Genomic DNA, 72,089 nt, shown 5'->3' with positions numbered 1-72,089 from the left:
TGTGTCACACGTTTTAATATTGGGCCAAGTTTAGAGCTTCAAAGTCAAGGGCGTGCGTGCCATTCATGCTTTGCATTTGTGACATGTTTCACACTTCACAATTGATGAGAATTGGAGCTCCAGGAAGTGGCCAAGGTCACAGGCGTGTGTGCCATACATGCTTCATAATGTTGGCGTGTTACACGCTTCTCATTTAGTGAATTTGGTATGTCCATGGTCAAAGGCGTGTGTGTAATACATGCTTCACAATCCTAGCATGCTATACACTTCAATATTGGTGAATTTGGGAGCTCCCAATGATTGAAGGCGTGTTTGGGGAGCACGCTTCCTTTTACTGGCGTGTCACATGCTTGTTCGTCCCTCGGTTCATTGGTTTTTGGCATGTATGAGAGACACGCTTCACATTTGTGGCATGTTACACACCACTCTTGGTGACTTGGGGGCTTCGAAGGCGTGTTTGTGATGCACGCCCATTCATTCTGGCGTGTAGCATGCTTTAAACTGCCTTATCTTGGCTTGTTCAATGCACAATATTCCCAACCTTAGTATGCTTAAGGCACACTTTTTCCAACCTTGGTGTGTCACATGCTTCATTTAGCCCTTGGAGTCTTTCTTCCTAGCATTTCTTACAGGCACACTTCTCTCTCTTGGCGTGAAACACGCTTTGTTGGCTTCATTTCTTGAATGTTAAAGGCGTTCCTTGGAGGGACACTTCCTTTCTTTGGCATGCAACACGCCTCTTTGGCTTTATATTGGAGCTTGGGTGGCTTGTGCTGCTTGTGTTATTTTGCTTTTCTTTCTTTCTTGACACTTTCCTACAATAATAATTGCACCAAAGTACTCAAAGCAATATTTAAATAATGATAAAACACTTCATTATCAACCAAGATTCATTGATTCTCTTCATGCAATAACAAAGGAAAATTAACCATACAACACTTCATTATTAAGCAAGATTAATGGTTATTCTATATGAAATATTACTAAAAAATAACTATGATGCACATGCAATAGGCGGTAATTACATTTTTTTCTAAGTTTCAAACCTTTTTAGCTACCTTATATCTTCTATATTTCTTAAGTAATTTCAAACTTTCTTTGTTGTAGTTGTACATTATATGAGCCCTTGAGCACGATCTTGCCATCAGGAAAATATTCGATTATAGAATGGGTTAGCGGCTCTAGCAGATGCTGGATGATGTTCGTCAGGGGTGGGACCAATGGACGTAGTGGCTTCGACTGGACATAAAGAAGGCTCTATTTGTTTATTACGTGATCGATGAGAGGTTTCGACATTGGTGTCTCACCAACAGAGCTAACAGGGCCTCGGCCAGGTTGTCCAAGTATACTGGCGGCTTAGCGACCTTCATGAAGACGAAGCCCAGGCTGGTATCTAAAGTGACTTTAATTTTGTTAACAACTTAGTTATATTCTTCTATATATCATTACTAGACATCCTAATCTATTGTTTCAATGTAACGTGCATAGTCGAAGTCATTGGATCATGAGGCGACATTGGCGGAAACATTCAAGTACACCCACAGGCTGCAGGAGAACAAAGAGACATTTGCTGATCAGGGGTCTCAAGACCATTATGTGAAACACAAATCTGATTATCTTTTGCTATAAAATTATTAGAGACTAACTGTATATCTGTCGGCGTACTAATCATAATAAGTTGTGTTAATTACACAGGAGTCCTGCATACAGAGACTAGAGGCCACGAGTCAGCAGTCTCAGCAAGGTAGGGAGGATGCCGCCGATGGATCTGCGACTACAGTCGTCGATCCTGATGCGGTTTGGTGCGAGACCGCCTCAGTGCTGTACAAGAACCACGTATACGGGATCAGGTCGTTCTTCACCAGCAGCCTACGCACATCCACGTGGAGGTTGTCGTCAGGCTCTGCCACCAGTTGAGCCCGAGGAAGGCGTGGATTTGAGGCTGCAGGTGCAGGAGCTCTAACACAGCCTTCAACAGTAGGCTTAAGAGCTTAACCATTATCGGCAGAGGTATCAAGAGATCCTCATCTGTGTGATATCTACTGATGAGCTCAAGATGGAGTTCTGGGAGTCGGTGGAGCGGATACAGCGTATGGAGGCTCAAATGGAAGTGTATCAGGCCCAGATGTGCATCACTAGCATCGACCTTGCTGGTAGTAGCATCGTTGGTGGCAGCAGTCTTACTGATGGCATACAGATATTAATTCCTTCTGTGCCACTGACTCGGGACCGACGACGATGACGACTACCTAGATCTGTAGTTATTTGTTTTCCTTTTCATTGTTTCATTGTACATATTTGATGTATTTAACTTTTAATATATTTGATTAGTGTATTATTTATTTTAATTAAATAACAATTTTTCATCATTTATGAATGGACCACTAATTGTGTGAAAAAATTAAAATTTAAAATTAAAATTGACCAATTATTTCAAATTAAAAAAAATAAAAAATTGAGATTGCCGTCGGAATTACCGTAGGAATAATTTCTTGTGGTTCCAAAAATACCGTCAGAAGAATCTGCCAGTAACCAATTAGTTTTTCGAGCCGATAATCCATCGCAACTTCCGACGGTAACTACCGTTGGACGAAAAAAATCCGACAATAAACATTTATCGGTGAGGTTTATACCGTCTAATTTTTTCCGACGGTATTTAAATTACCGTAGAATTTTATTCATTTTTTCGACAATAAATTCGACGGTACTCAAGCATTTTTCTTGTAGTGTTGGAAAGTATGTTAAAAGTTACTTCTCCTCTGATAGTTTATTCATATTTTTCTTATTCATTTTTTTGACTTCAATGTAACTAATTGGTAGTCTTATTCTTTTTTCTAGGATTACAAAGTTGAGTTTACTTAGTAGGTATTTTGGACCTTGGAAAGCTAGGCTGCTATGAACTGGAAAAGCAAAATCAGTATATCCTACCATTACATATACAAAATATAACTAGGCATTCTTACCTGCATCCTAAATAATCCACACCAAATTTTGTAGTTGTCGGCTCCATCATTGGGGTCTTTATAACCTTGGCTACACTCCATTTTCTCTCGGTTCATACAAGTTGTGTAGGATATTTTAATGAATATAAATTTTGTGTTTATTAAGGGGACCGAGAATTCGTTTATTTGCGAGTGTAGGTCTCTGTGTGACTCTCTCTTTATTAAAGGGACAAAGGGTTCATTTATTTGCGAGTGTAAGTCTTTGTGTGACTCTCTTTCTCCTTATTGTCCTTTTCTACCATACTACATACCCTTTTTTTGTATTTTTACTAAGCCCAGTATGAGGGGTTGATGCAGGTTTGAGTTCTTAAATAAGCTGATTTAATCTCATTTCCAGTAACTACTAATTTGTGATTACTAGCACTAATTAGTATACTTTTTTTTTTGAACAAAGTAGCTCAACACAGTAAAGTGGAGCAGAGGAACAAGGACAACCAAAATAAACACAGACATAACTGAAAAGCTTGTATCCGTTGTCATCTCCGGCATTGCCATCAACAACCAAACGGATCGACTCCACATCAATCCTTGTAACTCAAGAAGGACATGATCTTAACTCCTTCAACACTTGTCTCTACCTGCTAGAAAACTCTGCTATTCCGCTCCAACCAAATGTTCTAAATAACCGCACAGAATCCTATCAGCCATTTTCTTTGCTCAGACTTCTGATGAGTTATTTTGATGAGAAACGAATTTCTACCAAAACACCCAAAACTAACCGGCAAGTGTACCGGGTCGTATCAAGTAATAAAAACTCACGGGAGTGAGGTCGATCCCACAGGGATTGAAGGATTGAGCAATTTTAGTTTAGTGGTTGATTTAGTCAAGCGAATCAAGTGTTGGTTGGGTGATTTGTGATTTGCAGAATGTAAATTGCATGAAATTAAAGAGAGCGGGAAAGTAAATTGCTGAAACTTAAAGGACAAGAAATTAAATGACAGAAACTTAAAGTGCAAGAAATGTAAATTGCAGAATCTTAAAGTGCAAGAAATGTAAATTGCTTGAAAAGTAAAGGGGATTGGGATGAGGATTTGCAGAATTTAAACAAGGGAAAACTAAATTGCATCAAACAGAAGAAGGAAAAGGGAATTGGGATTGAACCGGATCTTATAATAGCAAAGTGAATAAACAATGAAAGCATTAAACAGAGAATTGAAATGAGAATTCAGATCTCAGGACCCAGAGACTAGAAAACCAAGTCTAGATCTCAATGCCTTCCTAGATCCAACAAGAACGATAGCAAGGAAATTGTAAATTGCAAAGAGAAGAGATGAAGAACAATGAACCGGAAATGAAATTCAGTAAATAAAGCAAAGAGATCCAAGATTGAGATTGAAACAAAATTTCTTCAATTCTCCAATCTAAGATCTAAGACACATGTCAAATGAAATTGAAAGCAATGAAAGCCAGAAATTAAAGTTCACTCAAGTTCAAAAGCTCTCTGAAAACTATTATGAAAATTCTAAAAGGAAAACTCCCCAGGAAAACTCTCTAGAAAAGCTCTCCCGAAAAGCTCCCTTAATAACTTGAATTCTATTCTATTTATACACTTTCCAAAAATGATCTTCAAGCCTTGAGTTGGGCCTTTGTTCTTGGTGGAATTGGGTTGAAAGAGGCCTTGGTTGATTGCTCTTGAAGATTGAAGAAGAACCGAAGTGAACCAATTGAACCGGAAGTGAAGTTAGCCAACGTTGGTCTTCAACGTTAGGGCCAAAGTTAGGGGTCTAACTTTGACCCCAACTTTTCATAGCAGCAAACCACATCCTTCTGGTATGGACGTTGGCGCCAACGTTAGGGGTCTAACTTTGACCCTAACGTTGGCCTTGCTTGGTGTGATTGGCGCCAACGTTAGCCTCCACGTTAGGGGGCTAACGTTGGCGCAAACGTTGGCCTACTCCCCCATTGTGATTTAAGTGCCAACGTTAGCCTCCAAGTTAGGGGGCTAACGTTGGCGCAAACGTTGGTGGCCCAGGGATGAAGTTTCTCTTGCCAACGTTAGCCTCCAAGTTAGGGGGCTAACGTTGGCTCAAACGTGGGAGCCCAGGGAGTACTTCATGCCCAACGTTAGCCTCCAAGTTAGGGGGCTAACGTTGGGGCTAACTTCAAGCCTCCAAGTTCAATTTCAACTTCCATTCTTCACTTCTAGCCATTCCTCTTTGCTTCAACCTTTCTTCAAGCTTTCCTCACCTATCATGAATCAACCAAACTCATCAAAGCTATGCTCAAAATCATGAGATATTCAATCTTTCATAATATGCAACAAATATAGCACAAAACCTCATGAAATGGCATGAATTCATATATGGTTGGTACAATCAAGGGAAACATGAAAATCTACTCAATTAGCTTGCTTGTAGCTCAAGAAAGTGCATAATTCTAATGAAAACTAAAGAAAAAGACTAGCTAAAATGGGCTAGGATGACTTGTCATCACAACACCAAACTTAAAGCTTGCTTGTCCCCAAGCAAGAAATAGATTTATGCTCCAAGGTTCTTTCAATTAAGATGGATTGAGGAACACTTGTAAAGTGCAGTGAGTGAAGTGATCAAGTATCAGTGGGGTGAACTCTAAATCATATGCTCATGCAAGGGCTTCAGTGCTCACTAGTCCTTACATATTGGGAGTCGTAGGTCTTAGGATTTTCATTCAAATGGTACCATGGAGGTCTCTTTATGTGTAATCACCTTGAAGCAGCTTATAGTTTCTGTGCCTTGGTCTCGACTCTAAGTATCATGTCTCAAAGCGGCTCTTTAGATAAGCTTTCAATCAATACTCCTAAACCAGTTGGTTTTAAGGTATTAGGTGTTAAAGCACCCCTAAGGATTTACTTGCTCAAGCCTCTTTCCTTGACACACTTCAACCACAAGCATTTTACTAGGCTAACAACTCTTTGAGTCATTGTTTCTTCTTTCTTTTCTGCCTAGTAATTGATGCTCAGAGCCTTGGACCATGTTCTTTTTGTTTTTGTATTTTCTTTTCTTTCTTTTGTTTTGTTTGCTGCTTCTTGGATCAATAGATTTTTGAGAATCTCCACAATACTTCTTTGAACTTCCTGTCCCGCCTATGAGCTCCCATGCAAGTTTTCACAAGCATGCAACCTCAGTACAAAATCATATAACCAGAACCACCACTTCTCCTAATCTTTTGCTTGCCTCAAAATTGTTTAATTCCTTAATCCTTCTTTCCAAAGAACTTTCATGTGATGCATTTCTTGGAAATTGAGTGCAAACAAGTTTTGAAGATAAGAATGTTGTGAATGATCAAACATCTTGCTTATTGAATTATAAAGAAAGAAATTATACTATGTATGCAGGCAGGGGTAAATAGGAAAGAAACTATACTATGCAGACAGGCAGGGTAGATCAGGATACAATCCAACTTTCAATCACAGCAATATTTGATGTAAAACAATGACTTAACAATACAACCTGTTGAAGTTTGCTTGATTTCCTTCTTCTCATCATCATCATTGCTGGCCTTTAAGTTCATCTTTTGTCTCTTTGGTTGATGATGCTTAATCCTTCTAACAGCTTGTATGGGCCTCTGCAATGATATTGAAAGTTGCTTGTTCCCCAAGCACTTGGAAACAATGGTTAATTTTCATGATTTATTTGCGGGCTTTTTGAACTTACTTTGGTGTGGGAACACCAAACTTAGTACCTTGCCCATGGTTAACCATGTGTGATAATTTCTTTTTCTCTTTCACAAGTGATGGAACTGGAAACTAAGAAATGCAGTAAAATGGCTAACTATTTCATCCAGTATGCTTGAAGCCTATATTATGCAGAAAGTGAGAATGTGCTTTTAAGTAAGACTTTGGTGGAACACCAAACTTAGAATCCTTCATTCTCCCTTAGATTGTATTGGTGTGCAACACCAAACTTAGCTTCTTGCATTATAGATGAAGTTAATTAACCTTTTTATTAAAATAACTATGGAAAGAAAACTACCTCAGGTTGGGTTGCCTCCCAACAAGCGCTCTTTTATTGTCACTAGCTTGACATTCTTCATCCTCTGATCATGGAAGTTGAAGTCTCAGTTGCCTTTGGTTTCCTCCTCTTACCGTAGGCTTCTCCTTGTTTTCCATAACTGTCTTCCCTTTCAACTCAGCAGCTTTTTCATTGTTCTTCGAGTCATCTTCAGTGGCTCTTAGGGATATATTTCCTTCTCTCTCACCCAATTTAGCAGGGTTTTGAACCATTTGTTCCATGTACCTTTCAATTCTCTTGAGATATGCCTCTTGGTTTTTCCTTATGTCCTCCTGCTCTATTAATGTCATTTCTTGGATTTTCATAAACCTTTCCATCATCATTTCTAGAACATAGAGTTTTTGAAGGTTTAGGATTGGTTGTGACTGTGTAAATTGTGGTGATTGATGGAAGTCATTTTGGGCAGGTGGTGGGGTAGGATAAGGTTGGAGGTGTGTATATTGGGGTGGTGTGTAGTGATTTTTGTTGGTATGGTGATGTTTTTGCAGGTTTGGGAAGTTGGGGTTATTATAGTTGAAGTCCCTTTGTTCCTGATACTGAGATTCCCTCATTCTTAAATAAGAATGTGGTTTCCATGGTGGAAATTGTGTATTCACTGTGGCTGAATGTAGAGAATCAATTTGTCTGGCTATTGATTCCAATTGCTGCTGTGTTTGCTGGTGTAGCTGCTTGTTTTGATCCATGATTGCTCTCACTCCTTCAAGATTCATTACTCCCTTTTCTGAAATTGCATTCCGTGGCATCTCAAATGAGTGTTGGTTATTGGCTCTTTTGTCACTGAACTCTGCAGTTCCTTGGATGGTTGCTGTTGCCTTGAGTAGGCCATCTGAGAAGTAATCTACTGCTTTTCTTGTTTCGGAGGTTAATCCTTCATAGAATGCTCGAAAATCTACCTTGTCATTTGATTTCTTGTATCTCTCCCATGCTTTGAACAGTGGTTCTTCCTCTCTTTGTATGAATGGATGTACTCCTTCTTTCATCTTGATGTTTTGTTGGGGTGAGGAAAATTTGGCTAGAAACTTGGCAACCAATTCATCCCAACTAGTTATACTTCCTTGAGGAAAGGTTTCAAGCCATTGTGCCGCTTCATCCTTCAGTGAGAAGGGAAATAACATGAGCTTAATGGTATCATGGTCTACACCATTGAGATTGACAGCCCCACATGTTTTCAGAAAAATGGATAGGTGCTGTTTAGAGTCCTCCAAGGGATTTCCACCATAGGAACAATTGTTCTCTATTAGTGTAATGAGTTGTGGCTTCATGTTGTGATGTTCTTCTTTCTCAGAAACTTCTTCTTCCCTGTGACATATAAATCAATCAATAGAAAACACAGTGATTCTCTTGAAAATTGGATGTAGCCGGTTGAGACAAAACTTCAAACAGTTAGTAGGTTAGTCAAAAGTTAATGAAAAATAAAGAAAAAGTGCTTGATCTAGATCACCACCTCACTTAATCATTGTCAATCTAATCAATCCCCGGCAACGGCGCCAAAAACTTGATGAGTTATTTTGATGAGAAACGAATTTCTACCAAAACACCCAAAACTAACCGGCAAGTGTACCGGGTCGTATCAAGTAATAAAAACTCACGGGAGTGAGGTCGATCCCACAGGGATTGAAGGATTGAGCAATTTTAGTTTAGTGGTTGATTTAGTCAAGCGAATCAAGTGTTGGTTGGGTGATTTGTGATTTGCAGAATGTAAATTGCATGAAATTAAAGAGAGCGGGAAAGTAAATTGCTGAAACTTAAAGGACAAGAAATTAAATGACAGAAACTTAAAGTGCAAGAAATGTAAATTGCAGAATCTTAAAGTGCAAGAAATGTAAATTGCTTGAAAAGTAAAGGGGATTGGGATGAGGATTTGCAGAATTTAAACAAGGGAAAACTAAATTGCATCAAACAGAAGAAGGAAAAGGGAATTGGGATTGAACCGGATCTTATAATAGCAAAGTGAATAAACAATGAAAGCATTAAACAGAGAATTGAAATGAGAATTCAGATCTCAGGACCCAGAGACTAGAAAACCAAGTCTAGATCTCAATGCCTTCCTAGATCCAACAAGAACGATAGCAAGGAAATTGTAAATTGCAAAGAGAAGAGATGAAGAACAATGAACCGGAAATGAAATTCAGTAAATAAAGCAAAGAGATCCAAGATTGAGATTGAAACAGAATTTCTTCAATTCTCCAATCTAAGATCTAAGACACATGTCAAATGAAATTGAAAGCAATGAAAGCCAGAAATTAAAGTTCACTCAAGTTCAAAAGCTCTCCGAAAACTATTATGAAAATTCTAAAAGGAAAACTCCCCAGGAAAACTCTCCAGAAAAGCTCTCCCGAAAAGCTCCCTTAATAACTTGAATTCTATTCTATTTATACACTTTCCAAAAATGATCTTCAAGCCTTGAGTTGGGCCTTTGTTCTTGGTGGAATTGGGTTGAAAGAGGCCTTGGTTGATTGCTCTTGAAGATTGAAGAAGAACCGAAGTGAACCAATTGAACCGGAAGTGAAGTTAGCCAACGTTGGTCTTCAACGTTAGGGCCAAAGTTAGGGGTCTAACTTTGACCCCAACTTTTCATAGCAGCAAACCACATCCTTCTGGTATGGACGTTGGCGCCAACGTTAGGGGTCTAACTTTGACCCTAACGTTGGCCTTGCTTGGTGTGATTGGCGCCAACGTTAGCCTCCACGTTAGGGGGCTAACGTTGGCGCAAACGTTGGCCTACTCCCCCATTGTGATTTAAGTGCCAACGTTAGCCTCCAAGTTAGGGGGCTAACGTTGGCGCAAACGTTGGTGGCCCAGGGATGAAGTTTCTCTTGCCAACGTTAGCCTCCAAGTTAGGGGGCTAACGTTGGCTCAAACGTGGGAGCCCAGGGAGTACTTCATGCCCAACGTTAGCCTCTAAGTTAGGGGGCTAACGTTGGGGCTAACTTCAAGCCTCCAAGTTCAATTTCAACTTCCATTCTTCACTTCTAGCCATTCCTCTTTGCTTCAACCTTTCTTCAAGCTTTCCTCACCTATCATGAATCAACCAAACTCATCAAAGCTATGCTCAAAATCATGAGATATTCAATCTTTCATAATATGCAACAAATATAGCACAAAACCTCATGAAATGGCATGAATTCATATATGGTTGGTACAATCAAGGGAAACATGAAAATCTACTCAATTAGCTTGCTTGTAGCTCAAGAAAGTGCATAATTCTAATGAAAACTAAAGAAAAAGACTAGCTAAAATGGGCTAGGATGACTTGTCATCAACTTCCCACCTGTTGCTTCGATCCAGCTCTCATAGAACTCCTTAGTGGTTCCCGAGATGGCGCAAGCTCTATCAGAAAACGTCAGCCATGCACACCACACCTGCCACGTGAACTCACAGGCAAAAAATAAATGATGTACAAATTCTATGTTCTTTATACACAAAACACAAATTTTGTCATGATGATTAATAATGCCAAGTCTACTCAGCCTCTCCTTCGTATTTACCCTACCTACTAGCACAAACCAAGCAAAGAGTTCAACTTTTGGTGGAACCAAGCCTCTCCAAATGGAGCTTGTGAAGTTGTAACTTGTGATGACGGCTGGGAGCGTCTCATTATGTAGCACCTGCACAAAAGAATTAGTAGAAAATACTCCATTTTTATCAAATTTCTATACCACTGAATCCTCTCTATCAACCGATAACCTCACAACCCTCAACCGGTCGTGTAATTGATTTAGCAACTCTAACTCCCATTGGAAGAGTTCCCTCCTCCATTAGAAGTCCCATGCCCACTCTAGCCCATCCCAAAACCCACAGTCCCCTATTACGGAACCTTGTTGATTTGAAACAGAGAAGAGTCTTGGAAAACATTCTTTCAAAGAGCCATCTTGTAACCACGCATCCTCCCAAAAACGAATGTTCCTGCCATTTCCCACCTCCATCGACAGACCCCTGATCATCATATCTCTTGTCTATTGCTCCTTAATATTAAGCTGGCAAATATCTTTCCACGGCTCCCCTCTTGATGGCACAGATTGGTTTGATAACATTACAATTGGGTCCAACTGATTACAAGAGCAAACAATCTTCTTCCAAAGCGGGCAGTCCTCCTTTGAAAAATGCCACCACCACTTGAACAGTAGCACCGCATTCCTAATTAAAGCATCCTCCACCCCAAACCTCCTAGCTTTTTCAGGGCCTAAACTACCTCCCATTTCACCAGTGGTATCCCATTATTCTCATCTTCTTTACTCCATAGGAACCTTCTTTGAAGCCCAATAATCCTTTCTACAACCCCCTTTGGCATCTTATACAAGCTTAAGTAGTAAACTGGCAGGCTATTGAGAACAGATTTTATAAGGACCAACTTACCCACTTTGTTGAGAGACCTAGCTTTCCATAAACTCAGCTTGTCTTCAACCTTGTCAATGATTGGTTTCCAGGTCTTCACCAATCGAGGATTAGCACCAAGAGGAATCCCTAAGTACCTAATAGGTAATATCACTTTGCCACAACCCAACAGACCACACATATTCGTCACCCATTCCTTCTCACAGTTGACTGAAATTAGGCTCGATTTTTCAAAGTTGATACTCAGGCCAGACATTAACTCAAAACAACGCAAGAGCCTCTTGTAATTCACTAGCGTCTTCGTTTCCTGAGGACAAAATAATATAGTGTCGTCTGCAAATTGGAGATGCGACAATTCTATATTGTCCCTTCCCACCAGCAGTGGAGATATTCTGCTATTTCTAACCGCCTCTCCCACCATCCTGTGCAGAACATCAACAACGAGAACAAACAGGAAGGGAGAGAGAGGATCGCCTTGTCTGAGGCCCCTCTCCATCTTGAACGGCTTAGTTGGTGACCCATTGATCAATATTGACATAGATGCTGTAGTCACACATTCTTTCACCCAGGTCCTCCATTTAATACCAAAACCCATCTTCTGTAGCACTATATCCACAAAGCTCCATCTCACTCTGTCATAGGCTTTCTGGAAGTCCAATTTAACAATTGTCACTTGCTTCTTCTGCAGCTTAAGCCAGTGAACTGTCTCACAAGCAATGAGGGCACCATCATGTATTTTGTGACCCTTTACAAATGCAAACTGGGTCTCTCCCACTAAATGTGGCATCACTGATCGCATTCTTCTTACCAGCACTTTTGATATCACCTTATAGACACAGCCAACCATACTAATCGGTCTTAAGTTTTTGATTTCCTTGGCTCCCACAAATTTTGATGCTAACGCCACCCAAGTAACATTAGCATCTGCTGGTAACTTTGCATTCTGAAAAAAGTTCAACACAGCTGCAGTAAACTCCTGACCAAGCTCATCCCAGCATTTCTTAATGAAGTTCATATTGTAGCCATCACTACCTGGAGCTTTATTGGACTCACAATCCCAAACTGCCTCTCGTACTTCCTCCATCGATGGCATCTCTTCTAACATTGCTGCCTCTTTGTCAGTAATCTGCTCAACCAGCCCATCACGGATCCCAATCAAAGGGGCATGCTCCTGCCTATACAGTTCTTTATAAAAACCCACAATCTCAATCTTTATTCTGGCCTGATTCCGTACCAGCCTTCCATTAATCAGTAAAGAATCGATTCTGTTGTTCCTCCTTCTTGCCGATGCTAAGTTATGGATATATCTAGTGTTTCTGTCCATATCTCTAGCATGCTTGGATCTGGACATCTGGGTTCCAATGCACCTCTTTTCTGATATACCACTTCGCACAACAAGTCACCAGAGCCTTACGTCTAGCCTCCATTGTTCCATCATAACTACCAGCACTGACCTTGTCATCAATCTTCTTGATCTCCTCCTCAAACTTCTTTATCCTGTTATCCATATCCCCAAAATTATCCGTATGCCATCTCCTGAGCAGTACTGTCAACGCCTTCATCTTGTTTGTAAACATGCTGTCTCCCAGTTTCCTCCACTCATCCTTTACCAACTTCAGAAACCCTTCATGTGTAAACCAGGAATTCAAACTGTGAAAAGGTCTTGGGCCCGCACAAATTCTAAAGTCTTCTAGAATCAATGGACAATGATCTGATAGGCCTCGTGGTCCTCCTTTCAAACGAGTGTCTGGGAACTCCTCAAGCCCCTCCAAACTGACCAGGATCCTATCAATGCGGCTACAAGATTGACCTCGAAACCATGTGAACTTCCGGTCAGTTAATGGTAAATCAACTAACTGCAAATCTTGTACCCAATCCTTAAAATCCTCCACAGATGCCGATAGACTAGTAGCACCTTTCCTTTCTTCCAAATGTAGTATCTCATTGAAGTCTCCCATGAAGAAAAACGGAACCTGACATAGACCCACCATGTAGCTTAACTCCTCCCACATTACCAGTTTTTCACTCCTAACATGTGCACCATATACCAAGCAAAAAACACATTTGAAATTATTTTTTGTCAGAATACCCTCCACGCACAGCCAGCCATCCCCTTTATAGCAATTTAGTCTTGTAAATAGAGAATTATCCCACATTAACAACAAACCACCCGACGCACCAACAGACTCCACACACTCCCAATCCACCGTATCATAACCCTACAGATGTGCTACATCAAACCTAGACACAGCCTCCTTCTTTGTTTCAATCAAGCCTAGCATATTCAATCTATATTTTTTCTTCAACTCTTTCACCATGCACCACTTTCCATACCCTCCTAGTCCTCTAACATTTCAGCAACTATAAATCATTTAAAATAGTTTCTACACACCTTATTATGTTGTTTGGGTCTGCTTCTCATAGCTTTCTCCTTCTGTTTTGCCATTTTTCTTTTTGCTGCAATTGCTTCATTCTGACTTTGTAAAATTGCCATAAGATTTTCTTCATCGTCATAGAAAACCGCACCTGACTCCACTGCTAGCTTCAACGATTCCTTATTCTCTACTAACTGTCCTGCCTGCGTACCCCTCTGCTCAGAATCTGGTGGTGCGTGTTCAAGTTCTGTCTCGGAACCCACATCCTCATTATTCCAGTCCTTCACATTCCCTTGATCCACACCTTCATATTCCACTTCTTCCAATTCGCACACCTTTCCCTGACATAGTATATGTTGGTATCCTTGTTTAGACCGGCCGGTTTCTTCATTAATAAGACTCTCCACTTCCGGTTCGGCATCAACGGCAACCGGCCTTTTTCGGACCACCCTTCCCTCGGTCCCTTCATCTGTGCACTGAACCTCCGCACGGCTTCGTTCCTCTGCTCTCTCGCCAGTCCAGCCATCAGCGGTGCCTGACCGTTCAGACGCTCCCCTCCTCGATGCACAGGAAGGCAAGACACCCCGGTTATCCACCTCATCCCCCAGGGGAGGCGTCGCACAGCCAGACTTGTGGAAAGCGTCCCTGGCAGAGATAGCTTCCACATTTCTCAACCCGGCAGCGTAGGGAAGCGACTGACCTGGACCAGCTCCGCGTTGAGGTTGTTGGTCTGCCCTACCCGGCTTCTTCGACCCAGATCTGCGAGGAAGCGCCTGGCCCAGCCTGTCTTCATTTCCACCTTCTGATTCCTTTCTTGCCCCATTATGCTTTCCAGGCCCAATTCCGCAAGGAGGCTCGGTACCCAGTCTATCCTTACGTCCGTCTCCTTTTTGGAGAGTTACCCCACTCAGCTTTCCCTGGAGTCCGCCTAGTTGAAGCTGTTGGATTCCACTCAGCAGCCCTTTACTCCAATAATCTTCTTAAGGCCCTGTTGTTGATTGGCCCAATAGCTGCCCAGCATTTTGACTAGCCTTGTGGGCCTCTCTCCTTTGTAAGCATCCATTTATCTCAACCTCACCGTGAAATATTTTCTCAACCTGTTTTGTCCCACTTCTTTTTTCATCCCCAAGATTAGCATTGTCATTAACCCCCTTTAATTCGTGCTGATTCGACATCCATTGCCTCTTCAAAGCAATTAAATTGTCTTTATTGTAATCATTCAAAAAAATGTCTGCTGTGACCAAACTACCCTTATTTAAATCCATGTAGCTACATTCAGCGTGAATTAGGAAGAAAGGTTTAATATGGAGAAATTTCTCTTATGTGTATCAAAATACCCCTCATTCATTTTTGGCTAAATAAACATACATATTATATAATATGTTGCTTACAAAAATTACTTATTCAGAGTGACTTCTCTGAAAGCTCCATGTTTTTTACTTATTCATTTTTGAGAATTATGTATCAAATCAAAGTTAGAATTTATTTATTGAAATTTTTTTTATCAAATCAGATGTACAAATTATTTATAACAAAACTGTAAGGATATTTTTGTTTTAGCCTTATTTTATGTTGAATTAGAAGAATTAAAGTTGTGCATACATTTCTGACTTTCTTTTGATCTTTCAAAAGGAGAAAGTATTTCATGTTTAATGATCTGTATTGTGCATATATTGGTTTTATTTATCTCAATCATATTTAATGATCTGTGTTGTGCATATATTGGTTTTATAAAATTACTAGGCTTTTTTATTTCTCATTTTTTATAAGTTAATTTCTTTCTCTCTCTTTTGTTGTTGATTGTTAGAAGACTAATTTGTGTGCTCGTTCAAAGATTTTTGGTCCAATCCCTTTAACTTTTTGTTTGGAATTTTGGTTAGTGAAATTCTTATGTTGTAAATTTTATTGACTTCTAAGGTGTTGTATGATAAATGAAATATTACTTATGTTGTTGCTTGTATAATAAACGAAACATTGATATGGTTAAACATTGATAGGGTGTTGTATGATAGATGAAAAATTGCTTGTGTTGGATGATTTATAGGTACTAAAACATCAAATTCGTAAGAAATATCTTGCCACCATTAAAGGTATCTTGGATGATAGGCTACTTCTTGAATGTATCTGCATGACCCATAATTGCTAAATTCAATTCTTGTTGCTTTAATGGTCATTTATAGTTGCAAGTTTGTATCTTTTGTTGTCTTTGTTCTTAAATTTCTGTTAGATTATGTAATGGCATTACAATAAGCATCGGAATTAAGTTTGCATTTGCAATTTCTTGTATATTGTAAAGTTTTAAATTCAAGATGAGTATTGTATGAAGCTTTATATGTGTTGAAGGGAACCTAAAATTACCATATCTAACACACTTTATCTCAATTCTTTGTTTAAATAGTATATTATATTGTTTAAAAATTGGTTTATAAAATTAATATGATTATTGTGCAATAGAAGAAGTTTATAAAAAAATTGGCAGAAGTTCAGGCCCAACATGCCGAGACTCAAGCACAGGGAATGAAGCTATCACCAATTGATGAGTACTTGATTTAGGAGGAAGTGTGTGGTGGCATAAAGAAAAATTGAGTTTACAAAAAGATGGCATTCTTCTCCAGCTCTAACAAGTCTAGAACCACTTCTGCTAACTCTGTATCTAGAAGAGAATCTAGAAATCAAAGTTTCATTCCTAATTTGTGAGAACAGATTCATAATCTCAGTAAAGAGCTTTTTCAACGTGTTACTCAACAGATAGATGAGCGTATTAGTAAGTTGTTAGATACACGCTTGGCTCCTTTGGAAAAGACTCAAAAGAAGTTAGAGAAGTTAGAACAGGAAATTGGAAAGGCCAAGAAGGAAAAGCTGAAAGATAAGAGCTTAGTAATCCAAGCAGATCCTTGGTACAGGAACACCACAGACACATCCCTCAAGACTCAAACCCTTGGTGCCTAGCCTCTTTTCTTGCTATTTTTCTTTTATTCTTCAACTTTGATTGTTCTTTCCCTTTTTCTTATTAGGATCTTGGTATTTAGCTAGTCTCATGGGGTGTGTTCAAGCATATGATTCATGACAGATAGTTGTCTTCCCACCTTGTGGTTGGTTGAACCAACTTAGCTAATTTATGACCACACCACAAACTCAGGAACTTACTCCATAGTATGAACTCCACTCTGGTCTTTTATAAAACACTCATTCTCTTTTCATTTGATTTAAAAGGACAAGCATACAATTAAGTAAGGAAATGATGCAGTAATGACATTCAGACTAGCAATCCTAGACCTAAGCAATGAAAAACTTAAAAGACAGAATTTAAAAAGGTTCCAACTAACGAGTAACTATTAATCAAAAGTGCATTCGGACTTTCAACTTTCATCATTCTAAGTACATGGAATTAAGTACATTACAACCTTTGGGTGATGGTTTCTAGTTGCCCTCTTTTTGTCATCATCCTAGTCTTTGCTACCTCACTTCCTTGGGTGGAGGTGCACCATTTCCTTATAAGATTCCTGCAAAGTTATTGGAAGTTGCTTGTTCCCAAAGCACTTGAGAAATAGTTAGCTTGCATGAATGCTTGTGACTTCCGAACTTAATTTGGTGTGTGAACACCAAACTTAGTTCCTTGCCCAGTACAAAACCCTGCATATATGCAGAGAACCTCGTATCTTGTTATTAACAAAACAATTATTAACTAAAGTCTAACTACATCTAAGTGGTTTCCCTTGATTGGTTGGAGCTAGCAATGTGCTTTGGAGTGTAGTGTGATTATAACTCATATCTTTGGTGGAACACCAAACTTAAAGCTACACTTTCACTCTTGGATTTGTTTTGGTGTGGGACACCAAACTTAGATCCTAGCAATACAGGGGAAACAACTTGTGATTTTTATTGAAATGACGATGAAAAAGAAACTACCTCAGGTTGGGTTGCCTCCCAACAAAGCGCTCTTTTAGCGTTGCTAGCTCGACGATTCCTCCATTACTTGAGATGATACTTCACTTTGGGGTTTTCCCCCATGTTGCCCAGGTAGTGTTTGAGCCTTTGTCCGTTCACAGTGAAAGTCCTCTCCGAACTTTTATCCATGATTTCTATGTGCCCATATGGCGAGACCTTTGTGACAAGGAAGGGTCCTGACCACCTTGACTTGAGTTTGCCAGGGAACAGTCTCAATTTGGAGTTGTAAAGGAGTACTTGCTGCCCCTTTTCGAAACTCCTTGGTGCCAGATGCAGGTCATGTCTTCTCTTCGCCTTTTCTTTATAAATCTTGGCATTTTCATAGGCTTGAGATCTAAATTCCTCCATCTCTTGCAGCTGCAGGATCTTCTTTGCACCAGCAGCAATGCTGTCAAAATGTAGTATCTTGAGAGCCCAGAGAGCTTTGTGTTCCAGCTCCAGTGGTAAATGACAAGCTTTCCCATACACCAGTTGATATGGGGACATTCCAAGTGGAGTTTTGAATGCTGTTCTGTATGCCCAAAGAGCATCATCCAGCTTCTTCGACCAATCCTTTCTTGATGCACCCACAGTCTTTTCCAGAATCTTTTTTAGCTCTCTGTTGGATATCTCAGTTTGCCCGCTTGTTTGGGGATGGTAAGGAGTGGCCACCTTGTGTTTTAACCCGTATCGTAGGAGAAGAGCTTCTAGTGGTCTGTTACAAAAATGGCTCCCTCCATCACTAATGAGTGCTCGTGGAACTCCAAATCGGCTAAAGATATTCTTCCTAAGGAAGTTCATGACCACCTTGTTATCATTCGTTGGAGTTGCAATAGCCTCCACCCACTTGGAAACGTAATCCACTGCCACCAAGATGTACTTGTTTGAATATGAAGTTGGGAATGGTCCCATGAAATCGATTTTCCACATATCAAATAGTTCTAGTTCTAAGATAAAATTTTGTGGCATCTCATTTCTCTTGGGCAAGTTTCCAGCTCTTTGACACTCATTGCAGTTTTTTGCTAGTTCTTTGGCATCTTTGAAAAGGGTGGGCCAAAAAAATCCGCTTTGTAACACTTTGGCTGCAATTCTGTCCCCTCTAAAATGTCCTCCATAACATGAGCCGTGGCAGTTCCACAAGACCTCTCGTCCCTCTTCTTCTGAAACACATCTTCTAAGGATTCCATCTGAACACTTCTTGAAGAGATATGGCTCTTCCCAGACAAAGTACTTTGCATCATTTATGAGCTTCCTTTTTTGATGTTTATTGATCTCTGGAGGTAGAGCCCCAGTTGCCTTGAAATTGGCAATGTCTGCAAACCATGGTGCTTTGTGAACTGTCATCAACTGCTCATCAGGGAAAAGCTCGTTCACACTTGTATCATGTGTTCCACCTTCCTCATGAGGGATTCTAGATAGGTGATCCGATACCTTGTTCTCCACTCTTTTTTTGTCTCTGATTTCAATATTGAATTCCTGCAACAATAAGATCCATCTTATTAATCTTGGTTTTGATTCTTGTTTGGCAAACAAATATTTAAGTGCTGTGTGATCTGTGAAAACAATCACTTTAGCACCAATGAGGTATGACCTGAACTTGTCAAATGCAAAAACTATGGCTAGCAACTCCTTTTCAGTAGTGGTATAATTTCTTTGAGCATCATTGAGGACTTTGCTAGCATAGTATATCACATGGACTAAGTTATCTTTCCTCTGCCCTAACACTGCCCCAACTGCAAAATCAGATGCATCACACATCAATTCAAACGGTAAGTTCCAATAAGGTGGGGAAATGATAGGGGCAGATGACAATCTTTCTTTCAAATGCTTGAATGCTAACATACATGTTTCATCGAAGATAAATGGTGTATCTGATATAAGGAGATTGCTCAAGGGCTTAGCTATTTTTGAAAAATCTTTAATAAACCTTCTGTAAAAGCCAGCATGCCCTAAAAAACTTCTAATTGCCTTGACATCACTGAGTGGAGGAAGTTTTTCAATTAGTTCCACTTTAGCCCTGTCCACTTCAATGCCTTGGTTAGAAACCTTATGGCCAAGGACTATTCCTCCTGTCACCATAAAGTGACATTTCTCCCAGTTCAAGACCAGATTGGTCTCTTGGCACCTTTTCAATACTAAGGCAAGGTGACTCAGGCAGCTAGTAAAGGAATCTCCGAATACCGAGAAATCATCCATAAAAACTTCAATGAATTTCTCTATCATATCTGAGAAGATAGAAAGCATGCAGCGTTGGAAAGTCGCAGGTGCATTACATAGCCCAAATGGCATGCGCCTGTAGGCAAACACTCCATATGGACAAGTAAATGAAGTTTTCTCTTGGTCTCTGGGATCAACCACTATTTGGTTATATCCTGAATAACCATCAAGAAAACAGTAATATGCGTGTCCTGCGAGTCTTTCCAACATCTGATCCATAAATGGGAGGGGGAAATAGTCCTTTCGTGTAGCCTCATTGAGTTTCTGATAGTCTATGCACATCCGCCATCCTGTGACGGTCCTTGTAGGAATTAGTTCGTTCTTCTCATTGGGAACTACAGTGATTCCTCCCTTTTTGGGCACGACATGCACGGGGATGACCCAGGGGCTATCTGAGATCGGGTAGATTACTCCTTCCTGCCATAGCTTCATAACCTCTTTCTGTACCACTTCCTTCATGATTGGGTTCAGCCTTCTTTGAGATTAAATGGATGGTTTGGCATCATCTTCCAACAGTATCTTATGCATGCATATGGCTGAACTGATTCTCTTCAAGTCAGCAAGGGTCCATCCAATGGCATCCTTATGCTTCCGCAATACTTGCAGTAATTCATCCTCTTAATCTTTACTGATGGATGAGTTTATGATGACCGGGTAGCTTTCATTCTTTCCTAGGTATGCATATTTGAGAGTGGGTGGCAGTGCTTTGAGCTCAAGTTTGGGTGCCTCTATCTTTTCATTCTCTTCCTCTAGTGCACCTTGTATGCGAATCTCTATTGTTGCAACCTCTTCACTCGATGTAGACTCCTCCTCTATTAACCTTTCAGGCCCTTCTTCTTTAAAACTCTCCTGCACTTCCTCTTCAAGTGAGTCCAACCTCATACATTCCCCTAGTTGTTCTGGTGGGTAACTCATGGCCTTGAACACATTAAATGTCATCTTTTCATTGTGCACTCTTAGGGTGAGATCACCTTTTTGGACATCAATGACAGCTCCAGTAGTGGCCAAGAACGGCCTTCCCAGGATGATGGAGGTCTTGACTTCCTCCTGCATGTCCAGCACTACAAAATCTACCGGGAATATGAAGTCTCCCACTTTCACCAGCAAATCCTCTACTACGCCATGAGGAAATTTGAACGATCGGTCTGCCAGTTGTAGGGCCATTTTTGTTGGCTTAGCCTCCTCGATCTTCATTTTTCTCATCATAGCTACTGACATCAGATTTATGCTGGCTCCTAAGTCACATAGAGCTTTCTCCACTGTGATCTCCCCTATAATACAAGGGATTTGGAAGCTCCCAGGATCCTTCAGTTTATGGGGTAGTTTATGCTGAATGATAGCACTACATTCTTCGGTTAGTATCACAGTCTTGTTGCTCTTCCAACTTCTCTTCTTAGTCATCAATTCCTTCAAGAACTTGGCATAGAGCGGCATTTGCTCTATTGCTTCAGCAAAGGGTATGTTAATCTGTAATTTCTTGAAGATTTCTAAAAATCTGGAGAACTGGCTGTCATCCCCCTTCTTCTTCAGTTGTTGAGGATATGGTACTTTCGGAACATATGGCTTCAGCTCTCCTTCCTTTTGACGTGAGTTGGAGGTGGGGATTTGAGCTTCATCTTGTTCCTCCTTCTTTCCAACTGAATCTTTCTCTTGGGGTTGCTTGGGAGTCTCCTTCAATTCTTTTCCACTTCTGAGGGTTATAGCCTGACACTCCTCCCTTTGGTTTGAGTCTGCATCGCTGCGAGGGTTGTGGCTGGAAATTCTCTTGAATAGGTAGCCAATTTGTGTCTCAAGTTTCTTGATTGCAGCATCTTGATTCTGCATATTGGACTGCACTTCTTCTCGGAATGCCATACTGTCTTGAATATCTTTGCATATGCCCTCAAGCATAGTCTCAATCTTGGAGAATCTATCTTCAGATGAGGGTGAGTTGAGAGTGAAGGGGTAAGTTTGGTTATTCTGGTTTTGGTATGGAGGTGGAGAGGTGTTGTTAGGGTGGTGTTGATATGATCTTTGTGTGGAATGTTGGTGAGCTGCATGGTTGTTGGGGTTGTGACATCTCTGATCTTGGCTTTGATCTTGTTGATTCCCCCACCCAAAGTTTGGGTGATTCCTCCAACCAGGGTTGTAGGTCTTGGAGTATGGGTCATGATTTTGTCTAGGTGAATTCCCAATGTAGTTGGCTTGCTCCTGCTCACTCTCTGCCTCTACATTCACTCCCTCTTGGGTTGTTGATGAGGTGGTGATTGCTGCTACTTGGTTCCTCTCCATCTTCTTAGTGAGGTCAGCTAATTGCTTGGTAATGAGCTTGTTTTGGGCCAGCAGAGCATCTACATTATTTAGCTCCATCACTCCTCTAGTGTTCCCTCTTTCCGAGGCATAGAAGTAGTCATTCTCTGCTACAGTTTCAATGAAATCTATGGCCTCCTCAATGGTCTTCTTCTTGTTCAGAGATCCCCCGGATGAGTGGTCTACTGCTTTCTTTGATTCATAAGAAAGGCCTTCATAGAAAATGTGTAGCTGCACCCATTCATTGAACATATCTGGTGGACACCTCCTTGTTAGGTCCTTAAACCTCTCACATGCTTCATATAGAGTCTCACCATCCTACTGCCTGAATGTTTGCACCTCAGCTCTCAGCCTGTTAATCTGTTGAGGAGGATAGAATTTGGCTAAAAATTTGTTCACCACATCTTCCCAGGTTGTCAAACTCTCTTTAGGGAAGGATTCCAGCCATTTAGATGCCTTATCCTTGAGTGAGAAAGGGAACAAAAGTAGTCTATAGGTGTCAGGATGAACACTATTAGACTTTACAGTATCGCATATCCTCAGAAAGGTGGTTAGATGTTGATTGGGGTCTTTTTGGATGCCTCCTCCAAATGAACAGTTGTTCTAAACTAGGGTGATAAGCTGTGATTTTAGTTCAAAGTTGTTGGCATGTATGGTTGGCCTTTGAATGCTACTCCCATAGTTTCCTGGGTTTGGGTGGATGTAGGAGCCTAGAACTCTTCTCTCTTGCCCAGCATGATTTTCTAGACCTTCTCTGCCATGGTTGTGAGCCTCTTCTTCATGATGGTTCTCCATATTCTCCTCCATGTTTGGTTCAAAGTATTCTTCCTCTTCCTCAGCACCAACTACTCTCTTTCCTCTTGCTTCCCTCCTTAATCTAAGGAAGGTCCTCTCTGGTTCAGAATCAAATGAAGTTGAAGCCCCGCTTCTCCTCCCTGTCATACAACCAACAAGGTACAAGCAAGGAAAATAGATGCAAAAAGTATTCTATTAGAATTACTGTTAGTGTGAGTGATGCAATATATCAAACAGTTAGTGGGTTAGTGAACTGAATTGTAAATAACTAAAAAAATAAACGAAAAAGTAGGGGGAAGGGAAGAAATTACCTAAAACTGAAAGCGAATTAACTCAACAGAAATTTAAATCAAACAAAAGAAAAATGCTCAATCTAGTTATCCTCAAATTTAATCATTGTTGATTCAAAATCAATCCCCGACAATGGCGCCATAAACTTGATACGCACAAAACTTGTCTCTCAACAAATTTTCTTCGGCAAGTGTACTGAATTTGTCGTCAAGTAAAAACTCACAATAGAGTGAGGTCGAATCCCACAGAGATTGATTGTTCAAGAAACTTTAATTAGAGAAATGTTCTAGTTGAGCGAACCAGAATTTGATTTGAGATTTGCAAAAAATTAAATGGCGGGAAAGTAAATAACAAAAACAGTAAATGCTAGAAATAAAGAGCTGAATGTAAATAGCAGAAAGTAAATTACAGAATCTTAAACGGGAATGGGGTAATTGCTCATAAAAGTAAATGGCAGAAATTAAAGAGAATGGGTAAGATCAGAAATGGGGAGTTCATTGGGCTCAGAAGATGTTGCATTCTCCGGATCAAGTTCATTTTCATCTCTTCCTCAATCAATGCATCCATTGATCTCCTTGGCAATCTTAAGTGATCGAATTCCAATTTCTTGGTAATTCAATCTCTCAAATCTTGATCAATAGCCAATTCCTTGGTCAATTGCTCATGAGAAGAGATGAAGTATGGTCACTGATTATACCACATGCATTTCCCAAATCAAGTGTTGGTAGAAATAATAGTCACATATCCATCCAAACCCAATTTGGTCCAGCATGAGAAAGCATTTCTAGCATGATCTCTTCATTCCTCTTTCAAGGTTCAGAAGAGATCCAAGTATGAATAGCTTCTTTTCCAAGATAACTACCCAATTGGATGAAGATCGAAAGCTTTCTAGTAAAATCAAGAGAAAAGATAGAAGAAGGAGAATGAAAACTAATATTGATCCATCAAATTACAACAGAGCTCCCTAACCCAATGAAAGGGGTTTAGTTGTTCATAGCTCTGAAAGATGAAAACAAAGATGGAGAATACATCATGAAAGTAAAACTAAAAGTGCAGAGAAAGTAAAATACAGAGAGTAGTTCTATGCCAAAGGCTCCCTAAAGTTTCCAACTCCTCTAACTAATTCAAAGCTACTCTTATATATACTACTCTTATCATCTTCTAGTTGGCTCTTCAAGTCTTGGGTATGGGCGTCTGAATCTTGAGTTTGAAGCAGTTATCCTTTTCATTGGGCTTAGCTTTGCTTGCAGAGAGAAAAGGTGAAGTAGGCAGGGACTTTGACTCAGGACGTTAGTGGTGTCAACGTTAAGTGAAAGTGTGGGTTCGAGAACGTTAGTGACAATCACCTTTTTCACTAATGTTCCTAACCCAAATATGATCACGTTGACTTCAACGTTAGTGGCACTAACGTGACCACTAACTTTGCCTCTTGGTCCTTCGCACACGTTATTGGGACTTACCTTTCCCAATAACGTAGAGAGTCCTCCCTTGTCCCTACGTTAGCGTCCACGTTAACTAGGTTAACGTGGCTTCTAACGTAGTAATGCCAATCCTTCGAGAACGTTAGTGACACTTACCTTTGTCACTAACGTTCCAATGTGCCCCTATTTCCCACGTTAGAGTCCACGTTAACTAAGTTAACGTGGCTTCTAACGTAGTCATGCTAGCCATCTCCAACGTTAGTGACAAAGGTGAGTGTCACTAACGTTGGCTCATCATCTCTTTATCCATGTTAGCTTCCACGTTAACTAAGTTAACGTGGGAGTTAACGTTGCTCATGGTGGCTCTTGGTGGTTCACCCCAACATTAGTGACAAAGGTAAGTGTCACTAACGTTGGCTATCAATTGCTCTCTCCACGTTAGCTTCCACGTTAACTAAGTTAACGTGGGAGTTAACATGGCTTATGGAGGCTTGGCCAACGTTAGTGACAAAGGTGAATGTCACTAACGTTGGCTTCTCTTTTGCTTCTTAACGTTAGAGTCCACGTTAACTAAGTTAACGTGGATCTTAACGTGGCCACTTATGAGCTTGGTCCAACGTTAGTGACAAAGGTAAGTGTCACTAAAGTTGGCTCCATTTTCTTTCTTCCACGTTAGAGTTCACGTTAACTTAGTTAACGTGACTCTTAACGTGGGTTATGATGGCTTCGAGGGCGTTATTGGCGATTACTTTTCTCATTAACTGTGCATGTTAGCACCCATTCCACGTTAGAGGTCACGTTAGTGGGACTAACGTGACTGCTAACGTGGTTCTTCTTTGCTTCCTTTGTCCTGAAATCAAGCAACAAAGTGCATCAAAGTTCTAGTCCAAGTCATGAGTCATGCATCATCTAATTTATCATATAATTCATGCAAAATTCTCATGAAATTATGTAAAGTGCACATTGTATGCTTGAATTAAGATGTAAGTGAATATCTACCCAAAACTAGCTTATTTTCTAAGAAAATGCATGAAACTACCTTAAAAACAGTAAAAAAAAGGTCAGTGAAACTGGCCAAAATGCCCTGGCATCAATCGACCAAGGTATGGTTTTGGTTTCTCGTAGGTAATATAGAATGTAACATGAAAACATAGGCTAGATGACCATAGGATAAGCTTGAATTGAATTTGTTTGTTGATTTGATTGGTGAATAAATGTGTATTAGTGTGTAATTGATGTGTGATATGATGAATATATGTGTTGGCATGTTGTGGCATGAGATTAACGTATATGAATGTAATTGTTGTTGGTTTGGTTAAGGAGTTATTGTGTGTGTGTGTATATATATATATATATATATATATATATATATATATATATATATATATATATATATATATATTGTTGAATGAAACTGATGGATTTGAGAATTGGAATGTTGTGGAAAGAATGGAATGGAATGGATGTATAACTGTTTTAAGTACTTTTGATATTATTCTGCAAAGTGAAATGTAGGTTTTGAATTGAGAAATCGGAAAGAATAGAGGTGTTGGTATTTTGGTAAAAAGTCAATTTTTGACCAACTTCAGTGAGGCATAACTCGGCTTACGGACCCTTAAACTTTTTCAAACCTGTTTTAAATGAAAATTGGGTCCGTGACGTTTATGTCATTCAAAGAACGGATAAAAAATCACTTAAAACGAAAAAAGTTATGCGCGTTCAAAGTTTGGTGCGAAAATCTGGTTTTAGTAGCTTTTGAAGGAAACGGGGTTCGCGTACGCGGAAGCATGGTCGCGACGCAAGCATTCTCTTCAGCCTCGGACACCTGCGTACGCAGGACATGGCTGAGTATGCGAGTCTAATAGTTCACGTACGCAAAGGGGTATCTCATGTATGCAAAACCCTTGTTTGGCAGAAATGTGATTTTTACAAAGTTTATCCAAATCTCTAGCTTTCCAAACCTCTGTAGCTACCCTCTATGGTCCAATACCTAGCCTTTAAGCTTAGGAAATAGAGTGAACCCAGAGAGGAGGGTTGTGAAGTAGAGGAATTGAATTGAGAAGGGTGAATAAGGTGATATATGATATGAATGATGAAATGATTTGATGTGAAATATTTGAGGAAGTGCGGAAATGTATGAATGTATGAGTAATGAATGAGACATAATTAATGAAAATGATGATATTGATGAGTTGGATGTGGAGAAGGCAGTAGGGTGCTAATCCCTCGATCTTTTTCCCCTGCATTCTCTATGATTGTGATATGTTGGATGTGGAAAAAGCGGTAGGGCATTAATCCCTCGATTCATTCTCCCGCATTCCTTGTAATTGTGTTATATGGGATGTGGGGAAGGTGGTAGGGCACTAATCCTCTGACAGTTTTTCTCACATTCTCTCTCTTTGTCTGTCTGCAAGGTGGTAGGGCGCTAATCCCTCGATCAGTATGACACGACCTCACTAGGAGAAGGTGGTAGGGCACCAATCTCCTGATTTATTTTCTCCCTGGTATATGCCTCCAGGAGAAGGTGGTAGGGCACTAATCCATCGATGTTATGCCTCCTGGAGATGCACAGACAAGAGACAGCATACGAGTTAGCTACTGGAATGTGTCAGCTTCTGGTAGTATAACCGACACGTGAGCTCACAGCCAGTAGGACAGGCATGCATCATGTGCATTTGTATGATTTGTTTGAGTATGCATTTGTATTGGTTTGCCTAAGTGCTTCACTATAATTAACTGCTATATTTGTATTTGTTTAATCCTTTTAGAGGCTTTTGGAGAACTAGGTACTTTCTTTATAAATGTTGGGGTTTTATAGGATATACGTATATACATGTGTGTATGTAATCATTCTCCGTCTGGCCTTGGCTTCGCAGGTTGAGCCTGAAGCTTGATATTTTGTATGTAATCATCCTTACTTTTCTTGTACTCAAGTTTCCATTTACGTGAGCGTTGCGCTTTTCATTTTGCGACTTTTGTTTAAGCTTTCTTTCAAGACTCCTTATTATAAATTCCTTTCAACTATTACTATGTATATATTTTATTGACTAATTACCCAAATCAGTCTCCAAGAATTTTAAAAGTGGACATTTTAGTCCCCAAGAAAAATTAATACACAGATCAATCTCCAAGGTTTTACTCCGATAGACAAATCAGTCTCCAGTTCATTTTTCGGCAGAATAATTACCCAAATCAGTCCCCAATCACTACTAGAAAATGAGTTATTACAGACGGATATTTCTAACAGATTTTATCCCATGGAAATACAAACAGAATTTGCGAGGGATTTTTTGTCCGAAACAAAAAAATGAATTGGCATAAATTACAGACGAAAAAGAGAATCTGTTGATAATTCTGTCGGAAAAATTAATTTTTTTGTGGGAAATGGTTACCGACGAAAAATCCGTTTATAATTAAATGAAAAAAACGTTGCATTTTATTAAATTATTACCGACAGAAAATCTGTCTGTAATTTAAATATTCCGTCAGAAATATTGAATTAACCCTAACTCGGACCCTACCCTCTCGATCTCCATTCACACTCCATACAAGTGAAGAGCTTCTTCCTCTCTCCGTCCATTCTCTTTCCATCGCACGAGCTTCTTTCACTGCTGCCGTCGCCGCTCGCGTCGCACGATCTCATCGCTGACCTTAGCAACGACCATTCACTGGTTATCCTCATCCACCAGTTCAGGAATCACTGCACTCATCCTTCAGGGAGGATCTCTGCCTCTGGTGGTCGTGGAGGTAGTTGCGTCGTCATCGTTCACACTGCTCTGGGCCCAGCCACCTCCTTCATGCACGGTGTCATCTCCCTCCAACTTTGCGACGGTGCCGCTGGCTGTCGCCTGGCCAACCACAGCCTTTGTAAAAGAGTAAGGTGTCTTTGGCGGTGGGCGATTCAACCCCACCACTGCTACTCCGCCGCCCTGGATGGCAACTTCCTCCTCGGCCTGAGCCGTTTCCTCCAAATGTGCCAAATGTAGATCCATGTGTTCTTGAACTGAAATTGCCCTTGATTCTACTGGTTGAAATTCAAAATTGAAAGCTAATTCTTCTTCTTCAGCCAAATATGTTGCTTCTTCTTCATTTTCTGCATAAATAGACAGAGATAAATGCTGAATTATTGCTCGATCTGTCAGCTCTGTTGATTTTGTTTGTTGTTAAGGTTAAAATGTAAAATTAAAATCTGATGAGTCTCCTTCTTCTCCTTTGATGTGAACTTCTTCTGTAAGTTTTTTATTCCTTGCTGATTCTGAAGCTTTTGCTGTTGTAGACTCAAATTCTGCAATTTTATATTCTGAATCTGAATTCCAAAATTGGAGATATGTGATTATTGAATTTTTTGCTGGTAGCTTTGCTGAATTGTTGTGAGTAGTGAAAATTCTGTGTTTGATTTGGCCTGAATCTGGAAAATTGGAGGCTCCTGGAGTCGTTGATGATTGTTGATTTGGCTATGGTTACTGTTCCAAGGTCGTAATAATGAGACTGCATTTTTGGTTAGTCAAAATTATCCTGTCACCATCTTCAATTAATTAACTAATAATACTAATTTATATACATGCCACTCTCTTGGGAAGTATCTTTAATGATTGTTGAATGACTTCTAAATCAAGTTACTATTTTAATTAGAGATGTAGGGGAGATCTTTGTTCTTATTTAGTATATACCCTACTTATGGATGTGACTGAATAGTATATATCTTACTGGTTGGACTAGTTACAGGTGAATTTCTTCTTGGCTTTGGTCTAAGTGAAATTCCCAAAAGTGTTTGGAGACATACTGACTGGACAATCCGCCAGAAAGTTCTCTCCTACAAGATTGCCAAAATGGCTGTCGAACTTGATAATGCTCACCAAGAACTTTCAAATGCTATTGTTGTAAGTAGATTGTATGTATTGTAAGCAAAGTTTCTCTTGCTATTTCTAAATTTTTTCTGCTTTCTGGTCTACAAATTCAAGTTTGAAAATGTTGTTAATCTCTTACTTGTAAATGAAATAGTAACCTCTCTGTACTGATTAGTTGAACCTATAGGTCCATAACCTATATTTAAAACTTGATATGTTATTTTTGTAGGTTGCTCAAGCAACGTCCAACCAGATATCGAAGCGTGATTTTATGTTTTGCATTTTATAATTTACATGTTCCTAATTAAGAGCTGAGATTTTATGTTTTGCATTTTATAATTTACATGTTCCTAGTTATATTTCTACCCATATGAAATATTTTGTTGCCTCATTGGTCTTAATTAGTTCTCTACTAAATTGGAAGCAGAGATAGACTGCCTGTCTAAACCAACTGACTTTATTATCTTTCATGCTATAGGGCAAACAAATCCTTATGAAATTGCATTTGTCATATAATTGTCTATTTCTTGTGTGCTTGTCAGTGTTTCTCTCATTACACTTGTTGATTGTTTATTCTCTGCAACAGACTTCAGGTGCTATTGGCTATTCCAAGTTTGTAAGCCGTGAGATGAGCAAAGCTGAGGCACTTTTGAAGGTTGGTTATTATGGTGAAAAAAATACTATTATAATTGAAGTTTATTTAGTTCTTTCTAACATGGGTTTGTGTGAATAGAATGTGTAGGTTATACTATCTCCAGTTGATTCTGTGGTAGATAGATACCAAGCATTACTACCTGAGGGTACACCAATGGACTTTCAGAGAATACTGGACCTTAAGGATTTGCTAATTCCTATCAGTTCTTTGTTCAATTCCTCTAGTTCTGATTACTACCTCAAAAACTGGAGATTGGCTGTCTCATCATATAAATGCATAAAATGAACTTGTATAATTCTAAGTTCATGACTAATTTCACCTAACTTATTCTAGCTGAACAATCATAAGTGAATGAGATGCCCTCTTAAGTAAGTGGGTAATTGTCCCAAGCTTCAGGAGAATAACAAGGAAGCATAGTCTTAATCTACATGTAGACTAAAAACAAAAAACTGGTTCAAGATTCACTATTTGTAAAGAACATTACATTTTTAGTAAAATAAGACCTAAAAGGAAGTAATCTTTTGTTGATGACACAAAACTTGCCTGTCGTGCTCAAGTCAAGTGTTGGATCTTATCAAGATATGGACTAGTTTCCAAAGTTGAAAATTCTTATGGAATATGTATGAAACATTAAATTTGAATAATTACCATAATCGTTCAACTTTGTTATTTTCTAGGAATGGTTTATGGACTTTCTGTGATTCTTGATTTATGTTTCTTTACATTCCTAAGAGAAGAATAAATTCCAAAATCTGGTAGAGGCTATCAACCTTGGTGCTATTTTAGAATGATTAAAAATGTTGACTTTTTGTTTCCCCAAATGTTGGTGTAATGAGTGGAGCAGTCATATTCATCAAAGAGGATCTGAAGATATTTGAGCTGAAGGAAGAGTTTATGGTTGGCATTCTGAGCGTGGTTTCTCTATTGGAAAGTTTAGGAGGTGGAAGAGCATCAGATATGATTGGTAGAAAATGGACTATGGCTGTAGCAGCAGTGGTGTTCCAATCTGGTACACTCACAATGACTCTTGCTCATTCATTTTCAGTTCTAATGATTGGAATACTCTTAGCATGTGTTGGAATAGGATTTGGAGTTGTCATAGCTCCTATTTACATTGCAGAGATTTCACCAAACATCTCTAGAGGAACCTTCACTTCCTTCCTTGAGATTTTCATAAACATTGGAATCTTACTTGGCTATGTATCAAACTATGCCTTCTCAGGCTTCTCAGGACACATTAATTGGAGGATAATGCTTGTTGTGGGAATTCTTCCTTCTATGTTCATTGGTTTCGCCCTTTTCGTTATCCCTGAGTCGCCGAGGTGGTTAGTAATACAAAACAGAATTGAAGAAGCCAGACAAGTTCTCTTGAAAACAATTGAGAATAAGAAAGAAGTAGATGAGAGACTGGCAGAAATTCAGCAGGCTGCTGGAGTTCCTTCCAAGGAGGACAAACCGGTGTGGCGCGAATTGATCTTCCCTTGTCCTTCGCTTTGCTAGATGCTAATCACAGGATGTGGTATCCAATGTTGATAAACTTGGTTCAAAGCCTTTTCTTTACATAAGCACAACTGGGATGACAATATGTTTGTTCAGCATAGGAGCTACTCTTTCTATGTTTGGACAAGGATCCTTTATGATTATGCAATAATATATATTCATTTTGTTATGTTATAAATAATTTTTAATATGATTTCATTAGCAGGTATTACTCGCTATACAGACATGTAGAGAGACTAGCAGAAGAAATAAAGAAAGGTGCTAATTCTATAGATGGTGTTGAGGCCACTCTATGGTACCTGAGACTTTGCCGGAAGAGGTGCTTGGCGAAATGGGAGCACCACCGAAGAGCGACCGCTCATTAACCCAAAAGAGCTGCCGGAGGGTGACGATTTCTTGTTCGGCTTCCCAACAAGATTTAGAATGATGGTTGCTCAGTTCAAATCTTTTCTAAATAAAACTGGAATCTTGTGGCAGACACAACAGCTTGCTGGCAGGCCCACTGGAATCTTCTATAGCACCGGTTCTCAAAGTGGCAGACAGGAGACTACAGCGTAAGAATTTCACTCTCAACTAGATATAAAATACAAATTTGACTAATTTGATAAATGTTTTTGAAGTGCACCTTGCATTTTTGAAATTATTATTAATTGGTAATTAATAGGACTCATGAATGAAGTTCCAATAATGATAAGAAAATTGTGGAATCAATGGCAGGCTCACTGCTATCACTCAGTTGGTTTACCATGGAATGCTGTTTGTCCCAATCGGATATACATTCGGCGGTGGCATGTTCGAGATGAATGAAGTGAACGGTGGCAATCCGTACGGTGCCAGAACTTATGCTAGTGGTAATGTATTAAGACAACCAACTAAACTTGAGTTGGAGCAAGCATTCCACCAAGGCAAGTATATTGCCACCATCACTAAGAAGCTCAAGAGAGAATGAAGCTATCCATAAATTAGGATATTGAGTCCTGATGAATCCACTAGTAGTTACATGTCATCTAATGTATTCGATTTGTATTATTTCATGGAAATAATTGCTTATTATAAAGAAAGCGCTTTGTACTAACTGGTGTATTTTTCTATTTGTACCATTAATAAAAATTTATATTTATTAAATTTATATTTATTTTGTATAAAAACAGCTTTATTTTGTAATGGAAAAATTCAAAAAAAGTATTTTACATTACTGACGGATTTATAAATAGATTTTTTGTCTGTATTCAGAATTTAGAATAGTTTTTCAAGGTTCCAATTACCGACGAAAAATCTATCAGAAAAGCTGTTGCCAACTACCGACGGAAAATTCGTCAGAAAATCTATCTCTAATTACCGACGAAAAATCCGTCGGAAAGTTTGACATTCCAGAAAAATGGAGGGAAGAATTTACCAAGGGAAAATCTGTCAGTAACTAGTAAAAATTCGTCAGTAAATAATTTCTGATGATGCTTTTACAGAGGGACAAAATATGTCGGTAATTTGGTTGGTAACCAAAAATCCGTCTGTAATAAAGACCAAATCTGTCTGTATTAAGCAATTTTCTAGTTGTGAATGATTTTAAAAAAGGATATTTTAGTCCCCAAAAAAAATTATATGCAGATCAATGCCCAACGTTTTTCTCCGTCAGACATAACAGTCCTCCATCCAAAAATAATAATAATAATAATAATAATAATAATAATAATAATAATAATAATAATAATAATAATAATAATAATTTTATTTTATTTTTTTGGATGGAGTACTGTTATGTCTATGGAGAAAAACGTTGAAAATTGATCTATATATTAATTTTTTGGGACTAAAATGTCTATTTTTAAAATCTTTGGAGACTGATCTGGGTAATTACTATGCCGAAAAATGAACTGGGGACTGATTTGTCTGTCGGAGTAAAACCTTGGGGATTGATCTGTGTATTAATTTTTCTTGGGGAATAAAATGTCCATTTTAAGAATCTTTGGGACCGATTTGGGAAATTACTCTATTTTATTTTAGAGGTCGTAATACCTAACTACCTCTATTTTACAACTTAAGCATAAAGCTCTATGTGGTAGGGTGTTACAATGAAAATTTTTCCTGATTAAATTTATATTTATTTTGTATGAAATCAGGTTTATTTTGCAATGAAAAATCTAAAAAATAATTCTATTTTATCTTACTAACAGATTCACAGACAAAAAGTCCATCTGTATTCAGAATTGTGAATACGTTTTCAGGCTTTAATTACTAATAGAAAAGCTCTCGAAAAATTTGACTCTAACTACCGATAAAATCTGTCGTTTTTGGCGAAATGAAGGAGATAATTACTAAAAAAATTTATCAATAACAGAAAAAAATTTGCCAGTAAATTAACAACGAAAAAATCTATCAATAAATAACTTTCGATAAGATTTTTATCGAAGATTAAAATTTGTTGGTAATTATATTGGTAACACAAAAAATTATCCTGTAATAAAAATTAAATTTATCTATAAATTCGTTAGTAATAAACAATTTTTTAGTAGTGGTTTATAAGAAGTTGTAAATGTATAAAATATATTTAGAATAATATAGAAGAGTTGGTTATAATTATTTCTGATTCAAAACAATTATAAGAGGTTAAGATTAGTAATATTCAGTTGAAGTGTATAAATACTTATTTATATCGACTGAAAGCTTTATTTCACTATTAATCTAAGTTATTTTGTTTTTTTTTCTCTGATTTTTTATTTTTATTTATTTTTATTTTTTATTTTTTATTTTTTTTGCATGCTCTTCTTTCTTTCTCTCGGCCACATCACTCTCATACTTTTAATTACATGTTCTAGATTCAAATCTCATTAGGAACGGATGTATTCTTCATCCAGTGGGGGCAAGTGCCCCCAATGAAATTTTAAAAAGTACTGAATAATTTTTAGTGTTATATCTTATTTGTCCCTACTACCTAATTAATTTTGACCCACCGCCAAATTCCTAACCCTTTTCTTTCTTCTCCTTTTCCAATTTTCTTCCCTTGCTCCAGCCTCCACCCTCCAGAGCTACTGCCGCCAGTGCCACTACTCCGCGTCTCCGCCGGTGTCACTGGCTTACTGCCGCTAATTGTGTTGCATTGCTCCCCCCGTTCAGCGTTTCTTTCGCATGGCTCTGTGACTGTATATAAATCTCCTTGCATTGCCTTCTTCTTCCGCGTCACTGGCTGTGTGCCTGTGTGGTTCTACCGCTACCTTCGATATCTGGTTCTACTTTCTTCTTCAGCGTTTTACCGCCTCACTAGTTATCTGGTACTTACTTTGGTTCGGCCTTCTTCTTTTGCATTCCTCTTTTGCGTTCCTCTTCAGGGACTTCAGTTCTTCTGGTTCTGTCTTCTTCTTCTGCGATCTGTCCCTCGGTCCCTGCTCTTCAAGCTTTAGCCTTTCGCCTTCGTCTTGCGATCCTACGGCGCCAGACTTGGGCGCCTGGTGAGCGAATAATTTATACCCTTTTTGGCATTATTTTTACATAGTTTTCAGTATGATTTAATTACTTTTTGTTATATTTTTATTAATTTTTATTCAAAAATCATATTTCTGGACTTTACTATGAGTTTGTGTATTTTTCTGTAATTTCAGGTATTTTCTGACTGAAATTGAGGGATCTGAGCAAAAATCTTATTCAGGGGCTGAAAAAGGACTGCAGATGCTGTTGGATTCTGACCCTCCTGCACTCAAAGTGGATTTTCTGGAGCTACAGAAACCCAATTGGTGCGCTCTCCATTGCGTTGGAAAGTAGATATCTTGGGTATTCCAGAAATATATAATAGTCTATACTTTGCCCGAGATTTGATGGCCCAAACTGGCATTCAAAGTCAGCCTAAAACTGTCTAGCGTAAAACGCCATAACCGGCACCTTTTTCGGCGTTAAACACCCATTCTGGCACCCAGGGTGGCATTTAACACCAGATTTGGGCATATGAACGTGAAAGCTTGAAAGCTCAGCCCAGACATATACCAAGTTGGTCCCGAAAGTGGATTTCTGAACTATCTACACTTAGTTACTCATTTTCTGTAAACCTAAGTTACTAGTTTAGTATAAAAACTACTTTTAGAGATTCATTTTGTAACTCATGACAATTTTACACTTCATATTGTATCTTTGACGGCATGAGTCTCTAAACCCCATAGGTGGGGGTGAAAATCTCTGCTGTGTTTCAATGGATTAATGTAATTACTACTGTTTTCTATTCAATCACGCTTTATTCTATTCTAAGATACTCACTCGTACTTCAATATGGAGAATATGATGATCCGTGACACTCATCATTATCCTCAACCCTATGAACGCGTGCCTGACAACCACTCCTTTCTATCTGAGCTCAACGTAGTCATTGGGCGACAGCTTGAGTGCGTATCTCTTGGGTTTCTGATCCACGGACCGAGTCCAGAGATTAGAACCTTCGTGGTATAAGCTAGAACCAATTGGCAGCATTCCTAGGATCCGAAAAGTCTAAACCTTGTCTGTGGTATTCCGAGTAGGATCTAGGAAGGGATGACTGTGACGAGCCTCAAACCTGCAAATATTGGGTGCAGTGATAGTGTGCAAAAGGACAAGGGTCCTATTCCGACGCTAGTGGGAACCGACAGATGATTAGCCGTGCGGTAGCTGTACATGGTATTTTTCATCCGAGACGAGCAATTTGACAGTTAATTAGCCGTGCAGAGATCGTACTTGGTATTTTTCATCCGAGAGGATCATACAACTTGCCATTGAAGGAAGCCATGCGTGTTTGGAGAAGAAGGCAGTAGAAAAGTAGAGATTCAGATGACAGAGCATCTCCAGAACCTCAGCCTGTTTCTCATTACTGAATCACAAGTATTATTTATTTTACGTTATTTATTTTTCATCAATACAATCACTCTTATCATTAATCTCCTGACTAAGATTTACAAAATAACCATAGCTTGCTTCAAGCCGACAATCTCCGTGGGATCGACCCTTACTCATGTAAGGTATTACTTGGACGACCCAGTATACTTGCTGGTTAGTTGTGCGGAGTTGTGAAAAGTGTAATCATAATTTCTTGCACCAAGTTTTTGGTGCCGTTGACGGGGATTGTTCGAGTTTGGACAACTGACGGTTTATTTTGTTGCTTAGATTAGGAAAAATTTATCTTTTTTTTTGTTTAGAGTCACTAAAATTGAGTCTTCTATTATTGTTTTTGGTTAAAATTTTCAAATCCTTATTTTATTTTTCTAAATTATTTTTGAAATTTTTTAAAACCAATAACTTCATAATTTAGTTTTCTATTTGAGTTTAGTTTCATATTTTAAGTTTGGTGTCAATTGCATGACTTTATTTTTCTTTCGATTTTTCAAATTATATGTTCTTAGTCCTTTCCTAATTTTCAAGTTGTTCTTGTTTATTTTCCTTGTTTGATCTTTAGTTTTTCTTGTTTTGTGTCTTTTCTTGTTTTTCTAGTGCATTTTCGAATTATTAGTGTCCAAAGTATAAAAATTTTTAAGTTTGGTGTCCTTTGTGTTTTTATCTTCTTAAAAATTTCCAAAATTTATTCTTAATGTTCATCTTGATCTTCAAAGTGTTCTTGTTTGCTTTCTTTGTTTTGATCTAAAAAATTCTAAGTTTAGTGTCATTTTATTATTTTTCTCTTTCCTCATTAATTCAAAATTTCAATAAAATATCTTTTCCTTTAATTGCTCATTATTTTCGAATTACCTAGGTTGACTGAGTCAAAATTTTTAAAATTTGGTAGTTTCTTGTTAGGCAAGTTAAAATTTCAATTTTAAAAATCTATCTTTTTAAATCCTTTTCAAAACAAATTTCTATTTTATTTTTTTTTATTTTTCGAAAATCCTTTAAAAAAATTTTTCAAAACCTTTTTCTTTTCTTATTCATAATTTTCAAATTACTTGTCTCATTTTATTATTTTATTGAAAAATTTTAAGTTTGGTGTTTCCTTGTTGAGAAAGTTTCAATCTTCAAATTTTAAAAATTATATCTTTTTCAAATTTTTTTTAAATTAAGTAGTCATCTTAGTATTCAAATTTTTTTTTTATTTTTTCTTTTAGTTTTCGAAAATTATCTTTTATTTTCCAATTACTTTATTTTAATTCCTTTTCAATTCGGTTATTTTTAATTAAATAAAATAAAAAAATATTTTATTTACAATTCATATTAATTCCCTTTTCTCCATGGACCTAAGTGGAAATGAACAGTTCAGAAGGACTCTGGGGTCATATGCCAACCCCGTTACTACTGCATACGGGAGTAGTATCTGTATACCTCCCATCAGAGCAAGCAATTTTGAGCTAAATCCTCAGCTCATTATCATGGTGCATCAAAATTGCCAGTATTTCGGTCTTCCACAAGAAGAACCTACTGAGTTTCTGGCACAGTTCTTACAAATTGCTGACACATTACATGATAAGGAAGTAGATCAAAATGTCTACAGATTATTACTGTTTCCATTTGCTGTAAAAGGTCAAGCTAAAAGGTGGTTAAATAACCAACCCACAGCAAGCATAAGAACATGGAAATAGTTATCAGACAAATTTCTGAATCAATATTTCTCTCCAAAAAGGATGACACAACTAAGGCTGGACATCCAAGACTTTAAACAAGAGGATAATGAATCTCTTTATAATGCCTGGGAGAGGTACAGAGGGATGTTAAGAAAATATCCCTCTGAAATATTTTCAGAATGGGTGCAGTTAGACATCTTTTACTATGGGCTTACAGAAAAGGCCCAGATGTCTCTAGACCACTCAGCTGGTGGATCTATACATATGAAAAAGACAATTGAAGAGGCTCAAGAGCTCATTGATACAGTTGCTAGAAATCAACATCTGTATTTAAGTAGTGAGTCCTCCTTGAAAGAAGAGGCTCAAGCAGTATCCACTAAACTTAGTCCTCAAGAACAAGTTGCTGAACTCAATCAGAAATTGCTTACTATAACAAAACAGTTAGCAGAATTTAAAGAGATGATGTAAGAAACCAAAGATGCTAATGAGAATATGGAAAAACACTTGAACCAGACAAGACAGCGGCTATCTAAACAAATAACAGAAGAATACCAAACTATTCAATTAAAGAGTGGGAAGACATTGAATGTCTCAATCCAAAGCAGTAGAAAGCCAAGAAAGGAACAAGTAACAGAGGATAATCAACCCACCGCCCAAAATCCCTCTGAGGACAGTAAGAGCCCAGAGAGGAATTATTCTGGCGTTCAAACGCCAGAAAAGGGTAAGAAAGTTGCGTTAAACGCCCAAGAGATGGCCAGTTCTGGCGTCCAAACGCCAGAAAAGGGTGGCAATCTGGCGTTAAACGCCCATGCAGCCCCCAATTCTGGCGTTCAAATGCCACTAAGGGATCAGACACCTGCAAGTGCTGATAACAACACCCTTAAGCAGGCTTCCCCAACCACTTCTGTAGGAAAAAAACCTGCAGCAACTAAGGTTGAAGAATATAAAGCCAAGATGTCTTATCCTCAGAAACTCCGCCAAGCGGAGCAGGATAAACAATTTGGCCACTTTGCAGACTATCTCAGGACTCTTGAAATAAAGATTCTGTTTGCAGAGGCATTTGAGCAAATACCTTCTTATGCAAAGTTCATGAAAGAGATCTTAAGTCATAAGAAGGATTGGAGAAAAACTGAAAATGTTTTCCTCACTGAAGAATGGAGTGCAGTCATTCTGAAGAGCTTACCAGAGAAGCTTAAAGATCCCGGAAGCTTTATGATACCATGCACATTAGAGGGTGCTTGTACCAAGACAGCTCTATGTGATCTTGGGGCAAGTATCAACCTAATACCTGCATCCACTATCAAAAAGCTTGGTTTGACTGATGAAGTTAAACCAACCCGGATATGCCTTCAACTTGCTGATGGCACCATTAAGATTCCATCAAGCGTAATTGAGGACATGATTGTCAAGGTTGGGCCATTTGCCTTTTTCACTGACTTTGTAGTGCTGGAAATGGAGGAGCACAAGAGTGCAACTCTTATTCTAGGAAGACAATTCCTAACAACAGGACGAACCCTCATTGACGTTCAAAAAGGGGAGATAACCCTGAGAATCAATGAGGATGAGTTCAAGTTGAATGCTGTCAAAGCTATACAGCATCCAAACACATCAAAAGACTGCATGAGCACTGACATTATTGACTCCCTGGTAGAAGAGGTCAATATGACTGAGAGGCTTGAATCAGAGTGACAATGAGAAATTGAGTGTCGGTCTAGAATTTCTCTTATAGAAATAAGAACTTCGTTGTAAGAATAGCTCCAAACCAACAAACAATTCTCACATCAAAAAATATTGGTTGTCACAAGTAACAAACCCCAAATAAGAATTAACCGAAGTATTTAGACTTTGGGTCGTCTCACAAGGAATTGCAATGAAGTGTATGATTATTGGCTATGAAGGATGTAAGGGGGGTTTTGATTGATAAGAGGGCAAGAAATTAAATGACAAGGAAAGTAAATCAAGCAAATAACTAAAGAAAGCAAGTAATAAAGAGAGACATTCATGGCAAGAATTGAGATCATAGGCTTTCTATCCTAGTCATACAATGATTAATTCACCCTATTTAGTCAACTCCAACAAATGAAAGAAGGTATCATGTCATCTTCACATAGGGAGAATGTCCAACAAGACTAATCAATCATATCACAATAATAAATAAGAATTTATCTTATTTCGTCATCTCCAACATTGGAAGAAAGTATAAGTTATCTTCCATGAGAGAAAGTCAAACAAGACTAGTTAATCTCAATCCAAATGTCCTAATCAACTCACTAATTAAATTAGCAAAAGATTAGATTCAATGGAAATAATATTAACTAACAACTCTAGATCACCAACATGAGTTGGGTTTTCATGACTCAAGATTGCCTAAGTACTCTTTCCAAGCCAAGAATGCTCAAAATCTACTCTAAAGACTAACCAAACATTTTGTCAAACTCTTGAAAGGCATAAAAGGAAGCATGGTAAAAGTGCAAAAAAATAGTAAATCTCCCAACTACCAATTGCAAGAAAAATAAATCAACAATTCAAATCATCATGAAAGGGACATCAAACATTCAATTTCATTAAAAGTAAACAAAATCCAACATGAGCATTCATAAACATAAAAGAGTCATAAAAGTAAAATTGACAAGAGAACTAAGAAGAATAGAGTAGTAGAACAAGAAACTGTAAAGGAAACAAGATGAAATCAAAAAATCATGCCTAGATCTAAGATGGATTAACCTAACTTAATTCTAGAGAGAAGAGGGAGCTTCTCTCTCTAGAAACTAACCTACATGATGCTAATGATACAAAAAATTGCTCCCCCCTTGCCCAAGCTTGAATTCTTCATGAAATAGCATTAGAAATGAGTTGGGTTGGGCCCAAAGTGCTTCAGAAATCGCCCCTAGCGATTTCATCTTTAGTGGGCCACGAGCAGCATCGGCGCGCACGCATACATGGCGCGTGTGCGCCCCTAAAAGTAAAGCAACATATAAAAAATTTTATATCATTTTGAAGCCCCGGATGTTAGCTTTCCAATGCAACTAAAACCGCCTCATTTGGATCTCTGTAGCTCAAGTTATGATCAATTTAGTGCGAAGAGGTCAGGCTTGACAGCTTTACGGTTCCTTCATTTCTTCATGAGTTCTCCCACTTTGCATACTTTTCTCCTCACTTCTTCCATCCAATACTTGCCTTATGAACCTGAGATCACTCAACAAACATATCAAGGCATCGAATGGAATTAAAGTGAATTAAAATCACCAATTTTAGGGCCTAAAAAGCATGTTTTCATATTTAAGCATAAATCAAGGGAGAATTGCAAAACCATGCTATTTCATTGAATAAATGTGGGAAAAGGTGATAAAATCTCCCAAATTAAGCACAAGATAAACCACAAAATCGGGGTTTATCACAGAGCTAGAGAACATTTTTAAAGATGTTCAGTCTGATCTGGAGGAATCAGAGAAAACAGAAGAACCTCTGAAAACTCCTCAGGAAGAGGAGAAGCCTCCTAAACCCGAGCTCAAGCCACTAGCACCATCTCTGAAATACACATTTCTGGGAGAAGATGACACTTTTCTAGTAATCATAAGCTTTACCTTAGAGCCACAGGAAGAGAAAGCACTAATTCAGGTGCTAAGGACACACAAGACAGCTCTTGGGTGGTCCATAAGTGATCTTAAGGGCATTAGCCTAGCCAGATGCATGCACAAGATCCTATTGGAGGATGATGCCAAGCCAGTGGTTCAACCACAGAGGCAGCTAAATCCAGCCATGAAGGAGGTGGTACAGAAAGAGGTCACTAAGTTACTAGAGGCTGGGATTATTTATCCTACTCGGATAGCCCCTGGGTGAGCCCTGTCCAAGTTGTCCCCAAGAAGGGAGGCATGACAGTGGTGCATAATAAAAATAATGAACTGGTTCCTACAAGAACAGTTACAGGGTGGCGTATGTGTATTGACTACAGAAGACTCAATACAGCCACCAGAAAAGATCATTTTCCTTTACCATTCATAGACCAGATGCTAGAAAGACTAGCAGGTCATGAATACTACTGCTTTTTGGATGGCTATTCAGGTTACAACCAAATTAAAGTGGATCCTCAAGACCAAGAGAAAACAGCATTCACATATCCTTCTGGAGTATTTGCCTACAGAAGGATGCCATTTGGTCTGTGCAATGCACTTGCAACCTTTTCAGAGGTGCATGCTCTCTATCTTCTCTAATATGGTAGAGAAATTTCTGGAAGTCTTCATGGATGACTTCTCAGTATTTGGAGACTCATTCAGCTCCTGTCTTGACCATCTAGCACTTGTTCCGAAAAGGTGCCAAGAGACTAACCTAGTTTTAAACTGGGAAAAATGTCACTTTATGGTAACTGAAGGAATTGTCCTTGGGCATAAAATTTCAAATAAGGGAATAGAGGTGGATCAAGCTAAGGTAGAGGTCATTGAAAAATTACCACCACCTACCAATGTTAAGGCAATCAGAAGCTTTCTGGGGCATGCAGGATTCTATAGGAGGTTCATAAAGGATTTTCAAAAATTGCAAAACTTCTTAGCAATCTGCTAGCTACTGACATGCCATTTGTATTTGACACAAAGTGTCTGCAGGCGTTTAAAACTCTGAAAGCCAAGCTGGTCACAGCACCAGTCATCTCTGCACCTGACTGGACATTACCATTCGAATTAATGTGTGATGCCAGTGACCATGCCATTGGTGCAGTGTTGGGACAAAGGCACAACAAGCTTTTGCACGTCATTTACTATGCCAGTCGTGTTCTAAATGACGCACAGAAGAATTTCACAACCACAGAAAAGGAGTTACTTGCAGTGGTTTATGCCATTGACAAATTTAGATCCTATTTAGTAGGATCAAAAGTGATTGTGTACACTGACCATGCTGCTCTTAAATATCTACTCACAAAGCAGGATTCAAAACCCAGGCTCATAAGATGGGTGTTGCTTCTGCAAGAGTTTGATATAGAAATAAGAGACATAAAAGGGATAGAGAACCAGGTAGCAGATCACCTGTCCCATATAGAACCAGTAGCAGAGGCGTCTCTCCCTCCTACTGAGATCTCTGAAACCTTTCCGGATGAGCAACTCTTTGCCATTCAGGAATTACCATGGTTTGCAGACATTGCAAACTACAAAGCTGTGAGATTCATACCCAAAGAGTACAGTAAACAACAAATGAAAAAGTTAATTTCTGATGCAAAATACTACTTGTGGGATGAACCATATCTCTTTAAGAGGTTTACAGACGGAGTAATCCGCAGATATGTGCCTAGAGAAGAAGCACAGAAGATCCTATGGCATTGCCATGGATCAGAATATAGAGGACACTTTGGAGGTGAGCGAATAGCCACCAAGGTTCTCCAATGTGGTTTCTACTGGCCTACTCTATATAGAGACTCCTGAGAGTTTGTACGTAACTGTGACAGTTACCAGAGAGCTGGTAATTTGCCTCACGGTTATGCCATGCCTCAACAAGGGATCTTAGAGATTGAGTTGTTTGACTTATGGGATATTGACTTCATAGGGCCTTTCCCACCATCATACTCAAACACTTATATTCTGGTGGCAGTAGACTACGTATCTAAATGGGTAAAGGCAATTGCAACACCCACTAATGATACTAAAATAGTGATGAAGTTCTTCCAAAAGCATATCTTCAGCAGGTTTGGTGTCCCTAGGATACTGATCAGTTATGGAGGCACTCATTTCTGCAATAAACAGCTTGACTCTGCTCTGGTCCGATATGGAATTAACCATAAAGTAGCAACTCCATATCATCCACAAACAAATGGGCAGGCTGAAGTCTCGAATAGAGAACTAAAACGAATCCTGGAACAGACTCTAAGTACCCGTAGAAGGGATTGGGCAAGAAGTCTGGATGATGCTCTATGGGTATACAGAATAGTATTCAAGACACCTATAGGGACCTCTCCATACCAGCTTGTGTATGGAAAAGCCTGTCATCTGCCAGTGGAACTGGAACACAAGGCCTACTAGGCAACCAGGTTCCTAAACCTTGATGCTAAGATAGCTGGAGAGAAACGATTACTCCAGTTGAATGAGCTGGAAGAGTTCAGACTCAATGCTTTTGAAAATGCTAAAATTTATAAAGAGAAAGCAAAAAGATGGCATGACAAAAGGCTGTCATCTAGAGTCTTTGAGACAGGACAGAAGGTCCTGCTGTTTAACTCTAGGCTCAGATTGTTCCCTGAGAAATTGAAATCCGGGTGGAGGGGACCATATGTGATTACAAGTGTCTCACCATATGGTTATGTAGAACTTCAAGATGTTGATTCTGACAAAAAATTCATTATTAATGGACAGAGAATCAAACATTATCTTGAAGGCAATGTTGAGCAAGTATGCTCAAAACTGAAACTAAATTAAAAAGCTCAGTAAAGTCCAGCTAAAGACAGTAAAGAAGCGCTTGCTGGGAGGCAACCCAGCCATTATTTAGATGTTTATAACAGTTATATAAGTTTATTTAATTTTGTTAAATATGTTTGTTAATGTTTATCAGTGAAAAAGTCAAGGAAATGAAGGTTTAGAATATAAAACAGAAGAATCACAGAGAAAAAGAGCTCACTGGCGTTAAAACGCAAGTAAGGAGGCAAATTGGGCGTTAAATGCCAGAATGGCTATCATTCTGGGCATTTAACGCCAGTAAAGATATCATCCTGGGCGTTCAGAAAAATACCCAGTAAGAAAGGATTTCTGGCATTTAACGCCAGCCAGGGTATCTGGCTGGGCGTTAAATGCCAGAATGGCTATCATTCTGGGCGTTTAACACCAGAACAGCTAGGGGAGAGGTAATTTCGTTCCAATTCAATTTTTTTCGAATTTTCATGTTTTAAATCAAAGTTTTTTACATCCAAACATTACAAACATTCACTTTTTAATTTCCATTCACAAAAATTTATAATCTTATAAATTCTTTTTAACTCTTTTTTTCAATTCTCTTCAAATTCCTTTTCAAAAACTCATTCATATTATCTTTTATTTCATAGATGTATAAACAAAAATTCAGATCTAACTTCATCAAATCTTTTTCATATCTTTTAATTTTGAAAACAATCTTCTCTTTTTCATATCATGTTTATCTTTTATCAATCATATCTTTCAAAGCATATCTTTTTCTAAAATTTCGAACCCACTCCCTCCCTCCCCTTTATTTATACATTCGGCCATCACCTCTCCTCCCTCATTCGAATCCTTCTCTCCCTCTATTCATCTTCTTTCTTTACTTTTGTTTGAGGATAAGAAAACTTCTAAGTTTGGTGTGATTTTTCGTAATCACTGACCAAGATCATGGCACCTAAAGAAAAACAAACCACTACAAGAGGCAAGAAAGAAAACAATCCAAAACCACAATGGATGCATGAGAGGTTCTGCACCAAAGAACATGCAGATCATTACCTCAAAATTGTGTGCAGAAGATCAGTGATCCCAGAAGTCAAGTTTGATCTGAAAGAAGATGAATATCCAGAGATCCAAGAGCAGATTCAAAACAGAGATTGGGAAATTCTGGCTAATCCTGAGATAAATGTGGGAAGAAACATGATCCAGGAATTCTATGCAAACCTGTGGCTAACAGATAAGCAAAGAATGGAGGGAACTACCTTCCATAATTTTCGAACCATGGTCAGAGGGAAAATTATCTACTTCTATCTTGACAAAGTGAGAGAAGTCCTCAAACTCCCTCAACTATAAGATGATCCAGAATCCTTTAATAGGAGAATGGCTAAAGATAAAAAGTTGGATCAAGTTCTAGAGGACATATGCCTCCCTGGAACCAAGTGGATAACCAATTCAAAAGGTATCCCAAACTAACTGAAGAGAGGAGACCTCAAGCCAGTTGCTAGGGGCTAGCTGGATTTCATTGGGCGATCTATACTTCCCACCAGTAATCGCTCTGAAGTCACTGTCAAAAGAGCAGTGATGATCCACTGCATTATGCTGGGAAAAGAAGTGGAGGTTCATCAATTAATTCCTTGTGAAATTTACTTATTTGCAAACAAAGAATCCACTGAGGCCAAATTGGCTTACCCAAGCTTGATCAGTCTGTTATGTAAAGATGCGGGAGTACAGATAGGTGTGGATGAGTATATCCCAGTTGAACACCCAATTACCAAAAGAGTAATGGATGGACCTCAAGTTCAAGATAACCTCATCAAGAGGAGGGCGCATGAGCTCCTCCCAGAAATTCCTCAATTTGACTATTGGGCCCGCTTAGAAGCATCTGTCAACAAACTGCAAGAATCTATGGATCAACTCAAAGAAGAGCAGCAGAATCAGAACAACATGCTCTGCAAACTGCTCAGAGAACAAGAGAAGCAAGGGGCGTGAGCTACAGGAACTAAAGCGCTAGAAGCTGTCCCTTGAAGAGTTGGATGTCCCATAAATTGAAGGAGCACCTACCCCTCAAAATCAAGGTTGTTGAGTCCTAACTCTGTGATAACTTTTATTGTTAGAAACCTATTTTAAGAGTCACATAAGCATTAGTATTAGAGTCATTTATTTTTATGTCTTTAATTTCCTTTCTTTTATTATTAATTGTCTGCTTTTATGTTTATTTTATGTCTTATTTTTATTTCATGATCAATAAAGTTTAGAATCTATGTCTTAAAGCTATGAATGTCCTATGAATCCTTCACCGTCCTTAAATGAAAAATGTTTTCTGAAAAAGAAAAAAGAAGTACATGAATTTCGAATTACATCCTAAAAATAATCTAATTATTTTGATGTGGTGGCAATACTTTTTGTTTTCTGAATGAATGCTTGAACAGTGCATATTTTTAATATTGTTGTTTATGAATGTTAAAATTGTTAGCTCTTGAAAGAATGATGAAAAAGGAGAAATGTTATTGATAATCTGAAAAATCATAAAATTGATTCTTGAAGCAAGAAAAAGCAGTGAAAAGCTTGCAACAAAAATGAAAAAATTGGCAAAAAAAAAGAGAAAGAAGGAAAAAGAAAAAGCAAGCAGAAAAAGCCAATAGCCCTTTAAACCAAAAGGCAAGGGTAAAATAAAAAGGATCCAAGGCTTTGAGCATTAGTGGATAGGAGGGCCCAAAGGAATAAAATACTGGCCTAAGCGGCTAAACCAAGCTATCCCTAACCATGTGCTTGTGGCGTGAAGGTGTCAAGTGAAAAGCTTGAGACTGAGCGGTTAAAGTCATGGTCCAAAGCAAAAAGAGTGTGCTTAAGAGCTCTGGGCACCTCTAACTGGAGAATTTAGCAAAGCTGAGTCACAATCTGAAAAGGTTCACCCAGTTATGTGTCTGTGGCATTTATGTATCTGGTGGTAATACTGGAAAACAAAATGCTTAGGGTCACGGCCAAGACTCATAAAGTAGCTGTGTTTAAGAATCAACATACTGAAATAAGAGAATCAATAATACTATCTGAATTTTGAGTTCCTATAGATGTCAATCATTCTGAACTTCAAAGGATAAAGTGAGATGCCAAAACGGTTCAGAAGCAAAAAGCCACTAGGCCCGCTCATCTAATTGGAAGTGAGCTTCATTGATATTTGGAATTCATTGTATTTTCTCTTTTTTTTTATCCTATTTTGTTTTTGGTTGCTTGGGGACAAGTAATAATTTAAGTTTGGTGTTGTGATGAGCGGATAATTTATACCCTTTTTGGCATTATTTTTATATAGTTTTCAGTATGATTTAATTAATTTTTGTTATATTTTTATTAGTTTTTATTCAAAAATCACATTTCTGGACTTTACTATGAGTTTGTGTGTTTTTCTATAATTTCAGATATTTTCTGGCTGAAATTGAGGGATCTGAGCAAAAATCTGATTCAGGGACTGAAAAAGGACTGCAGATGTTGTTGGATTCTGACCCTCCTGCACTCGAAGTGGATTTTCTGGAGCTACAGAAACCCAATTGGGGCGCTCTCAATTGCGTTGGAAATTACACATCTTGGGCTTTCCAGCAATATATAATAGTCCAAACTTTTCTCAAGATTTGATGGCCCAAACTGGCGTTCAAAGTCAACCTAAAACTATCTGGCGTAAAACACCAGAACTGGCACCTTTTTCGGTGTTAAACACCCATTCTGGCACCCAGGGTGGCGTTTAACGCCAGCTTTGGGCCTATGAACGTGAAAGCTTGAAAGCTCAGCCCAGGCACGCATCAAGTGGGTCCCAGAAGTGGATTTCTGCACTATCTGCACTTAGTTACTCATTTTCTATAAACTTAAGTTACTAGTTTAGTATAAAAACTACTTTTAGAGATTCATTTTGTAACTTGACAATTTTACACTTCATATTGTATCTTTGACGGCATGAGTCTCTAAACCCCATAGGTGGGGGTGAGGAGCTCTGCTGTGTTTCAATGGATTAATGCAATTACTACTGTTTTCTATTCAATCACGCTTGATTCTATTCTAAGATACTCACTCGTACTTCAATATGGAGAATATGATGATCCGTGACACTCATCATTATCCTCAACCCTATGAACGCGTGTCTGACAACCACTCCGTTCTATCTGAGCTCAACGTAGTCATTGGGCGACAGCTTGAGTGCGTATCTCTTGGGTTTCTGATCCACGGACCGAGTCCGGAGATTAGAACCTTCGTGGTATAAGCTAGAACCAATTGGCAGCATTCCTGGGATCCGGAAAGTCTAAACCTTGTCTGTGATTTTTCGAGTAGGATTTGGGAAGGGATGACTGTGACGAGCTTCAAACCTGCGAATGTTGGGCACAGTGACAGAGTGCAAAAGGACAAGGGTCCTATTCCGACGCTAGTGGAAACCAACAGATGATTAGCCGTGCGGTAGCTGTACATGGTATTTTTCATCCGAGACGAGCAATCCGACAGTTGATTAGCCGTGCAGAGATCGTACTTGGTATTTTTCATCCGAGAGGATCATACAGCTTGCCATTGAAGGAAGCCATGCGTGTTTGTTGAAGAAGGCAGTAGAAAAGCAGAGATTCAGATGACAGAGCATCTCCGGAACCTCAACCTGTTTCTCATTACTAAATCACAAGTATTATTTATTTCATGTTATTTATTTTTCATCAATACAATCACTCTTATCATTAATCTCCTGACTAAGATTTACAAAATAACCATAGCTTGCTTCAAGTCGACAATCTCCGTGGGATCGACCCTTACTCACGTAAGGTATTACTTGGACGACCCAGTGCACTTGCCGGTTAGTTGTGCGGAGTTATGAAAAGTGTAATCACAATTTCGTGCACCAGCGCCGCACCGTTGATGTGTTCTGCCTCCTCCCCTCCTAGATTTAGCAGTTCAACACAGTGAAGTAATTAAATAAAATAATACTAAAATTTTGAAATACTAAAAGTCTGCTTCCTTGGACTCTTGTCTCTTGGTACATTCATTTATGATTCACTGAAAGCCTGAAATACTGAATGTCTGATGTAAGACCCAAGACCTTTGAAAGAGGGCTATCATTAACTAATTTCAAATTCAGTGTTTCTGTAACCTTAATTTCATAAATTTCTCTATTAAAGAAAATTAAGGCAAGTTTTGATTTATCGAATTTGAGATGGGTTATGATTATTATCCAATTTTATAATTATTGGATTATTTTCTATATTTAGATTATAAATTTGTCAGTTATGAAATAATAGGGGTTTTACATGGTTTGGATTAGATCAGTAATATTTTAAATATTAGTACAGCTATTTTGAAAAATAGAGAAATTAATTATATTACTTCTAATTATTTGATTTGGGCATTTTATTGAAAATAATTTGTAAAATTGGTGAGCAAATAGTATTTTCTATATACAATTAGTGTTGGATTTAATTTGGGTTTCAATTACTATATTTTTTCCCAATTTCATTTGAAATTACTAAAATGCCCCTAACCCTAATTTTTGAAAATGAAACCCTAACCCTGAAACCCTAACCCAAAGACCCGGTTCTCTCTTCACCACACCCAGCAGCAGCCACACACCTTTTTCCCCTTTTCTCCATTCCTGCGCAGCAGCAGTAGAGAAAAGGAATAAAAAAAACGAAGCAAAAAGGGGAAAGGGAGATTGAGTGCAGCAGGGAGGAGAAGAGAAGAGGGAAGAGCGCCGGCACCGGTGGGCCTCGCCACCGCCGTCGCCACCGAACTGATACACAGAGAGGGAGCTCAGCGGAGAGAGAGAGATCGCGCGATGTTGAGGGTGGAAAATGCGGGCCAGTGACGCGAGGAGGAGCGCGACCCACTGCGCAGGGATGCGTCGCCGTGTGCTGTCGCTGTCGTCTCGGACTGCTGCCGCCGTCGAGCCTCGAGGAGAGAGAAGGAAGTGGCGCGCTCGGAAGGGGAAGAAACTGCCCCTGCGCCGCCGTCGTTCACAAGCTCAGCTATCAGCGCCGTCGTTGCCCGCGCCACCAGAGGAAGTCGCTGCCGCAAACGAGCTGCCGCTGCTGTCTGGTTTCGCCGTGCCTGGCTGCCGGGAAACGCCATTACCGTCGCCGGAGGATGCTCTGCCGGTAAGGGTTTTAAATTGTGGTTGCTGTCGTGGGAGCCGTGGAAGAAGGAGGGCGAAGCCGTGCCGCTGTTCTGGCTGCCGGAGCTTCTATGGCCGTCGGAAGCTGTCGCTGCCCAACCAGCTGCAACGGGGTTGTCTCCTGTCGTGTATGGCTGCTGGAGAAGCTGTTGTGGCCGCCGAAACCATCACCGGAACTTCTGTAGTTTGATTCAATCTTTAATCCTTTCTCCCGGGTCAAGCTCCGGTTATTGCAGGTCACGATTAAAGCTGCCGCCGAACCGGTTCGGAGACCGCCGCTGTTCGGTTCATCCGTTCCTTCTTCATTTCGGTAAGTAAGTATGTTTCGGAAAGCCTCGCGTTAGTATTTCGCTGTGTTGGTTAATGAATATGAATTGTGTTAACGTGTGGTAAAGTCCTAATTGTTCTATGTTGCGACTAGAGTCGTTGAGATTGTTGCGAAAAACAAGCGGAGCCGGGATTTCGGTTGTTGATTTCGGATTGAGGCGGAAAGGACTCTGTGAGATGTTTGGGTTATGGAATTGCCTTTTGAGGTAGGGGCGCTTTCCAAAACTATACTTTATGTATTGGAATTATTACATATGGATACTGATGTGAGAAAATGTGTATTTGGTGATTGTATCGGCCTTATGTATTATTTGATTGTCTCGAAAGCTTATGAATGTTTGTTTGGCTGAATTGTTGTGCAGCTTTGTGAAATGTAATGTTTTAAAGTTGATTCTTTAAAGATTTGAAATATGAGTTTATTCCGTTGAGGATTGGTTTGAATTGAGTCAATTATTTTGATGATGTGAAAGATAGAATACTCTTTGGAATTCAGCCTGGTTTGCTTTCACTGATTTGGTTTTGATAAATGATTTGTTGCTGAACCGATTCTTTAAAGCTTTGGAAATGAGTTAAATTGATTGATATTGAGTTGATTTCTGAAATAGTTTCCTTGAGATATGCCACTGAGGCGACTGTTGGATTTAGTTTGCTTTTGAATTGATTTCTGGTTTTGGGCTGTTAAAAAGGAATGAGAATCGGTTTAGTTGGGACCCGAACCGGGTGGCAAAAGTCCAAGTTTTAGGGGAGGTGCTGCCAAAATTTCTACAAAATTCTACTCTTGTTTGTAAAGTTATTTAAAAAGGGTTGGATTTGAGAAATTGTATTAATTGATTTATTAAGAGAATATTTATGTTTTCAAGCTTAATTTATTTAATGAACTTTATGCGTTGAGTTCGGCTTATTTAGAAACGAACTATTTGTACAGTTTGAATCACTGAAGGAAAGAATGATGCTCTAATATTGATTTCAATATAAAAAGGAGCTTTAAGTGATTTTAAAGGAATTTAGACTTTTGATTGAGTAATCAAGTTTGAGGCATTTTGGAAGAGCTAGAAAAATAGGTTCCAAAAAGAAACCTGAAAGTGGTTTGATTCAAATGAACCGGTTCCGTTTCAAATGAGTTGATTTTTGGACCGGGTTGGAACTTGTGATTTTGTATGATCGGTTTCATAATAAATTCAGTTTTGTTTACTTGAACCAGGAATCTATGATTTTAAAAGTTTCAATGAATTTTAAGGAATTTATATAATTTGACCTTCCCTAAAGACTTGGGACTCTGGCAAGAAACTTTTGTTATAAAATCCCATTGTTGGATGGGTGATTTTGAATGTTTCCAAAAAGAATCTTTAACTTTCCATGGTTTTGGAAGTTTTGGAAAGAGAATGCCGAGAGTGGCTTTGTTTTAAAAAGGGAACTCACTTTGAGTAAATTTGGCTTATGAGCCTGAGATGATTTGAGAAATGAGATCTTTAAAGCCAAGGCTAAAAAGAGTTGAAATTTGATTTCAAAGTGAAATGGCTTGAGAAAAGTGATTTATGGCTTAAATGCCGGTTTTATGAATTTGATGATGTTGAATGGTGGAAGTGTTGTTTTGTTGTGAGCCGGAATGGCCGTGTATGCTATTGAACTATGGCTGATTGCCGAATGAGTTGTGAGCCGTATGACTGATTATGAATTATGAACTTAAGTCGAAGGGCTGTATTTATTGATAAATTGGCTGGTTCTGAATTGAACCGTGAGCCGGATGGCTGAGATGGATGGTGATCCATGGTTGAGTATAAATGCATGTATGCAATTGAATGAATTGTGAACTTAAGCCGGATGGCTGAGATGAATGTTGTATGCGAGTATGCTTGTGTTTTCTCTCTGGTTGTAAGGGTGACAGGGCACCAATACCCTCTAATGGCGACAGGGCGCAGATACCCTCTAATGGCGACAGGGCGCAGATACCCTCTAATGATAATAAAGCGCAACAGATAGACTGTGTCCGGGTTAGCTACCGGACACGTCGGGTTGGCTTGGTAACCGACAGATGATATCATCAGCCACTAGGGACAGGCATGCATCATATGCATCTATGTGACATTGTTTGGGTGTGCATATTATACTTGGTTTGCCTATGTGATTAATTGCTAATTGTTCTACTTGTAATAACTGTTTGTTTGTGCTTGCATCTTCCTATGTGTGTTTGCTACTGGGACTCTGTTGGATTGTGGTGATTGGTTGATGGTTGGATTGTTTGGGCCTAGGGCCGTGGTTGGAATGAGATGAACCGATGGTTGATTTCGGTTTTGTGTTTCTGATTTGGAATAAAGTATGAAAAGCTATTTTGGTTCAGCATAGATAAACCGTTTTGAAAGGCTCTTGAGTTTTTGAGAATTGAACTGTTCCTCTTTCAGAAAAGATTTCCGATTCCTCTTTTATGGTAAACCGTTGTTTTTGAAAAGAGGCATAAGACGGTTATTAATCACTGGTACGGTTTATCTTCATGTATCCTATTACAGTAATTCCCAAAAACCCTCTACTGAGAACCCTTTCGAGGATGATGTTCTCACCCCCCTACATTTTTCCCCTTTCAGGATATGGGCGCAGAAGTTACGAAGAGTTTATTTGTTTGTTGTTGAGATGCTCTGTATTGTTTTAGTTATGGTTTATTATACCCTCGCCCTTATCTTGATATATTCCGTAAGAGGGATAGGAATTGTATTGGATAATGACTGTAATATTATGTATGTATATATATGGATGTACTCTTTATGAGTTGTTGTAAGTTGAATGGTATTTATGGATGTACGTTATCGAACGAAAGTATTTTTGGGAGCGGTATTGCGGTTTAAGGTTTCAAACAGGCTCATATTTTAGTATTAAATAATATAAAAGTCGTCGTAATGTCCGAACTATCAGAGTCGCGCAGCCGGAAGCGTGAGCTTTGGTAGTTAGGGTGTTACATTATGGTATCAGAGCAGTTCTTCCTGTAGAGCCTGAGGAATGGACTAACTATGCTTCAGTTGCATGCTCTGAGCGTTTGTCATGGAATAGGTCTTGTCAAATGACGAGAATTAGAGCTTTATGCACATGACGGTCTATTGATTAGCGCTGATTAGTCTCGCATTGCATAATTCTTGGTATTAAGTTTGGCCGGCTTAATACTAGTGAATTATGTATATGAAAGCACTGATGGCGTATCAAAGATGAAATCCAAGTTTTGAGTAAAGCGAATCGCGGGTTTTGGAAAAGTTGGAAACTATTTCTCGAGGCTATTCAGTTGTGTGTCTTGAATTTTGTTCGAGTCGACCTGTTCTTTTATATCCTAACTTGAAGTTCTTGTTTGCTAGTCCTTTTTGAAAAGTAGTTTGATTTTTCAACTCTATTCCTCTATCCATATGCATTCTTGTTTGACCTTAAGTGCATATGCTGGTTTAAAATCCTTGTTGCATCTATCTTTCTCTGTTTGAGTTCTTCTTGATTCAAGTATTCTTTGATATAGCCTTGAACTTGTCTTAATGTGCTGTGACTTTTAACTCTGGGTTCTGAGTCCATTCTTTGAGAAATTGTTGATTCAGTTTTTCTCTTGACAGTGATCACAGCCAATTTTGAGATTTTATAAATTGCTGTTGATTAGGTATATTCTTATCTATATATGAAACTTCGAGATTACTTAAACCGTTTAACAGCTATTTATTTCTACTACCTCGCTTGTACCTTTACTGATTTGCGGAACTGCACTTTCTTTAAATACAAATTGACTTTCTAGTAATTTTACTATAGTTCCAATGCACATCTTCATTTGATTATGTATTTGGAATATTTTTCAAAGTTTTGAAAAGAAAGGGATTTACCACTTTTGTCTAGGTTGAGTTTCATTTGATAAACTTTACTTAATTCATTTTGATTTGAGCTTGGTTTAGCATACTACATGGTTTATGCCATTGTTATTCTTTTGAAAATGTTGGACTCATAGCTTTCTTCTTATGAACGGACTCGTTCCTTCTTAAGCTTTTTACCTCTATGAATGTCATACGTGATTCTGTTTTTAACTGATCTTTTACATCTTGTGAACATTACCATTGATCTTGATTTTTCCTCTCTTGTGAATCTCACTCTTATGCGAATCAGCTTGATTTGTTTCAATTTCGTACATCATTTATCCTCTCATTGTCCTTACAAGAGTTTTTAGTCAAAGATTTATCCTTGGGAAAATTACTAATGATTGGGTTGTATTTTCCTATGACTTTTGTATTCTTTTGAATCAATTGGAAGCTTGTTTGATGTTTCATGCCTAGTGGATCTTGTTTGAACTATCTTGGTTTAAGATCCTTTCTCGCACGGCTTGACTCCTTTTTAGTACATCTTAAACTTCTTGAATGTTCTTCTGAGATGGTGATTTCAAGAACACTTTTGGAATCTTGTCTTGAACTTTTTAAAGAAGTTTTGAATTCTCTTGTAAGAAGTTTTAAACGGAATTTATTTTCTGTTGCTTGATTTAGATTGAAACCATTGTTCAATTTTGACGAAATTAATTTAAAGTTGGCATGCACTATTTTAAATGAAGTTTTGAAAAGCTTCCTTGTTTAGTGGAAACCGGTTTGTTTGTAACGCACCACTTATTTCCTTACCAGATTGCAAGTAAATTTTTACCTCAGAATTTCTTTTCTAAAAAGAGTTTAACTTCCTCTTTCGTCCTTGCTATAAACGTTATACACGCCTGTTTGAATACGAATTTAGAGAATTTTGAACAAGCATTTGATTATTTCTGAGTTTTATGAATTACTTTTGGTTAAGTTATGCACCTAATTATCTTTCTAAAATATTTGAGGAAATATTTTAGCTCTTAGCCAAATTTGGGTGCATTTGTTTTTAAAACTCTGCATAATCTACTTCAACATGAAGTTGAATTAGAGCAAAGCCACGTTATTGCTTTTGTTGCCCTTTTGAGGAATGTTTGCTATTGAGCTTTCTTCTAAATTGCGAAGTGATTTTTCGCAAGTTTTCGATTCTCTTATGAACAATGTATTTGGAAGTAATTTTAATCATGCTCTTAAGTTCCGTGAGTTTTGTCTTGGGTTTGAGATATTCTTTTCTGTAAGTCTCATACTTCTTCGACTCAGCTTGAAATTGTTTTAAACTAATGCGCTGATTTTTCTGCTTATTGGTCCTATTGAATTTCTTTGATCCAAGGGTTATCTTTGAAGTTGTCAATTGAATTGTGTCTAGCAAACTTCATTGCTTGAGTATCCTTGGTTATCTGGGATTGGATATATTCTCTCAAATCTATTATTGCTATCTTTGACATTTGACTCTCCTTTCTAAATCTTGTATCCTTCTGAGTAGACTCGAGAATTGTTTTGATATCACGTGCGACTTGTAGACGTAGTAACGCGATACGTTAGTTCTTTAAGACGTGATGTGTATACGGAAGTTGAAGCGGTAGGTGTGCAACGTATGAGTTGTGGGCGTTTTGTTCCTTGCGAACGGGTTTGTGGTTGTCAGGCTTGTGATCAAATTTGGGGTTTGTAAAGTGCTTGATGAAGTTGGAAAGTTGAAACTTTGAGGTTGATATGAGATTAGTGTGCGGAGGTTGAGCACGTCGTTTTAACTCCATCCTGTTTGATAGCCTTTGATGCCTTGCCCTTCTATCACATGATTGACCCATGTTATCTTTTGCATTGAGCCTACCTTGTAACGTTTGCTTTGCAATCACACTCCTACCTTTACATCCTTATGCTTATGACAGTCAAAGTATTTGAAAATCGTATATATGATTATATTTTCAGATATTTTTGCTTCTTCCTTAAATGTGTTCAAGGGTGAACTGTTATGAAATTTCTTTCGTGTTGTATCAATTTTCGAGGGCGAAAATTTTTATAAGGTGGGTAGAATGTAAGACCCAAGACCTTTGAAAGAGGGCTATCATTAACTAATTTCAAATTCAGTGTTTCTGTAACCTTAATTTCAGAAATTTCTCTATTAAAGAAAATTAAGGCAAGTTTTGATTTATCGAATTTGAGATGGGTTATGATTATTATCTAATTTTATAATTATTGGATTATTTTCTATATTTAGATTATAAATTTGTCAGTTATGAAATAATAGGGGTTTTACATGGTTTGGATTAGATCAGTAATATTTTAAATATTAGTACAGCTATTTTGAAAAATAGAGAAATTAATTATATTACTTCTAATTATTTGATTTGGGCATTTTATTGAAAATAATTTGTAAAATTGGTGAGCAAATAGTATTTTCTATATACAATTAGTGTTGGATTTAATTTGGGTTTCAATTACTATATTTTTTCCCAATTTCATTTGAAATTACTAAAATGCCCCTGACCCTAATTTTTGAAAATGAAACCCTAACCCTGAAACCCTAACCCAAAGACCCGGTTCTCTCTTCACCACACCCAGCAGCAGCCACACACCTTTTTCCCCTTTTCTCCATTCATGCGCAGCAGCAGTAGAGAAAAGGAATAAAAAAAAACGAAGCAAAAAGGGGAAAGGGAGATTGAGTGCAGCAGGGAGGAGAAGAGAAGAGGGAAGAGCGCCGGCACCGGTGGGCCTCGCCACCGCCGTCGCCACCGAACTGATACACAGAGAGGGAGCTCAGCGGAAAGAGAGAGATCGCGCGATGTTGAGGGTGGAAAATGCGGGCCAGTGACGCGAGGAGGAGCGCGACCCACTGCGCAGGGATGCGTCGCCGTGTGCTGTCGCTGTCGTCTCGGACTGCTGCCGCCGTCGAGCCTCGAGGAGAGAGAAGGAAGTGGCGCGCTCGGAAGGGGAAGAAACTGCCCCTGCGCCGCCGTCGTTCACAAGCTCAGCTATCAGCGCCGTCGTTGCCCGCGCCACCAGAGGAAGTCGCTGCCGCAAACGAGCTGCCGCTGCTGTCTGGTTTCGCCGTGCCTGGCTGCCGGGAAACGCCATTACCGTCGCCGGAGGATGCTCTGCCGGTAAGGGTTTTAAATTGTGGTTGCTGTCGTGGGAGCCGTGGAAGAAGGAGGGCGAAGCCGTGCCGCTGTTCTGGCTGCCGGAGCTTCTATGGCCGTCGGAAGCTGTCGCTGCCCAACCAGCTGCAACGGGGTTGTCTCCTGTCGTGTATGGCTGCTGGAGAAGCTGTTGTGGCCGCCGGAACCATCACCGGAACTTCTGTAGTTTGATTCAGTCTTTAATCCTTTCTCCCGGGTCAAGCTCCGGTTATTGCGGGTCACGATTAAAGCTGCCGCCGAACCGGTTCGGAGACCGCCGCTGTTCGGTTCATCCGTTCCTTCTTCATTTCGGTAAGTAAGTATGTTTCGGAAAGCCTCGCGTTAGTATTTCGCTGTGTTGGTTAATGAATATGAATTGTGTTAACGTGTGGTAAAGTCCTAATTGTTCTATGTTGCGACTAGAGTCGTTGAGATTGTTGCGAAAAACAAGCGGAGCCGGGATTTCGGTTGTTGATTTCGGATTGAGGCGGAAAGGACTCTGTGAGATGTTTGGGTTATGGAATTGCCTTTTGAGGTAGGGGCGCTTTCCAAAACTATACTTTATGTATTGGAATTATTACATATGGATACTGATGTGAGAAAATGTGTATTTGGTGATTGTATCGGCCTTATGTATTATTTGATTGTCTCGAAAGCTTATGAATGTTTGTTTGGCTGAATTATTGTGCAGCTTTGTGAAATGTAATGTTTTAAAGTTGATTCTTTAAAGATTTGAAATATGAGTTTATTCCGTTGAGGATTGGTTTGAATTGAGTCAATTATTTTGATGATGTGAAAGATAGAATACTCTTTGGAATTCAGCCTGGTTTGCTTTCACTGATTTGGTTTTGATAAATGATTTGTTGCTGAACCGATTCTTTAAAGCTTTGGAAATGAGTTAAATTGATTGATATTGAGTTGATTTCTGAAATAGTTTCCTTGAGATATGCCACTGAGGCGACTGTTGGATTTAGTTTGCTTTTGAATTGATTTCTGGTTTTGGGCTGTTAAAAAGGAATGAGAATCGGTTTAGTTGGGACCCGAACCGGGTGGCAAAAGTCCAAGTTTTAGGGGAGGTGCTGCCAAAATTTCTACAAAATTCTACTCTTGTTTGTAAAGTTATTTAAAAAGGGTTGGATTTGAGAAATTGTATTAATTGATTTATTAAGAGAATATTTATGTTTTCAAGCTTAATTTATTTAATGAACTTTATGCGTTGAGTTCGGCTTATTTAGAAACGAACTATTTGTACAGTTTGAATCACTGAAGGAAAGAATGATGCTCTAATATTGATTTCAATATAAAAAGGAGCTTTAAGTGATTTTAAAGGAATTTAGACTTTTGATTGAGTAATCAAGTTTGAGGCATTTTGGAAGAGCTAGAAAAATAGGTTCCAAAAAGAAACCTGAAAGTGGTTTGATTCAAATGAACCGGTTCCGTTTCAAATGAGTTGATTTTTGGACCGGGTTAGAACTTGTGATTTTGTATGATCGGTTTCATAATAAATTCAGTTTTGTTTACTTGAACCAGGAATCTATGATTTTAAAAGTTTCAATGAATTTTAAGGAATTTATATAATTTGACCTTCCCTAAAGACTTGGGACTCTGGCAAGAAACTTTTGTTATAAAATCCCATTGTTGGATGGGTGATTTTGAATGTTTCCAAAAAGAATCTTTAACTTTCCATGGTTTTGGAAGTTTTGGAAAGAGAATGCCGAGAGTGGCTTTGTTTTAAAAAGGGAACTCACTTTGAGTAAATTTGGCTTATGAGCCTGAGATGATTTGAGAAATGAGATCTTTAAAGCCAAGGCTAAAAAGAGTTGAAATTTGATTTCAAAGTGAAATGGCTTGAGAAAAGTGATTTATGGCTTAAATGCCGGTTTTATGAATTTGATGATGTTGAATGGTGGAAGTGTTGTTTTGTTGTGAGCCGGAATGGCCGTGTATGCTATTGAACTATGGCTGATTGCCAAATGAGTTGTGAGCCGTATGACTGATTATGAATTATGAACTTAAGTCGAAGGGCTGTATTTATTGATAAATTGGCTGGTTCTGAATTGAACCGTGAGCCGGATGGCTGAGATGGATGGTGATCCATGGTTGAGTATAAATGCATGTATGCAATTGAATGAATTGTGAACTTAAGCCGGATGGCTGAGATGAATGTTGTATGCGAGTATGCTTGTGTTTTCTCTCTGGTTGTAAGGGTGACAGGGCACCGATACCCTCTAATGGCGACAGGGCGCAGATACCCTCTAATGGCGACAGGGCGCAGATACCCTCTAATGATAATAAAGCGCAACAGATAGACTGTGTCCGGGTTAGCTACCGGACACGTCGGGTTGGCTTGGTAACCGACAGATGATATCATCAGCCACTAGGGACAGGCATGCATCATATGCATCTATGTGACATTGTTTGGGTGTGCATATTATACTTGGTTTGCCTATGTGATTAATTGCTAATTGTTCTACTTGTAATAACTGTTTGTTTGTGCTTGCATCTTCCTATGTGTGTTTGCTACTGGGACTCTGTTGGATTGTGGTGATTGGTTGATGGTTGGATTGTTTGGGCCTAGGGCCGTGGTTGGAATGAGATGAACCGATGGTTGATTTCGGTTTTGTGTTTCTGATTTGGAATAAAGTATGAAAAGCTATTTTGGTTCAGCATAGATAAACCGTTTTGAAAGGCTCTTGAGTTTTTGAGAATTGAACTGTTCCTCTTTCAGAAAAGATTTCCGATTCCTCTTTTATGGTAAACCGTTGTTTTTGAAAAGAGGCATAAGACGGTTATTAATCACTGGTACGGTTTATCTTCATGTATCCTATTACAGTAATTCCCAAAAACCCTCTACTGAGAACCCTTTCGAGGATGATGTTCTCACCCCCCTACATTTTTCCCCTTTCAGGATATGGGCGCAGAAGTTACAAAGAGTTTATTTGTTTGTTGTTGAGATGCTCTGTATTGTTTTAGTTATGGTTTATTATACCCTCGCCCTTATCTTGATATATTCCGTAAGAGGGATAGGAATTGTATTGGATAATGACTGTAATATTATGTATGTATATATATGGATGTACTCTTTATGAGTTGTTGTAAGTTGAATGGTATTTATGGATGTACGTTATCGAACGAAAGTATTTTTGGGAGCGGTATTGCGGTTTAAGGTTTCAAACAGGCTCATATTTTAGTATTAAATAATATAAAAGTCGTCGTAATGTCCGAACTATCAGAGTCGCGCAGCCGGAAGCGTGAGCTTTGGTAGTTAGGGTGTTACATCTGAATCATTGATCTGCTTGCTTCATTGCTTATTTGCTTCTTTGTTTAATAATTGCTTTAGTTAGTTTATTAATTTGGTTTTATTAATCTGATTATTAATTATTTTGTATATTAACTTGTTTTAAATTAGGAATTTAGGATATTATTATTGGTTGTGGTTGAAAATTAATTTGAATGAGATATGTTTGTCATTTTTGTATTTATAATTTTATACTGGAATTTTAAATTTGTATAGAATTGTGAATTATTTGTATTAATTAATTAACTTAGCTTTATAATTTTATCCTATTAGTAATGAAAAAATATTTTAAAAGAACTTTGTCATTGGAGATTGGATCCTAAAATAATTCATCGACCTCTTCTAATAAAAAGAGGTTTTTAGAATTCAAAGTAGAGAGTCTTATATATATTTTGCCTCCACTAATAATTTTCTAGATCCATTACTGAATCTCATTGAAAGAAAAAAGCTAGTGGTAATGACAAAATTTATACCAAAAACTAAAAGAGGTAATTACAACCTTTCAATTTTCAAACTAGATTTTGGAATCTATATGTAACTTATAAAATTGCTGACAAATTCTACCGGATATACCAAAAATTATAGTTGTGTTACTCGAATTTTTAACATTATTACCGTTACAACTTACAAGTGAAAAAAAAAAAAAAAAAGATGAACACAAGCAAATGATGAGGTACACTCTAGAAATGGTGCCAAAGTCAAATCCCAAGAGAGTCTCTCTCTCTCCTTCTCTTGAGGTCCCACTACCCAATTTGAGAATCAATTAAGAAAACTGAAAGCTCTTATTATTGAAGCACAATTCCTTGTTATGATGTGGGTGACGCAACGAAGGCAAGTTTAATTTAAAGAGTGATCTAAAAGTATTTTATTTAACTTAATATTTATAATTTTATGTTTATAATTATATATTTATTATATTTAATATTATGTATTTGTTTCAACGATAGTTAATGAGTACAAACAAAATAAATAAATAAATTATGACTATTTATAGTTTTCAAAATGTAACTTTAAATTTTTATGAGACCAAAAGGTGATAGAATTAATATTTGATGGTCAATAATAATAATAATATGATTTAATTAATGTTGGTATGTTTTTACTTTTTTAACTTTGTATTAGACTATTCTTAAAGATTGATTGGATGAGAACTGGATTTATCACTATGTGCAAGAAGCCATTGCCACTTATAATAAGAACAAGCTAAGGTTATTATGGTATTACAGATGTTTCAAGAATACTGTAGTAACCTTCAAATTAAACAATTTTGAAGGTCTTCATCAGTTAATTCTTTTTTATTACTCAAACACCATCTTTTAGTTTGTGTTCACAGCATATCAGTTGTTGCCAGCATTTTCATTCTTCTTTCTCTTCTAGTTGCCTAAAATATATACCTTATTCATGTTAATCCTATCTTGTTTAAAGGGTAACACAAAAAAGTGACAGCACCTTTTTTTTATTATGAGATGCACAATATGAATTAAACATTGTGCTCTTTGATGAATGATGGTTTAGTTATTTTGCTAATCTGTCTCTCTGAGAGGCCCACTTGCAAATAGAATAATGCAAAACGTGTACCTAAAAGATTAGATCTATCAAAATTTTGGCAAATCTTATAGGCTAGGCAGCAACTTGCATGCGCAAATGTTTTTGTTTTATCATTATCAAATAATTTAACAACGCCTAATTTTTTCTATATTATGTTTTTGTAATTTTATGGTATAATTTACTTCAATAATTTCCTGAACTATTTTTTAAAAAAATCTTAGGTTATTATATAGAGATAATAATAATAAATAATTATATATTAATATACATTTAAATTCTTGTTTTCAAATTTTGAATTGAGTGTTAATAAACATTTACTTTTAAATGTATATAAATAATAAATTTAATTTTGATGCATTAAGTGTTAAATAATTTTATACGTATATTTAATTAGGTACTATTATATTATCAATAATAACTATTATTTTTATTAACTATATAAATAATTATTTAAAAAAATAAATATAATTACAGGATTATATAAAATATTATGTATCAAAATTAAACTCATAAATAATATTACTTTTTATGCTTTTCAAGTCTCATATTATATTCCTGAAGTCTTTTTTGCTTAAGATAGAATGAAATGGTTTACGTTACCGCATTTTAAGAATAAAATTAATTAGGTGATTCCCACTATGAGACTTTTGCTTACAATTGTAAAAAACTAATCTGATAAGGGCCAAGTACAAGATAGTTGATTAAAGAAAAAGAAGTCAGATAGTGGTGAAGTACAATTAAAGAACATTCCAGATAAACCATATCTGAAGGGTCAATACCTCAATGTGTTGTAATTTATATGTTAGCAGACGAAGATCCTTTATGAGTCCATTATACTACATAAATTCGGATAATTATATATATATATATATATATATATATATATATATATATATATATATATATATATATATATATAAAAATAAAGATCCAATCCGATTTTTGTCCATTTTTACAAAGGTAAAGTGATTTTTGTCTAAAAAGAAGGGATATTTCGACCCTCAACTTTTTTTATTTTGGGACAATACGGTTTATCTGTTAAAAAATTTATTAAATAATAATAAAAATTAATTTTGTGGAGATTTTATTTATATTAAAACCCCACAAAAATTTTTTCAACAATATAATCAATTACTACCACTATTACCATTATCTTTTTCATCCTTATTATTATCACTCATACCTCTATTATTTTTATTGTGTAACCATATTTTATCATCATCGTTATCTCCTCTACCGTCATCATCACCAATACCAATATTATCAATAATAAAGTTCTCTTCTTTCATTTCTTATTCGATATTTTTTTTTCCTTTAAAAAGTATTATACTATAATTACTTTTTTTTGCATCATTTTTATCAATGATTTTTCTTCACTTAACCACCATTGATGAAGCAATTTTTTAAAAACAAAGTTATTAATAGTTTGTGGAGGTTTAAAACCCTCACAAAATAAAAATAAAACCCCACAAAACTAATTTTTATTATTATTTAATAAATTTTTTAACAGAGAGACCGTATTGTCCCAAAAAAAAGGTTGAGAATTGAAGTGTCTCTTTTTTTCTTTTAGATAGGAATCACTTTGTTCTTCATGAAAATGAACAAAAGCCAAATTGAGTGTTTACTCTATATATAATCTTTCAGTTTGGCAAATTATTAATTGATTTGTGATAAATCGGTATTTTATTTAAAAATTTATTATTGACCAATAAATTAATATATATACAAAATCAAATTCAAACCTTAAAGAGATATATACTTGGTCAATTCAAATTGGTCAGACATATATATTCTTTGCGTTAGCCACTAATTAAAATTTTTTACAGTCTTAAAAATTGCTAAAAGATCTAAAAAAAAGAGGCACTTTTATTTTTCTCAAAAGAGGTGTTCCTTTGAGAAGGAGAAAGTAATATTAGTAACCATATCAGGTATCAACACTATAAAAATAGGTTGCATTTAATGTCATGGTAAAAGACTAGATCGCTGTATTTAACTATAATAGAATCAAGTTTAAATTAAAAATACAAAATAAAAAGATTCAGATAGATAGCAACAACTACTACAATGTCCACATACAAACATTATAGCAACCGCAATTACTGTTTACAACCTTGAACAATAATGATCAAATGCACTTCGAGTTATGGCTTGTTTCTTGGTGTATATTAGATAATTTTGTTCTATTTGATGTACTTGTATGCAAATTTATATTATGAGGATATCTTTCGGAATTAATTAATACTATCATTAGGGGCGGAGCTAGATTAATTTTTAGAGAAGGGTCAAAAAAGACTTTATAAATAACAAAGGATAAAATAAAAATTTTAAGGAAATTAAATTAAAATTTATGCATAACTTATAAAAAAAATTTGATAGTTGGGAGAGGTCATTGTCCCCCTTAATTTATACGTGGCTCTGCGTCTGCTATCATAGTAGTGAAATAGATCCTATAATAAATAGTAGTAACTAATATGAGTAATATTACGTGATCAATAATAAATATTATTATTTTGGATCAATATTTGATCGATAAATTATTTATACCTATATTTTTAAGTATTTATATATAAAAAATATATAATTTATATTTATATTAAATAAAATTTACACATATAAATTAATATAATTTATATTTATATTTTTTAAATTTATACACATAAATTAATAAAATTTATTTATTAAAAATAATTTAATATTTATATTTGCCAAACCATAGCCAAAATTACTAACAAACTATTGCCGCTTAAAATTTCTAGCAGCAGTATATATCCATGAACTACTTGAGAAGTTTCCTTTTGAGAAACAATCATTATCAAGGTGAATAATAATCGAAAAAGTATAAGGAAATAATATATTTTTTTGAATAATATAAATAATAGGTTAAAAAAGAATGTTAATTTTAAATTTTAAAATTTAAATTTTAAATTAATTAAGTTTATTCATGTTTAGTAGATTTGGGATGTAATCTATTTTTTACATTGTTTACAATTTTTATTGTCTATCTAGCAAAATTGATAATAAGACTTTTTTATTTAAATAAAATAAACCACTTCTAAAATTACTTGATTCCCTAAAGCAATTTTTGAAATGTGAATATCCTATTTCTAATATTATATAAATCGTTCCAGGACATTGTGGCTTATATAATATGTTAATCACTACATCCTAGGACAATTTATGCATAAATGGCTTCTAAAGAATAACATATCAATCGTCTCAGGATAGCCAACTTTACCAATTTGTAAGTAAATCATTCTAGGATGGGAGGATTTATGTGTTTTAAAGCTAAACCACAAAAGGATTCATAAGTGTCTGACAAGTTTCTTGCCTGGACCCGAGCTATGTCTCTGCTTCTCTTTCTTCCCTGACAAAGTGCTCGGCCAAATGCCCATATGTTGACTTAACAAGTGAACCCACTGGTAGGTTACGTGTTCCCTTTAGAAAGACGTTAATGTACTTAGAGATGTTGTCATATGCTCGAATCGGTAGCCGCCATCCCAATACTGAGTCCACAACTCTAACCCGATCCTGTTGCACCAATCAACCATTGCCAGGTCTTTATGCCTAAGGATATCCATGTAATATTGATGCTCTTGTTCAGTCTTCATATATGCAACATTCACAAGGATCTTTCGAGCATTCTTAGACTTGAAGTTTAGTGCGAAATTAGCAACGATGGGCTTGCACAGAATGCACGATATGCTATAGGCGGGAGCCACCCACCATCTCTGACAACCAAGGCAGCCTTGATTGCGTTGTGACGGTCAGAGATCACTAAAATGCCGGGCTGAGGAGTCACATGCTGGCGAAGGTGACTTAGGAAAAACTTCCACGAGTCTGTGTTCTCGCCCTCAACTAACTGAAATGCAAGAAGGAGAATGTTTGAGTTTTCATATTGAGCAATTGCCACCGGTAAAGTACCTCCATATTTGCCATATAAATGAGTATCATTGATAGATATCAGTAGCTTGCAATACTTGAAGGCCTCAACACACGGAGAAAACATCCAAAACAATCGACGAAAAAAACTCTTGTTCCATCAACCATATTACCTGCCCTAACTAGTGATGTACGCAACACTGCTATAGTGCCAGACATATATCTAAACCTCGATGATCCACCTTGGAATCAGGTTGTAAGACTCCTCCTATTCTCCATATATTTGAGCAATCACCTTCTGCTTAGTCATCCACACCTTTCTGTAACTGGGCTTGAAACAAAATTTTGATAAGACCATATTCTGCAATACTTTAACGGATGTCGATGCATCCACCATGACTAACGATAGAATTGATGCACAGATGACATAATAATCGAGCTGCTTGTGATAAGTGAATATCTCTGTCCCATTGTACTTTCTAACTTTCCAGTAGCCTTTCCTCTGCCGCATAGTCACGCATATCAGCCAATTACATTTATTCCCGAATTGCACACACTTCCTATGATACTTCAATTGATCAGGCTCAAACACTTTATACTCAATGCCACGACGAATATTATAACTCTTCACTGTCAGTACAACTTTTTCTTTGTTTTCGAACCACTGACCAATTTGAAACTTATCTGTTTTAAGAATACCAAGCTTGTTTTCGTGAATAGTAGGCAGTTGGTGATCTGAAAATGTAGATCGATTCATTGTCTCAATATCCAAATTAGAGAAGTATGGAGGGTACTGTTGTGTCTGAGAGCTTGACTGGGCTTGTTCTCTCTCGACACGTGTTGTGTCTTCCTTGCCATTACTGTCATCACCAATAATGGGTGGTTCTAAATCTGAACCATCATTGCCTATAGCCTCTACAAGTGGATCTTTATCTCTGACCTCCATAACTTCCAATGCACCGTCTAATATAGGTGCTACTCTCACTACAACTGCAAGCTCTCCAAAGGTACGCACATTACCCAAGTCATCTGAATTATCTGCTTGAGCGGGCAAATTTGCTGTAAATGATGGCGATGAAACATAGGCAGTCGCTAGAACTCCCTTCTATCACACCGGTTGGTGGATTTGGAGCAGATCCACCAGAGCTACCTTCTACATCAATTATTCTCGCAAAAAACTCTATAGCACCCAAATCTGAAAATCTTGCTTGACTGTGAAATATAACACACATGTCGTCATTGCCAAACATCTCATACTTTCCAAACTTAACATAAGTATGCCTCAGTAAGATAGGAATATGAAAAAATACTTGCTTTACATGTTTTTTGCTGCACTTTCCTAACTTTTGTATTATACTATTCTGTAAATCCGTCAAACTTGTTGACGGATTCACAAACATACCAATCTGCTTTTTACTAGAGAACGTAACACCCTTATTTGTGTTTTCATTAATTTATCTTCAATGATGAATGATAAACCACTATTTTATGGTTTATCTTGTGCTAAATTGAGTGGTTCTTATCAGTTATTTGCACACTTATTCATACAAATTGCATGGTTTTACAAATCTTTCCAATTTTGTTCTATGATTGAAACCTGCTTCCTAAGCCTTTATTATCCTCTTTATACCATTCGATGCCGTGATCTGTGTGTTAAGTATTTTCAGGCTATATAAGGCAGGAATTGCTTAGAGGATGGAGAGGAAGCTTGCAAAAATGGAAGAAACACAAGAAACAAAGGAGATGACCAGCGAGGATCGACGCACATGCATGGCTCACGCGTGCGCGTGACTTGAAGCTTTTCATAGCGACGCGTACGTGTAACTGACGCATACGCATGACAAGCAAAATTGTACAGCGACGCGTGTGCGTGACTGATGCACACGCGTGACACACACAGAAGACCATCGATGCGTACGCGTGACTTACGCGTACGCATGACGTGCGCCACGTGAAGAAATTGCAGAAGATGCTGGGGGCAATTTTTAGCTGGTTTTGGACCCATTTTTCGGCCCAGAAACACAGACTAGAGCCAGGGGACAAGCAGAGACTCAAGACACATTCACATTTACACAATTTTAGTTTTAGTTTTGAATCTTAGAGAGAAAAAAACTACTACTTCCTCTAGGGTTCCTCACATTCATAGATTTCTAGTTTTATGCTTTTGGATTAGATATTGAGAAGAGTTACTACCTCCGTTTGAAGTCTTTGTCATTACAGTTTGCTTTCCTATTTCCTTACTCTTTTACTTTCCATTCAGTTTGTTCAGAGTTACATATGGATATCTTCAATTTTGAAATTTATTAATGCAAAGAGTTATTTTTACCTTTAATTAATTTTCTTTTATTACTTCACTTGAAATACCATGTCTTCCATCTACCCCCTTTACATGTTTATGAAAATGGCATTCATGTCAATGGAGTAGACTCCCAACTTGACTTGGGAGTTGATTAATAGGAGACCCTTGGGTTGGAATACTCAAGTGTTAATTTGTAATTGCAAGTTGTTGGCTGACTCTCTAGTCACTTACTCTAATCCTTCCCTAGGAGAAGATTAGGACTTGTGAATCAGAGTTGGTTAGTTACTTGACTTTCCTTTATTAAGTAAAGGATAACTAAGTAGAATAACAACCTTTTACTATTATTAATTTCTATTGCTTTAATTAATAATCATTTTATTTTTCCGTTCTCCAACTCTAAAATTTCTCAGAAAATTTCTGACCAATAAATTGCACTCTTTTATCAACTCGTTGGGAGACGACCTGGGAATTTTACTCCTAGTATTTTATTCTTAAATTGTGACAACTCTTTTTAAATTGATAAGAGGAATTTTCGTCGGTTAAAGAACTGTATTTGCAACGCTATTTTCATTATAAATTCTTAATCGGCAATTTTCCGCCCGTCAATTTTCGGCGCCGTTGCCGGAGAGTTGCAACAGTGTGTTAAATTATTTGTTGGTGTAAATATTTTTATATTTGCATCTTTGCATTTTTATTCTATTTTTAGTTTAATTTTTTCTTAATATATTTTATTTTATTACCATGAGCTGTATGTTTCTTTCATTGAATGACGCGTTTACTACCTGATCCGAGCTTAGCCGCATTTGATCCTGAAATCGAAAGAACTATTTCCCGTATTAGGCGAGCTCGACGTCGGTTAGCCTCTGAGGGTGGTGAAGTGGTCTCTACCAATTCACCAGTCTTATCTGAGGGTGAATCTGAAGCGCCATTTGAGGAAGAAACAAGCTCCTCTTCTATTGATTCTGTTGATTTATGCGTAGGTAATATGGCGGAGCTCAGAAGGATTACTCTCCAGGAAGCAGGAGCTCCAAACTTTACACTGCAACCGTATCAAGCGCGTCATCCAAATCTGACTGCAGATTTTGAACTGAAGACTGCGCTAATCAATTTACTGCCTAAGATTCATGGCTTACCTGCTCAAGAGCCTATCAAGCACCTCAGAGATTTCCAGACAGCTTGCTCAACTACTAGGTGTCATGGTGCAGATGAGACTACTATTTGGTTATATGCCTTCCCATTTTCTCTTGAAGAAAAGGCAAGGGAGTGGTTCTACACTCAACCTGAAGAAGTTGTTACTAATTGGTATCTGCTCAGAAGGGAATTCCTGGACAAGTACTTTCCGGCTGAAGTTACAGATAGACTGAGGAAAGAAATTTCCTGTATTATCCAAGGCGAATCAGAGACTCTTTACGAGTATTGGAAACGCTTCAGGAATCTCCTAGACTCATGTCCCCACCACAAGATTGACCAGTTGGTGTTGATTAGCTATTTCACACAAGGCATGGAGCCTCAAGACAAGACTATATTAGATGCTGCAAGTAATGATTCTCTGACTAAGTACAAGACGGCGACAGAAGCGTGGCAACTGATCGCCGATCTAGCTGAGTCTACCCGGAATGCCAAGCATACGAACAACCATCCCAAGGCTATTGCGGAGGTTTCCTCTAGTAGTGAGACTACTGCTCTCACAAAGACCCTGGGAGAGATGACCAATATACTGAAGCAGCTCCAGCTGAATCAACAACAACCTCAGCCTCCTCCACAACAACAGTGTCAACAGTTGGTTCCTCAGAGAGTGTATGAAATATGTGCCTACTATTCCCACTACACTGACGAATGTCCTCAACTCCAACAAGAATACAACACCTTGGCAGCTACTAATAATTACTACAACCACCCAAATCAAGGGTACTATCAACAAGGCGGTAATTATAACCAAGGTGGAAACTATAATCAGGGTTGGCAAGACAACTCCAACCAGAAATGGAGAGATAATTCCAACCAAGGATGGAGAGATAATTCCAACCAAGGATGGAGGGACAACTACAATCAAGGAGGCAGAGACAATAGTGGAAATCAAAGGTGGAACAACAACAACAATCAGCAGAACCAAGGCTAGCCTTAGCGAGAACCTCACCAAAGGCAAGCCCAAGCGCCTCAAAACAACCAACAACAAGCCCCTCAAATTACTTACCCCCTTCCTCCTCTAATGATGAGATGCTTTGCTCTATTACGCAAGGACAAAAAGACATTCAAAATACAATTAACTCTACCATAAACGGTCTTAACTCCACTCTACAAGCATTCATATCTCGCTTGGAACCACCTTCCACTCCCAATAATCAACCTTCAAGCTCTAGTGCACTCCCTTCTCAACCTCTACCCAACCCCAAGGGTGGAATCAATGCCATCACTTTGAGGTCCAAAACTACATTGCAAGAGAGGAGTCATGAGGAGCCAAGCTCAAAAGAAGACATTCAAGTTGAAGACATTGTTGAGGTAGATGATGCTGAAGAAGAGGAAGAAGTACAAGACATGGTTGAAGAAGAAGCGGCTCAACCAAAGAATGGAGTACCAAAGGAAGATGAAGTTACAAGAGAAGCCATTCCCATTCCTTTTCCATACCCTGCTAGGAAATCCAAAAAGCAGATGGAGCTAGACCCCAAGATGGTGGAGATCTTCAAAAAGGTTGAGGTAACTATTCCCCTTTTTGATGCCATTCGCCAGGTACCTAATTATGCTAAGTTTCTAAAAGATTTATGCATGAATAAAGATAAAATACATGATTTAGAAACTATTCCTCTAGGTACCTCTATTTCTACTTTAATGGGTGCTATACCGGAAAAATGTGGTGATCCGGATCCATGCATGGTTACTATTACTATAGAGGGTGTACAATTTTTTGACTGCATGTGTGATCTAGGTGCATGTGTTAGTATTATGCCATTGTCTGTATATGATGCCTTGAGGCTCCCACCCTTGAAAAGGTCGGCAGCACGTTTTGTTTGGCAGATAAGAGCATAATCTCAGTGGTTGGAATTGCTGAAGATGTGCTTGTGAGCATTAAGGGGTTGACATTCCCTATTGACTTCTACATTTTGGAGATGCCCCTAATGACTCAGAAAGACCATCATCCATCATG

At 37.9% G+C, this 72,089-nt stretch overlaps 2 protein-coding genes and 1 pseudogene across 2 annotated transcripts; 2 read left to right on the top strand and 1 right to left on the bottom strand.

The window, feature by feature from the left end:
* The first annotated feature begins 29,470 nt into the window (after positions 1–29,470).
* Positions 29,471–31,794, top strand: LOC107640806 (putative polyol transporter 4; annotated as a pseudogene).
* Positions 31,795–31,855: 61 nt separating this feature from the next.
* LOC107640805 (putative NAD(P)H dehydrogenase (quinone) FQR1-like 1) lies at positions 31,856–32,592 on the top strand. Its single transcript, XM_088488253.1, has 2 exons — positions 31,856–32,197; positions 32,361–32,592. Exons 1-2 carry the CDS (start codon positions 32,067–32,069, stop codon positions 32,590–32,592), a joined length of 363 nt encoding a protein of 120 aa, XP_088344379.1. The 5' UTR covers positions 31,856–32,066.
* Positions 32,593–66,108: 33,516 nt separating this feature from the next.
* LOC148565348 (uncharacterized) lies at positions 66,109–67,898 on the bottom strand. The gene is made up of 4 exons (XM_088487151.1): positions 67,763–67,898; positions 66,944–67,707; positions 66,455–66,628; positions 66,109–66,297 (listed from the first exon to the last, which is right to left on the bottom strand). The coding sequence occupies exons 1-4, from the start codon at positions 67,896–67,898 to the stop codon at positions 66,109–66,111; spliced, it is 1,263 nt and encodes a 420-aa protein (XP_088343277.1).
* Between the last annotated feature and the right edge of the window lie 4,191 nt (positions 67,899–72,089).

Source organism: Arachis ipaensis, chromosome B5 (genome assembly GCF_059453495.1).
Source record: "Arachis ipaensis isolate K30076 ecotype BB chromosome B5, ASM5945349v1, whole genome shotgun sequence".
NCBI lineage: Eukaryota > Viridiplantae > Streptophyta > Magnoliopsida > Fabales > Fabaceae > Arachis > Arachis ipaensis.
The sequence above is the reverse complement of the archived record's forward strand: the minus strand, read 5'-3'. Positions and strand labels throughout refer to the sequence as shown.

Excerpts from the sequence above, each read along its gene's own strand:
- LOC107640805 (XM_088488253.1), top strand. The coding sequence starts at position 32,067 with ATGATGGTTGCTCAGTTCAAATCTTTTCTAAATAAAACTGGAATCTTG. Across the intron at positions 32,198-32,360 it reads GGCAGACAGGAGACTACAGC|GCTCACTGCTATCACTCAGT; the intron begins GTAAGAATTTCA and ends AATCAATGGCAG.
- LOC148565348 (XM_088487151.1), bottom strand. The coding sequence starts at position 67,898 with ATGTTTGGCAATGACGACATGTGTGTTATATTTCACAGTCAAGCAAGA. Across the intron at positions 67,708-67,762 it reads TGCTCCAAATCCACCAACCG|CAAATTTGCCCGCTCAAGCA; the intron begins GTGTGATAGAAG and ends CATCATTTACAG. Across the intron at positions 66,629-66,943 it reads TGTGGATGACTAAGCAGAAG|TTAGTTGAGGGCGAGAACAC; the intron begins GTGATTGCTCAA and ends CTTGCATTTCAG.